We start from the raw sequence: 72,089 nt of genomic DNA, 5'->3' as shown, positions 1-72,089 counted from the left end.
ATGGTACATATTGGAAGACTAAGCAGTACCCCAAAACTACATGGGTTGCTGCAAAGGGACCTCCAGTTGATCCATCTAACTTATCTGGATTTGCTTGTGAATCTCCTCGTTCTGATGATGAGTCATTTGACTCCAACTATAAACTGTTCAAAAATCAGAATGGTGAAGTATTTGCTAGATATGTTGGCACTAACTGCAGGAACGGTTCCCTTATGAAGAAAATCTGGGTTCCCAAAAAGTGCCTTGAAAGTCTTCAGGTAAATTTCCTCAGGACACCACCTGTGAAGAATAGGAACCCCAGAGAAAATTCTTCATACGGACCAAATTCTTCATATGGATCCAAGTCCTCATATGAGTATCATCGTGCTAACAACTCTGTTTCGCAGGGAAGAGCTAAGGGCTATGAATATGAGCATTATTCTTCTAATCATCATGTTCATAAGTCCTCGAAGAATTTCTCTGCTTATTCATATGCTTATCCTAACTCCTCTTATGTGAAACTAAATGGACTGGCTTCTATGCCACCTTTCTCGTATGGAGCGCGCAGAGTGATGAACTCTTTGCCACCCCTTGAGATGTGGGTGGTGAAGAAAAAGAACTAATCTGTTATGCAGGGTCAGGTCTCCAGACGTACGTAATCGTCTGAAGAATTTACTGGAGACCTGAGTTTGCCTGATAGGATGCAGGCTAATCATGAAGAAATGAACTTTCATTTCTCACGTCCTCATACTTCTTTATCTGGTCTATTGCTTGATGAAATTGATCTGATGAGTTGATGTCATATTCTTCACTGATGAAGTATATGAGTTCGTAAGCTGCACTAATTCATCTGCAGGATGATCAACCCAAAGCCACGGAGTGGGTCCTCAATAGTGGATGTACAAATCACATGACTGGTGACAAGAATCTATTGATGGATGCTCCATTAACTCCGTCGCATCTGAAGCATATCATCTTTGCCGACAAAGGCAAAAGTCAGGTATTGGGTCTAGTAAGGTTGCGATCACAAAGGATCGACACATGGACAAAGTCATGCTTGTCGAGTCCTTAGGATACAACCTCATGTCTATCTCAATGCTTTGTGATCTTGATATGGTTGTTGTCTTTGGCAAGTACCGTTGTGTTGTGGTTATGGAAGCTGACAATTCCAAAGTCTTCGAAGGCTTTAGGAGAGGAGACCTGTATATTGTTGATTTCTCTATAGGACCACAACCAGCCGTGTGCCTACTTGCAAAAGCTTCAGAAGGCTGGCTCTGGCATCGGCGACTTGGTCATGCAGGCATGAGGAATTTGCACACGCTTGCGAAGAAGAAGCATGTCATCGGCATCGAGAATGTCAAATTCCTCAAGGATCACCTACGTGGAGCCTGTGAAGCTGGGAAAATGACGAAGGCTAAGCATCCAGCGAAGACTATCATGACCACCACTCGTCCATTTGAATTGCTTCACATGGATCTATTCGGTCCTAACCATTATTCTGCAGTTTCAAATGAGGCCTCTCAATATGGCTTTGTTATTGTTGATGATTACTCTCGGTACACATGGGTACACATTGTTACTTACAAACATGAAGTGCAGGAAGTCTTCAAACGATTTTCCTCGAGGGCTTCAACCAACTTTGGTGTGAAGATCAAGCACATTAGAAGTGACAATGGAACTGAGTTCAAGAATTCTGGTCTAGATGACTATCTTGATGAACTTGGTATTACTCATGAGTTATCTGCTCCTTATACTCCTCAGCAGAACGGTGTCGTGGAGCGCAAGAACAAGACTTTTGCTGAGATGGCTCGCACTATGCTTGATGAATACAAAACGCCTCGTCGGTTCTGGATTGAGGCAATTGATACTGCGTGCCACATCATCAATAGAGTATATCTTCACAAATTCTTCAAGAAGACTGCCTATGAACTCCTCACTGATAAGAAACCCAATGTAAGTTATTTCAAAGTCTTCTGTGCTAAATGTTGGATTAGACATCCTCATCACAACTCAAAATTTGCACCGAAAGCACATGAAGGTTTTATGCTTGGTTATGGAAAGGACTCGCACACCTATAGAGTCTTCAACAACGTTCTTCACAAGGTTGTTGAAACTGTAGATGTGCGGTTCAATGAAACTAATGGCTCGCAAAGAGAGCACCTACCTACTGTGATAGATGAACCAGCACCTGAGGAAACTATCAAGTTCAAGGCTACTGAGGATGTCATTCCTACCGAAGAATCTGCTAAAGAATTCATTCCAGAACATGAAGAACATCGAGCTAATGCACCTGAAGAAAATATTGAAGAAAATGGCGCTGAAGAGAATGCTGATCAAATTCCTCAACGACAACCAGCTCATCCTCGCATTGCAAAAGAAGTGCAAGTTGAAAAGATCATCAATGACATCAAAGCGCCAGGTCCTCTCACACGCTCAAAAGCTTCACATTTATCTAACTTTTGTGCGCACTATGCTTTTATCTCTATCACAGAGCCCACTAGGGTAGATGAAGCATTTCTGGAGCCTGAGTGGATTCATGTCATGTAAGAAGAATTACATCAGTTCGAGCTCAACAATGTCTGGGAACTGGTCAAACGTCCAAATCCTCGCAAGCACAATATCATTGGCACAAAGTGGATCTACCACAACAAGCAAGATGAAAATGGCCTTGTGGTGAGGAATAAGGCATGGCTTGTAGCTCAAGGCTACACACATGTTGATGGAATTGATTTCGATGAAACTTTTGCACCTGTTGCTAGACTTGAGGCTATTCGCATATTACTTGCTTATGCTAACCATCATGATATCACTTTATATCAAATGGATGTGAAAAGTGCATTCCTCAATGGTAAGCTTGAGGAAGAAGTATATGTTGCTCAACCCCCAGGTTTTGAAGATCCAAAGAATCCTGACAAAGTCTTCAGACTCAACAAGGCCCTCTATGGCCTCAAGCAGGCCCCACGGGCGTGGTATGATACCTTGAAGGAATTCTTCATGAAGAAAGGCTTCAAACCCGGTTCACTCGACCCTACTCTTTTCACTAAATATTATGATGGTGAAGTGTTTGTGTGCCAAATATATGTTGATGATATTATCTTTGGTTGTACTGACCAACATTATAGTGATGAATTTGCCTACATGATGAGTGAAGAATATCAAATGTCTATGATGGGAGAGTTGAAATTCTTCCTAGGTCTTCAAATTCGTCAACAACGCAATGGCATATTCATATCTCAGGAGAAATACCTCAAGGATGTACAGAGGAAATTCGGCATGCAAGATTGCAAAGGCATCAAAATTCCTATGCCCACAAATGGCCATCTGTGCACTGATGAAAATAGTATCGACTTTGATCATAAGGTATACCACTCCATGATTGGCTCTTTATTGTACTTATGTGCATCTAGGCCAGATATAATGCTTAGTGTTTGCATGTGTGCCCGATTTCAAGCTACACCGAAGGAATCACACCATAAGGCTGTGAAGCATATTCTTCGATATCTAACTCACACACCAACATTTGGATTATGGTACCCCAAGGGCTCGGCTTTTCACCTCATTGGATATTCTGACTCTGACTATGCTGGTGATCGTGTGGACCGCAAGTCAACATCTGGTACATGTCATTTCCTCGGACGATCTTTGGTCTGTTGGCCCTCGAAGAAACAGAACTGTGTATCACTATCTACTGCTGAAGCTGAGTACATTCCCGCTGGTTCTTGCTGTGCTCAATTGCTATGGATGAAGCAAACTCTCAAGGACTAAGGCGTCAACATGAAGAATGTGCCTCTCTTCTGTGACAATGAGAGTGTCATCAAGATTGCTCACAACCCAGTTCAGCACTCGAAGACTAAGCACATTCAGATTCTTCATCATTTTCTTCGTGATCGTGTGTTGAAGGGCAACATTTCTATTGAGCATGTGAAGACTGAAGAACAACTAGCCGATATCTTCACAAATCCCTTGGATGAGAAGAGATTTAGCAAGTTGCGGTGTGAGCTAAATATCCTAGAATCTTTGAATGTTCTTTGAAAAGGACACTCATCCTAACACTTATGCGAAATTGATGACTTAGATGTGCAACACATGAAGAAACGTTTTTCTTCAATCAATGAAGAATAACACTCTAAGTGTGAAGAAATTAACGAAGAATTGATTCTCAGAACCCTACGATAATTGTACGCGGTGTCTGAAATCATCATTCTTATACGGTGGGTCACGCCACCACCAAAAGTTGAAATTCCTCAGTTGTTCATATTCTTCAACTTTGCATTGTCTTCATTGTTTCCGTCGTTTTTCTACATTGGCTATATATATATACATACACACACACACATATATATAAATATATATATGAGTTTACGTCATCTACAGCATTCACTTATTGCTAATTCTTCAAGTTGGTTTTTCTGCTAAGTGAATGTGATCGGACCCTTCCCCCTCTATGCTAAACTCAACCCAATCTATTCACAAGTTCTTCATGTGCGTTCTATTTGAAACTCGTTCAAAATCTTCACTGTGTCCTTGTTAGCTGAATAAATTGCGAACGGACCTTTAAAACCTATCTTATCTAAATTTTTGGTTTTGCCGCTCAAACCATTCCGCATACCACGATATACTTATCCTTTCACTCACGATTGCACACAATCTCCACCTCTCAGTACGTGGGTGACACATGTCAAGCGAATGAGAAGGGTCAGGGGCACGTTCGTCCAATTTCTTCGGGCGAATGGTTTTCACCATGGCTATAAATACCCCTCTTCCCCTTCCTCACTTCTTTTACTCAACTCGACCTCTCTCCAGCTCGAGCTTCTCAAACCCTAGCGCCGCCGCTACTTCATTGTCGCCGGTGAGGAAGAGCTTCACTGCCTCGACCTCGTCACCGCCGTACTCGCGCCGGCCACGGAAATCTTCACTCCGCCGCCGCCGTAGCCGTCTTCCTCCGCCGAGTTAGGGCGTGGAAGATCTACATAGACGAACATCACTTCTCCACCTCACTGTTTGTCGTGTTCTTTGTCTAGGGTAATTAAAAGTTACTTTTACTGCCCTTGTTGATTCGAATGATTATCTACAAAATCTTCAAAGATGTTTTTCTTCATATCTTCACACACTAAAACACCTCTCATATCATTTGTTCTTGATTCATTTCTCTAAGCTGCGAATTTCTCTCCAAGATTCCTCAATTGTGCAGATTTCTGATCTGTACAACTCTGGAACCTAGGACTAAGAACGCTTAGTGAAATTCTTCAAGACTTATCTGGTCAAATTCCTCAAACTTGTTCTTTATAAAACCTTCTGAGAACGCATATGACCTCTCCAAATTCCTCGCAACTATACTCTGTTCACATGTACTCATGTCAGCTGCTGAATCACTAGGTTCTCATCAACTTAACTCATTTGCAGCATTCCTCGAAGAAAAGTTGCATACTTCTTCAGAGAATTCAATTGTTCAAATTCCTCAACTGAAGAAAATGGTTGACGGTAAGAAACCACAGAAAGGACGAAAGAGGGCTGAGGTCAACACAGCGTTTGAGATCCCTGATGATATATATGTTGGGTACTGCACACCTCCTGAGGAAGACAAAAATCAGCGCAAGGTGCGCATTCAGAAGATAGAGAGGAGATGGGCTAGAGAGTGGAGGGAGTACAGATATGTCACTCCCAAATACATGAAGAAATTCGCACTCAATCCTCCATGCCCAAGACCTCCATTGGCACCTGGCCAAATAGCTGATCCCACCAGCCTCAAGCGTGGTGAGGATTATCCTGATGAATGCGGCAAGCGCCAAGCCAAGTTGGCTAAACAAGCCAAAGAAGCTATGAGAAAATTCAATGAAGACTCTGCTGCCGCTGCTACCGCTGAAGCCTCTGCCAAGCCTAAGAAGGCATGTCAAAGAAGCCTGCGCACAAGCCAAGTGCTTCACCTTCAGTGGTTTCAAGGCCAAGTTCCTCAGCAATGCCCTCATGGCCAGAATCTTCAAAGACCTCAAGGCCAACTTCTCATGTTGCTCCTGTTCCACCCAAATCCTCAGCTCCTCACAAGTCCTCAGCTGCTCCGACAAAGTCCTCTGCACCTGTGCATCTTGCCACGTGCCAAAGGATTACAAGCATCTCTATTGCCTCAGGAGCTTCGGCTAGTTCCTCAGCTGCACCAAATTTCTTAGTGGGACCCTCTCTACTGAAGACAAAGGCCACCGCTGGACGAGGTCCTCGCCCTAGTCCTCAGAAGAAGCAGGTCGCCTTCCAAGTGCCGTCTGAAGAAGACGAAGCTGATGATGATGAACTTGCTGAAATCATCAGAGATAGGCAAGTCAGGGCCGCTAGAGCCAAGGGAACAAATGTGCCACTACTATCCAAAGTTGATCCTCGAATACATTGACATTTGGCACAAGGACCCCAACACTCCCATGCCTGAATTCAAGCTGACTCCTGGCCAAAGTCACATGCTGACCCACTTCATACAAGAAGAAAAATGGAAATTTGAGACGGCCAGGCAGATCAAGAAAGCGCAGTACAAGAAGGAGCGCTATCTGAAGAAAAACGTTGTCTCTATGACAACTGAAGAACTTGTCACTATTCAAACTGAGATCAAGAAACTCAGTAATGAATTTGACGCATACCACGCTGATTGGCTTGGAGCCAAGATTCGTTTTGTGAGACTTGCTGATAACTTCACCTCAAATGTTGCAGCCCCAACGCAACAGGAAGTTCCTCAGGCTGAAGCATCTGCTCAGCCGACTGAAGAACATGCCAGCACCATTGATGAAAATCAGGCTACTGAAGAAAATGTGAGTTCCAGGGCTGATGACTGCATTCCAGCCGCTGAAGAAATTGCCAGGGCATCTACTAGTGGTGCGCCTGAAGAAGATGAAGAAATCAGGGCAACTGCACGAGTTGTGCCTGAAGAAAATCAACCAGATTCCTCTGCTCCTCCTGCACCAACACCAACTCCGATCCTTCCATCTGCATCAGATGTGAAGAAAACCAAGGCTGCAGAGCATGCAGCAGTGAAGAAAAGGAAAGCATCAGCTACTTCAGATTCTTCAGCTCCGAAGAAGATGAAGCCTTTGACCAGCTCGTTTGAGAATCCCATTGATGTTGTTCCTCTCTCTACTATGCCATCAAAGGACCTTGTTCCTTTTGATGAAGAATATGTGTTCACCAGCGGATCTGATGAAGAAACTCCTTCTGCTGTTTCATCAGAGCAGTTGAATGAAGAAATTGAAGTGGATGGGATCTCTTCAACACCTGTCATTTCCTCGCCTTTGCCTCAGTTCACTGCTGAAGAGGCTGGCGTTGAAGAAATGGAAGATGAAGTTGTGGACGTTGGCTGCTCCACACCAGTGATGAGTGATGAATTCTGGGAAAGTCAGCATCCAAAATCTCCAATGTTCACACCATTGCAGCAAATGCCTCAGTCCCTTGCACAAACTGTTCAAATGAGCTCTGAAGAAACTCACCCCACTTCATCTGTACGTGAAGAAATTCCAGCCACTAGTGCTGAAGAAACTGCTGCTGCTGACCATCTGAAGACATAGGCTGCCACTGAAGAGGAACCAGAAATTCCTCAACCTGAAGAACCTGTGATTGAGATTCCTGAGGTCATGATGCAACTCACTGACACTCCTCTACCCAAGCCAAAGGACCCATTCTCCAGGAAGCAAAAATTCAAGGCTGATGATTTCTTCGGCGAGCACGTATTCTTCACAGACTACAACCCTTATGACTTTGCTCGCATTAGGAAGAGGTGTTTCTGGACAGCCAGCCAAGCAAATTTCTATTCCTCATTGTTGTTCAACAAAAACAAAATCTTCTACCATGAGCACATTCCTCACGTGGATATGGAATCTCTGTCGTGCTTCATGCCAGTCCTCAGTGTTCTTCATGACACTGGACTATTAAATTTCTGCTCTGATATCTATGATTGGAATGAAGAACTGATTCTTCAATTTTATGCGACGCTACACATCACAGGAGATTCTGAAGATGTGAATTCATGGGTGCTGGACTGGATGTCTGAGAACACTCACTACACAGCACCAGCTACTGAATTGCTTCGTGCCTTACCACTCAGTCCTCCCTTTGAAGAAGCTCGTTGCATTTACAGTGAACTTGAGCTTACAAATCACTACATGCAAGTTCTGATGGAACCTTTGAAGCCAAGTCAGGCCCCACGAACCAAATTCCTCGTGAAGGAATTACTATATGTACCCAGAACTGTCTATCACATTCTAACGAGGACCATGAGTCCCATCAAAGGCCACGACTCATCTGATGAGGAAATTGTTGGCATCATGAAGAATCTGGTATTCAACATCATTCATGGCATTCCTGTCAATTATCATGATTTCTTCATGAGAACTCTGGAAAATGTTGCACTTTCTCCGTTTGAGCTGAAGCCTTATGCACCTTGGATTATGAGATTCCTCAGGACAAGGTCTTCACTCAACTAAAAAGCTGATTTTCAGAATCACCTCAGCTACTTTCCCCCAATTGAAGTCCTCAAGCGGACCTATTCCTCAGTTGATGAAAAGGGAAAGGCACCAACTGTTATAGATGAAGGCATTCATCCATTGGATGGTCAGTTTCGCAAAGCTACATCTTATTCCACAAATGATGACTCTGCCACACATGACTCTGCCAATGCACCCATGTCTACTCCTCAAGCCACTGCTCCTCGTGTGATGACTGGCCGTGAGCTTCTACTTAGTCTTCACCAGAAGGTGGATCGAAACCATAAATGGGTTAAGCGTCAGTTTGGTTCATTTGTTCACAACATGACTGCTACGCACAATGCAGTGAAGAAAAACCATTACTATCTTCATGAAGTTTTCGGTCGCACCTGGGCAATACTGTCACATCTGTATGGTGAAGAAGATCTCAAGAAAATGGGTCTCAAGGAAGATTTTAACTGGTCTGCACCTCCACCGAAGAAATTCAAGAAGGTCAAGGTTCCTTCCTTGGTGGCCAGCTCATATTCTTCAGGGGCGTTAGTCCTCATATTCGATCCTTTTGGTCATTTGATGACAAAGGGGGAGAATTTTGAGTTAGTCTTCAAGCGGGTCTTTCTATATGGGCATTTTTTTGTTAAGTTACAACTCTTGTTCTTATGATACTTTATTGGATCGAGTTGTAAACTTAAACCCGATGGTGCTCTGATACTTTTGATATGTTTTTCTGCATGCTTATTCCTCATATATGCTAATACACGCATGCTGAATTACATCAATCGCCATATTTCATCATGCATTTCAAATTCTTCATTGTGATATGTCAAATGCGTGTATGAATTACAAGATATAGGGGGAGATCTCCATGATTCTACTCTTCAAGTGTGCAATGCTTTAAAAGCAAATACCTCACCATGCACATATTCAGGGGGAGTTCTTCTATATCTTGCAATCAAATTCCTCAATATCAGTATTACACTTTATATGGTTATCCCCATTGAAAACTTAACCTATATTGTCATCAATCACCAAAAAGGGGGAGATTTTAAGTGCATCTAGTGCCCCTTAGTGATTTTGGTGTATTGAAGACTTATAGGTTAAGGGACTAATGCGTTTGTGAGTGTACACAGGTCTATAAGTCTATGAGGAGTTTGATATTTACAGAGAAAGTCGACCCCTAAAAATGAAGTTCTTCGACTGAAGACTTTGGATTTCTGAAGACTTTGAAAGTGAAGAAATTGGTGTGACCTTGAATACTTGGTATTCATTCGAGGAACATGAAGCGTGAAGACTTTTGTTTTCGTAGTTTCATTTTCTCTTTCTTGAGTCATAGGAAACACCGAACTGTTAAAGGGGGTCGAGGAAATACTAAGGAAAAATTTCCATGTGATACTCAACTCAAAATCCTACACCTACCAATCCCTTCGAGTGAAGCCATTGGAAATCTCATACAATCCAGTCATTGTAGCGACCAGACCTCAAACGGTCTTATCTCTATGCTCCGGTGTCATCCCTGGATCAGTAATGCTGACACCACACAGTACTCGGAGGATTTATAACAGAGTAGCAATCACACACTTAGTACATCGAGTGTCTTAAAAGAGAACTTATTACAATAAATATGGCTTAAGGCCATCTAATAACGATAACAGCGGAAGGCTTGGAAGATAAGTGAGTCCATCAACTCCAACAGCATCACTGAGTATAGAAACACGACCTAAAAACTCCTTAATCGTCGTCTGAAAAGTCTGCAACATTAACGTTGCAGCCCGAAACGGGTCAGCACATGGAATATGCTGGCAATGTAACACATAGAGAGTAATGGAATGAAATAGCTATACTATATGCATATTTGGCTGGTGGAAAGCTCTATCGTTACAGTTTTGCGTAAAGCCAATTTTTCCCTACTTCAAAGAAATAAATTTATTTAACTATCATGGTAGTTGTTAAACATTGAGAATGGTTGACAGCATTCTCAATCCCAATCCATCATCATTAAACATAACCCAACAAAATTAATTTAGAGTAACATGTTGAGATTCACATGATAATCCAAGTACTAGATACTCAATATGTCCATAACCGGGGACACGGCTAACCATGATTAGTTTATTACACTCTGCAGAGGTTTGCACACTTTTCCCCACAAGACTCGATCGCCTCCGTTTGGTTTCTCGCACTACATGGTGTTTGAGAAGACGGATGACCGAGACATAGTCTTTCAGAAGCGCTAGCACCTTATGATCGGGTAGACCGTACCACCTACATCCCCTACATCTGCTAGTCTACCACTGTAAGAGTTCGCACAACTTAGTCAACTATGCTAGAGCCCGTAATAGCTTGGGGCTGCACATGGAAGTTTCTAGTATGAATAGTCTCATGATCCCTTTGAGCCTGGGTGGCGGTCCAAAAGAAAACAGGCAAGTCCTGGAATACCTAGGTGCCTCAATCCACCCAGATGTGTGTCTAAGTTGCCACCTTAGATAAACCATTAATTAACAATCTCACATCTGTCATGGATATCACTCACCCAATCCACATGTACTAGCATAGCATGGCATAATAAGCAAACGTAGAAGTAACTCCCAAAGGTTTGATAATAACAGGTAATAGGTACTACCTCATCTACTTCCCATCCCACAATTTAATTAGATCCTAATCATGCAATGTGTGAGGATTGATCTAATGCAATAAAACTGGGTAGTAGAAAGGTATGATCAAAGTGTTACTTGCCTTGATGATGATCCGCGAAACCTAACGATTCGAAGTAACAGGCGGCGCACTCCGGGTATTCTATCGCAGACAAACAAACAAGCATACAATAACTACTCATCTAATGCACGGGTAAAACTCAAATAAGAGATCTAACCAGAAGGTTCAACTTAAGAACTCCGGTTGGCAAAAAGAATCAAATCGAACGAAGCAACGAAAGTCAAACGGTGAAAGAAAACAACTTCGTTCTAGTAATCTGGATCTAAGGCAAATTTTACAGTAGTAAAATCTTGTTCAAGTTGGTTAAACGGATAGAGGGTTTCGAGACGAATCTCTAGGCGCTTGAATCGCCTGATTCCGATAAACGAGCGAAAAGTTATACTAAAACGAAAATCGGATCAGGAATCGTGATCAGAAAAATCGCGGATTTAATCTGAGAAAAAGAAAAACGACGAACGCTCGCTAGAACGAACGAACGGACGAACGCTCGCTATTTAAATAAACCGGAAAAACCGATCTATTTAAAAAAACCGAATCTAAAAAAACCGACGAAAACCAATTTTAAAAAAACGTTGGCACAGAAGTCGAGGCCGCGACGAACCTCGGCGGTGGCGGCGGCGTCCGGCGACGGCGGCGCGGGGCGGCGCGGCGGCGAGCGGCGGCGGCGGAAGCGGCGGCTGGGGCGGCGGCTAGGGCGGCGGCTGGGCTAGGGTTTCCCCGGGTGGGCTGCCCCGGCTTATAAAGGCCCCCCCTCGGGCCGGAGTCCTAGTCAGACACGGCCCGTAGGTCGGTTTCTTTTTTTTTAATAAAAATTATTCCACTCAGAAGAAAAAAAAGAAATACTAAACGGACTCCAAAAATTCCGAAATAAATTTTCACGGGCTTCTAAAATCAAGCCGCACAAGGTGAACATTTATTTGGGACCTAAATGCAATTTTGAAAAACGCACATTTTTCCTAAATTCAAATAAAACACCGAAAAACTCCGAAATAACATCTTATTTGATTTTATTATTAAATCCTCAATATTTCTTTATTTTGGGAAAGTCATTTTATTCCCTCTCTCATATTTTTGTAATAGAAATAATTGATGATAAAATAAATAAAATCAAATGATCCTATTCTCAAAATTTGAGAAAACTCAAATATGAAAATAACGAAATCCCCAACTCTCTCCGTGGGTCATTGAGTTGCGTAGAATTTTCTAATATCAAAACCAAATGCAAATAAAATATGATATGCAATGATGATCTAATGTATAACATTCCAAATTGAAAATTTGGGATGTTACAAACCTACCCCCCTTAAGATGAATCTCGCCCTCGAGATTCGGGTTGGCTAGAAAATAGGTGAGGGTGGTCTTTGAGCAAATCTTCCTCTCGCTCCCAGGTGGCTTCATCCTCTGAGTGGTGGCTCCACTGAACTTTGCAAAACTTGATAACCTTGCTGCGGGTAACTTGGCTGGCAAACTTGAGGATCTTATTGGTTTCTCCTCGTAGGTCAAATCGTTATCCAACTGAATAGTTTCCAATGGCACTGTGTCTCTCAAGGGTATGTCAGCCATCTCCGCATGACACTTCATTAACTAAGAAACGTGGAACACATCATGAACTCCTGACAATCCTTCGGGAAATTCCAACTTGTAGGCCACTTCTCCCATACGCTCCAAAACTCGATATGGTCCTACAAATCGTGGCGCTAACTTCCCTTTAACTCCAAAACGCTTTGTTCCCCGAAGTGGAGATACTCGAAGATAAGCTCTATCTCCAACTTCGTAAACTGTCTCCTTACGTTTAGAATCTGCATAACTTTTCTGTCTAGACTGGGCTACCTTGAGCCTATCGCGAATCAACTTCACCTTCTGTTCAGACTCTTTAATCAAGTCAGGACCAAACAACTGGCGGTCTCCAACTTCGTCCCACGACAACGGTGTCCTGCACCTTCTTCTGTACAAGGCTTCGAAAGGGGCCATCTTCAAACTGTTTTGGTAACTGTTGTTGTAAGAGAACTCTGCATATGGCAAATTATTGTCCCAACTAGATCCGTAATCTAGCGCACAAGCTCTCAGCATATCCTCCAAAATCTGATTGACTCTCTCGGTCTGTCCATCTGTCTGTGGATGAAAAGCTGTACTGAATTCTAGCCTGGTTCCCAAAGTTTTGTGCAACTGCTTCCAGAACTTTGAGGTAAACTGGGTTCCTCTATCTGATACGATACTCCTTGGAACTCCATGCAAACATACGATCCTGGTCATGTATATCTTTGCCAACTTAGCACTGGTGTAAGTGGTCTTTACTGGGATGAAATGAGCTACTTTCGTCAATCGATCGACTACAACCCAAATCGAGTCATAGCCTGAACGAGTCCTGGGCAATCCCGTGATAAAATCCATGCCTAGCTTATCCCACTTCCATTCGGGTATCGGCAATGGTTGTAACAATCCTGCTGGCTTCTGATGCTCTGCCTTTACTCTCTGACATACATCACAAGCTGCTACATACTCCGCAATATCCTTCTTCATTCCGGTCCACCAGAAAATATCCTTCAAATCCAAATACATCTTGGTATTACCTGGGTGAATCGAATATGGCGAATCATGTGCCTCTTGCAAAATCAACTTCCTGATCTATGGGTCATTGGGCACGTTAACGCGGTCTTCAAACCATAGGGTGTCGTGCTCATCCTCACGAAATCCTTTAGCTTTTCCTTTGCTCAGTTTCTCCTTTATAGCGGCAATCTCTTTGTCAGCTTTCTGAGCTTCTCTGATTCTATCCATCAAAGTTGACTGAATCTCCAATGCTGCTACGTAGCCTCTCGGAACTATTTCCAAACATAGTTCACGAAGATTTTCTGCTAACTCCTTGGGTATTTCTCCCGTCATTAACGTATTGACATGGCTCTTACGGCTTAATGCGTCAGCTACTACATTAGCCTTTCCAGGATGATAATGCAATTTCATATCATAATCCTTGATAAGCTCCAACCATCTCCTTTGTCTGAGATTCAACTCCTTCTGGGTGAAAATGTACTTCAAACTCTTATGATCCATGTACACCTCACAATGATTTCCAATGAGGAAATGTCTCCATGTTTTCAATGCATGCACTACGGCTGCTAATTCCAAATCATGCGTAGCATAATTCAACTCATGAGGTTTCAGTTGTCTTGAGGCATATGAAACAACTCTCCCTTCCTGCATAAGCACTGCTCCAAGTCCTCAACGTGAAGCGTCGCAATACACCTCATAATCTTTGGCCTGGTCTGGCAAAATCAACACTGGTGAGGTAACCAAGCGTTTCTTCAACTCCTGGAAACTAGCCACACATTCCTCTGTCCATATGAACTTGGTATCTTTCTTCAACAACTCAGTCATAGGCTTCGCAATCTTTGAGAAATTCTCAATAAATCTTCAGTAGTATCCGGCGAGTCCAAGAAAACTCCGGATCTCTCCAACTGTTGTTGGGGCTTCCCACTTGGTCATGGTTTCAACTTTAGCGGGATCTACTGCTATACCTTCTCCGGATATAACATGTCCGAGGAATCCTACTTCCTTCAACCAAAACTCACATTTGCTGAACTTGGCATATAATTGATGTTCTCTGAGCTTTCCAAGTACCAAACGCAAATGCTCCTTATGCTCCTCTTCATTCTTCGAGTAAACCAGGATATCATCAATGAACACTACGACGAACTTATCCAAAAACTCCATAAACACTTTGTTCATCATGTTCATAAAATAGGCAGGTGCGTTAGTCAGACCAAATGACATAACGGTGTACTCATACAGCCCATACCTGGTAGTAAAAGCTGTCTTCGGAATATCCTGTTCTCGAATCTTCAACTGGTGGTATCCTGATCGCAGATCGATATTGGAAAATACCTTAGCTCCTTGCAATCGATCAAACAGATCGTTGATCATAGGTAGTGGGTACTTGTTCTTGATCGTTACTTCATTCAATCCTTGATAATCAACAACCATCCTTAACGATCCGTCCTTCTTCTCCACTAGTAGTACTGGCGATCTCCAAGGCGAAGAACTTGGGCGAATATATCCCTTATCCAGTAACTCCTTAATCTGCTTCTTAATTTCCACCAAATCCTTTGCTGGCATCCTATATGGTCTCTTTGATATTGGCCCTGTGCCTGGCAATAGCTCAATCAAAAACTCAATATCTCTATCCAGTGGCATGCCTGGCAACTCCTCTGGAAATACATCAGGGAAATCCCTTACCACTGGTACTTCCTCCTGCACAACTCCTGTTAAGCAATTTACTTGAGTCCTCTTTGGCACATGTCGGGATACATACTTGATCCTTCTCCCTTTTGGGGTTGTAAGCAAAATTGACTTGCTAACACATTCTATATTCCCTTCATACTTTGATAACCAATCCATGCCTAATATCACATCCAATCCTTGAGATTCCAATACTATTAGGTCTGAGGGAAAAACATAGTTACCAATCCTTAATGGTAACCGATCACACCATAGACTAGCCACATACTCTGCTCCAGGCGAGGTTACTAACATGGGTGACCTAAGGGCTTGGGTTGGTAGGTTATACTTATCCACAAATCCCCTTGAGGTGTATGAATGCGATGCACCAGTATCAAAAAGAACGAGTGCAGTAAATGACTTAACCAAAAACTTACCTATTACTACATCGGGCTGAGCTTCAACCTCCTCCATGCTAACGTGGTTCACCTGTCCCCTGTTGAAAGGGTTCGGCTTCTTTCCAGAACTTCCATTGCCATTTTGGCCTTCAGGACATTCATTGGCGTAGTGTCCGGTCTTCTGACACTTAAAACAAGTGACTTGGCTTAGGTCCTTCTTGGCTGGGGTTGATGGGTTGGTGCGATTCTGGCCGTTGATTCCTCCATTACCATTTCCATTCTTGGTGCCATTGTGATTGTGTGAGCTACCTCCTCCATGGGTATGCTGAAAATGTCCTCCCGGTCTAGGGGTAAAACGTGGCTTCTGCTGAGCTCCTGAATTTTACTTTCCTTGTCCATACTTCCTATTGCGGTTCTCAATTTGCTGCTGCTTCCCTTCAATCATAAGAGCACGATCTACCAACTCCTGGTAGTTGTTGAAGGTTGCTACCATCAACTGCATGCTCAACTCATCATTCAGTCCTTCCAAAAACTTCTCCTGCTTAGCTGCATCCGTAGCAACGTCATCTGGGGCATAACGTGCTAACTTACTAAAGTCCTCCACATACTGGCCAACTGTCCGTCCTCCTTGGCGCAAGTTGCAAAACTCACGCTTCTTCATGGCCATAGCTCCTGCTGAAACATGGGCAGTATGAAAAGCCTGCTGAAACTGGTCCCATGTGACAGTGTCGACTGGGAAAGTGGCTGTGAAATTCTCCCACCATGATGCTGCGGGTCCTTCTAGCTGATGTGCGGCAAACTTCACCTTCTCTACATCTGTGCATCCTGCTGTGGTCAACTCCCTAGCTGTCTTGCGGAGCCATTCATCTGCTACTATCGGCTTGGTGCTACTGGAAAACACTGGCGGATTCAGCCTAAGAAAACGGGCTAAGTGGTCAACATGTGGTGGTGGTGGTGGTGGGTTGTTGTTGTTGTTCCCCTGATTCTGATTCTGTACTAGCAACTGCATCAATGTGTTCTGCTGCTCGATCAACTGGGTGAGCTCCGGTGGAAAGGCAAATCCGGGGTCACGTCTCGGAGGCATCTGAGGGGTTTAGAAAAGATGAGATGTAAGAATAGAGGGGGTCTAAAGAGAAAACACTACACATATGCACATGAGGCAAAAGCAAACAATTCACTTCATTCAATCAAACAAGGGCATACCATCGATCTATCTATCGCAAAAGTGCTCGGACTACTATATTTACATGGTGGACTACTACTACTGATGAGGTGGTCTACTAGAAATATTCTTCGGTTGCAGACTCCATGATATCTGCTCCAGCTTCATCAACATAGTCATCATCGCTACTATCTGGTTCCGAGTCGGTGCCGTCGATGATGATGTAGTCTTCTGGGCTAATTTCCTTGGGTTCTTCGTCTTCATCTACTGGCGTAGGGCCTCCCATAAATATTCCAATCTTCTTGATCAGGTCGTCATTCTTCTCCACCAATACTTCAATTTCCTCTTCATAATCTTCACGTGTAGCCTTGAGTTCTTCCTCCAGTTCCTTGATTCTAGTCTTAGCCTTCTTCAGATCTATCATGTCGGCGCACATCTGGTTCTCCTATCGTCGAATGTGCTGATTTAACTCCTGAATAAAAGCTGCGATTGACCTATCCTCCCTGGTGCTGATCATCTCCTAGTGCTCATCTCGGCGCACACAAATCTGGTAGATAGTATCCTTGAGATCCTTGCGGTAGACTTCTCCAATGCGTCCCATGGCGATGTGAGCTGCCATGCTCTTTCCTAGACTCCAAGTTGGTGCATCAAAGGAAAATTCTATGGGCTCAGTGACTGGCATGAACGTCCTTCCTGGAACTTGAACTTGAATCATCCAGCGCTCTTCTTCAGGTAAAGTGGCGTTGTAGGTTCCGGTGAAGCTTGGAACTCCTATGTTCAGGTATCTAGTAACTTCCTTCAAGTGTCGTCCAAAGGGTGTATTTTCATCCGGTTGCGTGAACTTGTTCCTTGCATCCTCCATCCTAAAGAGTAGAAAAGATGAGAGGTCAGAAGAGAAGAGAGTGAATAGTGATCTAGGTCTCTAACTTAGTGGTCGTGTCCTACCGTCAGCGTGTGCTCTAGTACCATCTCTGTAGCGACCAGACCTCAAACGGTCTGATCTCTATGCTCCGGTGTCATCCCTGGATCAGTAATGCTGACACCACACAGTACTCGGAGGATTTATAGCAGAGTAGAAATCACACACTTATTACAACGAGTGTCTCAAAAGAGAACTTATTACAATAAATATGGCTTAAGGCCATCTAATAACGATAACAGCGGAAGGCTTGGAAGATAAGTGAGTCCATCAACTCCAACAGCATCACTGAGTATAGAACCACGACCTAAAAAGTCCTTAATCGTCATCTGAAAAGTCTGCAACATTAACGTTGCAGCCCGAAACGGGTCAGCACATGGAATATGCTGGCAATGTAACACATAGAGAGTAATGGAATGAAATAGCTATACTATATGCATATTTGGCTGGTGGAAAGCTCTATGGTTACAGTTTTGCGTAAAGCCAATTTTTCCCTACTTCAAAGAAATAAATTTATTTAACTATCATGGTAGTTGTTAAACATTGAGAATGGTTGACAGCATTCTCAATCCCAATTAAGCATCATCATTAAACATAACCCAACAAAATTAATTTAGAGTAACATGTTGAGATTCACATGATAATCCAAGTACTAGATACTCAAGATGTCCAAAACCGGTGACACGGCTAACCATGATTAGTTTATTACACTCTGCAGAGGTTTGCGCACTTTTCCCCACAAGACTCGATCGCCTTCGTTTGGTTTCTCGCACTACATGGTATTTGAGAAGACGGATGACCGAGACATAGTCTTTCAGAAGCGCTAGCACCTTATGATCGGGTAGACCGTACCACCTACATCCCCTACATCTTCTAGTCTACCACTGTAAGAGTTCGCACAACTTAGTCAGCTATGCTAGAGCCCATAATAGCTTGGGGCTGCACATGGAAGTTTCTAGTATGAATAGTCTCATGATCCCTTTGAGCCTGGGTGGCGGTCCAAAAGAAAACAGGCAAGTCCTGGAATACCCAGGTGCCTCAATCCACCCAGATGTGTGTCTAAGTTGCCACCTTAGATAAACCATTAATTAACAATCTCACATCTGTCATGGATATCACTCACCCAATCCACGTGTACTAGCATAGCATGGCATAATAAGCAAACGTAGAAGTAACTCCCAAAGGTTTGATAATAACAGGTAATAGGTACTACCTCATCTACTTCCCATCCCACAATTTAATTAGATCCTAATCATGCAATGTGTGAGGATTGATCTAATGCAATAAAACTGGGTAGTAGAAAGGTATGATCAAAGTGTTTACTTGCCTTGCTGATGATCCGCGAAACCTAACGATTTGAAGTAACAGGCGGCGCACTCCGGGTATTCTATCGCAGACAAACAAACAAGCATACAATAACTACTCATCTAATGCACGGGTAAAACTCAAATAAGAGATCTAACCAGAAGGTTCAACTTAAGAACTCCGGTTGGCAAAAAGAATCAAATCGAACGAAGCAACGAAAGTCAAACGGCGAAAGAAAACAACTTCGTTCTAGTAATCTGGATCTAAGGCAAATTTTACAGTAGTAAAATCTTGTTCAAGTTGGTTAAACGGATAGAGGGTTTCGAGACGAATCTCTAGGCGCTTGAATCGCCTGATTCCGATAAACGAGCGAAAAGTTATACTAAAACGAAAATCGGATCAGGAATCGTGATCAGAAAAATCGCGGATTTAATCTGAGAAAAAGAAAAATGACGAACGCTCGCTAGAACGAACGAACGGACGAACGCTCGCTATTTAAATAAACCGGAAAAACCGATCTATTTAAAAAAACCAAATCTAAAAAAAACCGACAAAAACTAATTTTTTTTTAAAAAACGTTGGCATGGAAGTCGAGGCGGCGGCGAACCTCGGCGGTGGCGGCGGCGTCCGGCGACGGCGGCGCGGGGCGGCGCGGCGGCGAGCGGCGGCAGCAGCGGAAGCGGTGGCTGGGGTGGCGGCTGGGCTAGGATTTCCCCGGGTGGGCTGCCCCGGCTTATAAAGGCCCCCCTCGGGCCGGAGTCCTAGTCAGACACGGCCCGTAGGTCGGTTCGTTTTTTAAAAAAAATTATTCCACTCGGAAGAAAAAAAAGAAATACTAAACGGACTCCAAAAATTCCGAAATAAATTTTCACGGGCTTCTAAAATCAAGCCGCACAAGGTGAACATTTATTTGGGACTTAAATGCAATTTTGAAAAACGCACATTTTTCCTAAATTCAAATAAAACACCGAAAAACTCCGAAATAACATCTTATTTGATTTTATTATTAAATCCTCAATATTTCTTTATTTTGGGAAAGTCATTTTATTACCTCTCTCATATTTTTGTAATAGAAATAATTGATGATAAAATAAATAAAATCAAATGATCCTATTCTCAAAATTTGAGAAAACTCAAATATGAAAATAACGAAGTCCCCAACTCTCTCCGTGCGTCACTGAGTTGCGTAGAATTTTCTAGGATCAAAACCAAATGCAAATAAAATATGATATGCAATGGTGATCTAATGTATAACATTCCAAATTGAAAATTTGGGATGTTACAGTCATATTCTTCAGTGACAGAGACGAAGTTCTTCTGGTCTCTGAGGAATTTGTTCTGACTGAGGAGTTAGGAATTCACCAGTGCGGATTACCTACACAATGAGGAACATGATAGCCCTGAGGATTTTGCTACTCAAAATTCCGACCGTTGCTGTGCTATGCGCCAGCTGTCCCAAAATATCTATCAACCTAACAGTCATATCATTGAAGGGCATTTATGTCTTATCATGTCGGGCTGCTCCCTAGGTTATAAATAGCCGCCCCCTACAACCACTAGCTGGTTGGCTGCTCCAAGAGAAACTGACACCTGTCATTTAAGAGCAACCCATCCTCCGAGGACTTTGAGCAAAAATCATCAAGTGAGGAAAAACCCAAACCCAAACACCTACAAACCCCAAGTGATTGAGCATCACTGAAGAGATTGATCCTGCGTGGATCCGACGCTTGTTACCTTTGAAGACTGCTTCTTCCAGACGGTTAGGCGTCATGGTCTAGAGCATCCAAGAGGAATTGTGGATCGCCGAGTGACCAAGTTTGTGAAGGTTTGGAAGTCGCCTGAAGACTTACCACGAGTGATTGGGCGAGGTCTGTGTGACCTTAGCTCAAGGAGAATATGGTGAGGACTTGGTGTTCTGAGCTGCGTGTTCAGGACTGGGTGTCCGGGACTGTGTGTCCTCGAGTTTAAATACTTAGCCGCTCCAACCAGACGTACAACTGAGACAGCAGTTGGAACTGGTCTACCAAATCATTGTCTTCACCAAGCTTACTGGTTCTATTTACTCAACTCTTTCATTTCCTCATAACTGTGTTGTGTGCTTGTTCATATCTATGCTTGAAGACTTTGACTGAAGATTTTCCCAATTTCCTCAGTTCAATCTCTTCAGTCTGTTTGTCTTCATCTTGTGTTATCTTGTGTTTACGCTTTCAGTACTCTGTGTTTGTCCTCATTTCATCATGATGACTATGCGTGTCTTCAGTTTACTTCTGAGTACTTATTACACTGCTAGTAGTTCTTCACTAAGGAATTTCCTCACCGGCAAATTCCTTAGTGAAGAATTCATAAAGATCGCCTATTCACCCCCCTCTAGTCGATATAACGCACTTTCAATTTGGTATGGACAAGAAAGTACGGTCAACAAGTGACAAAGAAATGCAATTATGCTGTTTCTCTATATGTCGTGACATGCATTTGGAAACTCAAGTGGGACCTTTAGCTAACCAATTAAATGTGTCGGTTAACTAATATCAGTATCATATCACAATCATATTTGAACAACTAAGCTTTCGAATTCTGAGTGTTGTGTTGTTTAGCTTGAAGGGTGGAGTAATGCTAGTACGACAGAAAGCACCTACGCAGATCATAGTAGAGTACTCGTTCGAAATTACTTGTCGCGGAAATGGATGTATCTAGACGTATTTTAGTTCTAGATACATCCATTTCCGAGACAAGTAATTCTGAACGGAGGGACTAGATAAAAGGGGAAAACCCTTAGCATCAAGAGAAAAATCAGGAAAGTGGAACTAGCTGGACCAGTGGGTGGCGCACATGCTCTTCGAAACGAATATAGGAACATTAGGTGACCAATTAAACGTTCTTTGTTTTAGTGATATGAGCATCATATCCGATTCGTATTTCAACACGTAAGCTTTGGGTTGAGGTCTTGAGGAGCAGTGCTAGCATGACACGAAGCACCTACGATGATGGTAGTGAATATAAAAGGGGGAAACCATAAGCTTTACGAGTATAGTGCCCGTGCCATGGCGGATCTGAAGGTGCAAACCGAATAAAGCTACTTCGCAACCAATGTTTGCTTTCAACTAGCCACTACGATTTGGTACGGACAAGAAAAGTACAGTAAACAAATTACGATCTATTTTCCGGGTGAGATCAATAACTTAAGCACATATGGAAGAGTACCACCTCTCTTGCGACGCCGTGTAGGCCTATGCTGATACATTGAGGGTGCTGCGGGTGCGATGGCTGTCGGCGGCGGGGAAGAAGACTTTAGACGGCAGACGACCGGGTCGGGGGATATATCCTGTTGCCGTGGATGAGGCGGTCGTAGGAGCGGCAACAACAAGGTGGACGACGGCGCCGATGAAGCGAGAGGAGGCGATGAAAGGATCCTGGTCCAGCGCCGTGGATGAGAGACGTCCATCTCTTACAGTGGACGACGAGGTAGGGGTAGCAGCTCCGGTAAGGTGGAGGATGGGGTGGCGGACAGAGGAGGCTGGCCGCAGTGCGGAGGTTGTCGTGCCACCGATGGTGTATGAATGGGGAAATGGAGGGGAGGGGGGATCTCAAACTTTGGGACGCGCTTCTCTGAAACGTTTAAAATTTCGGACATCGCGTCGGTTGGGGATAGGACGGTAATCTCGCATCTCCCAAATATTTGCTGGTAACTATTTCGGGCGAGGAGAGGGTGTTTTGCCGCCCACGGTTGGCGCCCATGGTGTATGAACGGGGCTGACAGGTAGGGCGGTTGTGTCACGTCTGATGGAAGTTACACATCCGCCCCTATTTAAAATATTAGTCTACATCGATTTCGAACGAGGAGAGTTTGTTTTGCCGCCCACCGTGTATGAATGGGGAAATGGAGGAAGAGACACATGTCTTTCGGACGAGCTTGAATCAAATGTGTTTTGCCGCCCACGTTTGGCGCCCACCGTGTCTGAATGGGCTCAGAGGCCGTCGTGACACGTCTGATTGAAGTTACTAGTCTACCCCTATCGACAACAGTGTAAATCCGATCGATAAGGATGTCAAGTGTCAGGGGTAGACAGTAATTTCCATCTCGCAAACACTTGCTTCGGGCAGCCCACAAATTATAGTGGGTGTTTAGCCGCTTTGTTCAAAACTTGGGAGAATTAGCATTCACGTTTGCCCTGGGACCTGGCAAACTAAATTCAAATCCAATTTGTATTCGATTACGAATATCCATAGATAATTATACATTTTGTTATTTATTTCTTCAAAACCACAACAAAGATTTCTTCCACCTTTATATATGATTATGATTTAGAAATGCCGTGATCTTCGAATTCAGTAGGTTGGATACACTCTGAGTCAAACAGTTATTTCATCCAATACAATATGCTCACACGAAAAACAGTTCACCTTATGTCAATCATACAAGTACTGAGGATTACCTCACCTAAAAAATTCGGATCATTACAACACATGGACAACATAGGGGGTCTTGCAACATAATCCATTCAAAGACATGACACAACATGCAAGTACAATAATCTAATGACAATTTCAATTGGTATCTAAAGAAGAACCGGGATTACCTTGGGCTTCAGATAGCAGAAACAGCAGGACCTCCTCCGTCTTCAAATGGAACATTCTTACTTCCTCCAATTCTTGGGTTGCTTGCATAGTGCGTGCCGCTAATTCTATAATTTTCAGCCTCAAGATAAAGATTACCTTATTCATGGCAGCCACACCATCTCTTTCTGCCTCTAGTAGAGCCTCAAGCACTATAATATATGTGCTCAGATTGCTCTCCGGCGGTGTTGCCTCTGAACTGCTACCATCTGGTAACATGGATGGCGCACTGCTTCCACAAATAGATTCTGGGGTTGTACATTGTGTCCTAGTGTGAACGGCATCCTGAAAGGTTTCCGCTGGACATCAGTAAGAGATAGTTATCGTATGATCCAGGCAGTAAGCTTACATGGTAAACAACGGACAAATTATTGCCGAGCATGGCAAACTATATTTAAATGATTCGAAGTAGCATCAGCCGAAAAGAAATTAAAATGGTAAGATGAAACTAGGGATGTAAGTGGCAAATAAACGACATCCGCCAGTCCCATCTAGTTAGTTTTTGCTACCTCCCTAGTTCATTTTCCTCAAAAAACAAAAACTCTTTTGAACTATCATACCACTAGTGGACTTTAATCAGGATTAAATGGGACCCAGTTGACATCCCTAGTTGAAAGGGAGTGTACAACCACTATATTTAAGTTGCCAAGGCATCTAAGCAGTTGAAATAATCTGAGAAAGCACTTAACAGTGTGGCCTCATATAAACTACGAAGACAGTCTTGTGATGAAGTTGAGAGGAAAAGTTAAGGACTCAAATGAAATAGGCATGCATTTCTTTACGATAGTACAACAGGCACTACTGACATATTGGCCAACTCAGGTATACCGTAACAACAAATAAGCATTCGAATCAAGCAATACAGCAAAGCAGACAACTTAACTATTTGTAATTCGGTAGGATTACACGTTGAGGGCACAAGCCAAGAAAGCAGCCCACTCGCATTACATTTCACATGTACTAAAACACACTGGCTTACCATATGTTGCTGTGAAGCCTAGCTGCTGTTGCAATGTTCTTTGAAGATATCGTCAGCATCCCGTGGTTGCAAATCTAGTTGTTGTAGTTTATTCTGCACCATCTATTTAGGTAAAATTAATTTTAATCACATGCACTGGTCTGAATTGATCATCAATGGTTCATCTAAACTAATGAAAGAAGGGTGTGTGCATACACGACAATATATCTGCTTCCCTCTATTTTTATGCTTGTTCGAGGTGCCAGCCCCAAAAGAACAAATATTTTGCTTGATGGGGTTGGCAGCTCCATAATTAATAGAAGCATCTTATTAGTCATGCAACTTGGGAAGATCAAGAACACACAAACAAGTAATGAACAGAGGCTCGGAGGAGTGATGTAATAGCTAGCATCAGAAAATGTAGGGTAAAACGAACAAAAAGCAGCGGAACCAACATTAAGCAGTCTGATGGAACCAACAGGTGGCATCAGAACAAAACTAAAGCATATTAACTATATGTGCACTGGTATGTAATTTAGCACATGTAACATGTTCACTGCCAGAAGTATGGCCCTACAGGTGCAAGCAGAATAACGCGTCTCATGAAAAACTGAATGATGCCCTGAAGAAATTCAAAGGTGCGGTGCTTATGCTAGGAAAGTGAACGTAGGCACCGGCCGTTGGATAATAGTACCTGATTCTCGGCGGCGTATGGGTATCGTGTCATACTTGATAGCTAAGGATCGTCGATGGTGCTCGTGTTGTGGTTGAGTTTGGGCCGGCTGTCGCCTTCGCTGAAGCGGCTCCGGTGCTACGGTTGCGGCGCCTGTCGACATACAAGAAAGCTCATCTGTGGTAAGTGAACAGTTGCACGATAAAGAGAAAAACTGAAGGAGTACAAATCAAAATAACCTGATGAGGCTGCGGCGTCGGTAAAGCAGGGCCGGTGGAGTTGAATATGGCGTCCGTGGAGCGGGTCTGGTGCAGTGGACGAAGGCTTCGGCGGGCGCGTTGTACAGTGCTTTCGGTGAGGCGGATCTGTTGCGGCGGACGAGGGCTTGTATGAAGGGCCAGTGAAGGGGTGGACAAGGGAGTCAGTGAAGGGCCTACGCTATGGTGGACAAGGGCGCCGGTTAAGCAGATCCGGTGTGATGGACCATGATGGCGGTCAAGGAGATCTGGAGCGGTGGACAAGCCAGTCACTGAAGTGGCTCCGGTGAAGTGGTGAGTTGGCAGTTGGGGGTTCCAAGGTGCGGAAGGTAGATCCGGCGGGGTGTGAGGTCCACCGCTGCGGCGGAGGACTAGATTCGGCGGCTTGCCGTGGTTGGGGGGGTCGGGGAGGGGAAGGGGAGGGGCTCTAGGAAAGAATGTTGGGGGCAAAGAGGGGAAAACAATGGAGTTACCAAAGCAGCCTTTTCCATTCATGTGGCAGGGGTAAAACAGGAATATCGCAGGACTAAACTTTCGGGCGTGTGATATTTCGATGTGAGCGGGAAGTTTGAAAGATTTTGGCGCCTAAAATTATAAGTATTCTGCTCTTGTACGGCCGACTATGATATCTTGGCCGACAATTTGTTTGTTTTGCATGAAAAAAATGCAAGTTTTGAAAATCAATGTCTCCAACTCAAAACTTAGATTTTCCATTCAATTCAAATATGGATCATTGAGCTACTACAAGCAAATACCATCATACGGTCCAATTCAAATGAAATTCCAAATGTGTTTATCCTAAATATGATGATAAAAGCAAAAATGTGTATGTGTATGAATAAAGTGGATGATTATAAAGTTTGAACATGCCCGTATGTGTATATCTCTAGGTTTGATATATGAATTTGAAATCACGAAATACCGGCTTAAAAAATCTACCTCCGTTTAAATGAATTACAAAAGCTAATGATGGAGTCGAATTCCAAAATTCCAAACTTAGGTTTGTAATTCTGTTACATCAAGGTATATCACGCATGTTCAAAAGTATCGTTATCTCATAGTATAAAGTGTGAAACAAATTGATCAACCATGAGTGCACAATATCTCAATTACGCTAAAGTCCCTCAAATATAGACACCTCACTCTTTATCTTAAGTCACCCCCACCACACACACACATAGAGAAGTCGTTCTCTCCCCCCAAACACCAACACACGAGCACATTAACACCCCTCTCTCTTGTAAAGTCCGGACCCCAACATAGGTCTCTATCACTTCGTCTCTCGGGCATGCACACATCTCTTCCCTCACTCTCTAGGTCTCCCACTATCTCTCCTACCCAAGCACACGCACTATGTAGAGTGTATATTTCCCATACACACAAAACGTCGCCCCCAAACGTCTATCTCCCTAGTTATGTGGTTCTCACGCACTCACCTCACACACCACCCCCACTGCAAACAAGCACACTTTGTCTCCTTGTGCACCACTCTCCTCTTTCTGCCTCTCCCATGTGGACCCGCCCCAGCTCCTTAATGCTTTGTTCCGGTTCTCTATTAAAAGGAGGCCTTAATATCCCTTAGTTTCCAATATGGACCCTGCTGCCACGGGAGGGTAGGACAAAAGATGCCATGCAAGTTATGCCTACATTATATCGATGTACTGGAGCTAGTGCCGTATCACCCTAGGTTATAACTGTCACATGATGAATATCATCCAACAAATTACCGATCCAATGCCTACGAATTTATCCTTATTGTTTCTGCTAAGTTACTACTGCTATCATCACTGTTACACTTGCTACAAATCATTACTATCACTGTTACTGTTACCGTTGCTACTGTTACTACTATCAAAACTATCAAACTACTTTGCTACTGATCATATTGCTGCAGATAATTAATCTCCAGGTGTGGTTGAATTGACAACTCAGCTGCTAACACCTTCAAATATTCTTTGGCTCCCCTTGTGTCGAACTTATAAATTTGGGTTGAATACTCTACCCTCAAAAACTGTTGCGATCCCCTATACTTGTGGGTTATCAGTCCTCTGTCATCCTCTACTCCTCGTCAGGCATCAATCGTCTCTCTCTCTCTCTCTTTATATATATATATATGTGTGTGTGTGTGTGTGTGTGTGTAGGGAATCAGGCAGACGGTCTGGGTGAAAAATATGTTCGCTTGCTTTGAGGACATAGTCTTGGTGAAATCGTTTTGGTTTGCTTGGAGGATTGTATGGATCCCTCTTTTGCTCTAGTTTGTAATTGGTTTTTTCTAGTGATTTTCGTAGCACGAGAAGGAGGCGGAGGACAAACCTCGACGTGTGAAATCTAGATGTAAAAAAGTTGGCATTAACAATTCTCCCTTTAATATTTGCTACATAGATGTTGTTGTGCTTTTTTTAACATTACAAGAATCGCTGTGTTACTTTTAGAATTACACCCTCTGATTTGAACTGCAAAAATGTCTTATGTTTAGGAACAGAGGTAGTACAAGATTCTATTTATAGTAAAAATACCCAATAGCATCTTAGACCGGATTAATATCAAGGAACACAAAGACCACTATAGTGGATAAACAAATGGACATAGAATGGCCATTGAAAAAATATAGAAAAATTTATACTAGTCTTCTCCTTTCATCGATTGTACATTGACCTTCGATGATTAAAAATATTGCACTAATCCAACTGCAAAGAAAAGCGACACCTGCAAGCGCCGTCGTCATACCAAGCTTTGAAGACAGCAATAGCCACTCGCCCCTTGAGACGAGAATTATAAATCTCTAAAGCAACATCAGCTGGAGCATCACCCCATGTAAAACAGGTTTGCAATCCATCACCATCGCTTCAAAGGGTTGGAGAACAGGTCAAGCCACGCAACAACAGAGAAGAAGATGTTGAACTCACCTCACCAACAACTAATCAAAAACCTCTCCTCGAAAGACACATTAACTACCAAGATATGAAGGAAACAACAAATTTGAAGACACAAACTCTCACAGGCCATTCGTCGGTGTCGGATCGGATGTCGTCGAGGTAGGGAGTGAGCGAATAGACCCCAACACGCCATCGTCACCACCCACCTCGTCGATGTCGCCGGGGAAGCAAAAACCTAAGAAAAATAAAATGAAACAGACGTATCCCCACTTCTCTTGCCGCCGGCGAGTCCATCGGACGGGGAAGAGGAGGAGGACCGAGGCGGCGACCAAAATTATGGCGGCAGCGGCTAGCACAAGATTCCTTTCTACCATAATAGGAATTATTATGTTTTTTTAGAGCAACATGAATATTATGTTTTCTTTAGGGCTTCAGGAGTTATATTTTTTTAGGCAATACAGGAATTATTATGTTTTTTTAGAATTATCAGAAATTATTATGTGACAGTGTAGACCCCATTTTTTTGTGCCTTTTGCGCATGTTACAGAACTCGGCCCAGTAGCGGCCCATATTGCCAGCCCGTCTCTCTCCCGAGCGCCACAAGTTTTCACGTACATTTATAAATCGCTAAAAAATGTACATTTCTGAAAAAACAAGTTTTCACGTACGAAGATGTTGGCGACGCAGGTCATCTGAGCACTTACCAATTTCTTACTTGCTAAAAAAACTAATTTCCCAAGGTAAAAGGATATGTATTCGACTTGTTTACGGTATTAAATACGTATTCGACTTGTTTATGGTATAAAATACGTATTTGACTTGTTTACGGTATAAAATACGTATTCGACTTGTTTACGATACTAGGATACTAGTATAAAGCCGTACCCTAACTCGTCGCCCAGATCGATAATTTGATTTCTCCGTCTTTGCCTCGGCTCAAGTCTCTCCTTCCTCCCGCGCTCTCGCTGCTCCAAACCAGATTTAGGTTTTCGATCGATTTCCACAGCTGCCGCTATGTCCTCCGTCGAGATCCCGCTGCAGGGCGCGAGCGCCATGCTCGTCATGAACGGATCTTTCACCTTCGTTGTCATGCCCTAGGACGAACTAGATCGAGATTTGGGGGAAGGAGAGTTCTAGAAGAGACGTGTTTGGTGGAAGGAATCAAAGTATATGCTGTATTAGCTTTAGAGTATTGATCAATGATTCATCAGAATAGCATAAGGTTTACAACAGGGATGGCTGGCTTTTATAAGCTCAGCTGGCACACGCTGGAAAGCGACAGGACGAAAATGAAAAGCAACAATAAGGTGAAAACGGCGAGCGATGCGAGCCGTCCATTGTCTTGATGATCTCCTTCCTAGGCCGTCCGATAACTGAATGTTCTGGGGCTTGTTGTGGCCTGACAATGCCTCCCTCTGAAATCGAACTTGTCCTCAAGGAGGTTGCTTACTGAACCAAGCTTGCACTGTCTGCTTGAAGAAAGCCGGAAATGTGCTCTTGATGAAATCAGCGTCTTCCCAGGAAGCATCATCGGGAGGTAAATTCTCCCACTGGACGAGCCATTGAACCATGGGAAGATTGTTGCGGGGAATTTGTCTTGTCTCCAGGACATGGATTGGCTCGGTGCGGATCATGCCGTCTTGACTAACCAGAGGTAGATCAGCGCATGGAATAGCTTGTGGCCCAATGTGCTTCTTAAGCTGACTTACATGAAACACCGGGTGGATGGTGGAGGAGCTTGGAAGAAGGAGTTTGTAGGCTACGTTGCCCACTCGTTTGATGATGCGAAATGGACCGTAGAACTTGCTCTGCAGCTTGATGTGGGTGCGCAAACCGAAGGCATTGAGACGGTATGGTTGCATCTTCAGGTAGACCATGTCGCCCACTTCCAAGGTTCTTTCTGATCGTTTTCTGTCTGCATACTTTTTCATGCGAGCTTGGGCTGGTGTCAGGTTAGCTTTCAATTGCTGCCACATGGAATTTCTCTCAGACAGAAAAGATGCTGCTTCAGTAGTAGCACTTAGGGAGGGCAAGGGTGGGTTGATGTCTGGAGGAGGGTAGCTGTACAGAGCTTGGAACAGCGTCTTCTTCAGTGAGGAATGAAATGAGGTGTTGTACCAATATTCAGCCATAGCAAGGTGCTTGATCCATTTTTTTGGTGCAGTAGAAGTCATGCAGCGAAGATAATTCTCAATACATTGGTTAACACGTTCTATTTGACCATCAGACTGTGGATGGTACGAAGAACTGTATCGCAAGTCAATCCCCATCGCTGAGAAGATGTCTTGCCAGAGCTTGCTGGTGAAGATGGTGTCGCGGTCAGAAACTATAGCAACTGGTGGCCCGTGCAACTTCAGTACATTATCCACAAATGCTCTTGCGATAGTTTGTGCTGTGTAAGGATGTGACAAGGGAATAAAATGTGCAAATTTTGAGAGCCGATCCACCATCATGAATATGACTTCTTTCCCTTCAGACTTGGGCAGACCTTCAATAAAGTCCACGCTGACATGTGTCCATACCATATCTAGGATATGTAAAGGATCCAGAAAACCAGGGTATGGGCAAGTTTCCCCTTTGTTCTTTTGACAAACTAGGCAAATGGTGACAAACTGGTCCATGTCCTTTTTCATGCCTGGCCAATAGAAGATTTGCTTCAAACGATTATAAGAAGCTTTCATTCCTGAATGTCCCCCCACAGCAGAGGAGTGTAGGGCTTGCATTAGTCTGTTCCTCAGTGGCAGGTCTTTGCCCACATAGATTTTTCCCTTGTGTCTGATAATGCCATCTTGCAGTTGGTTCTGGTGGAATGTGTGGTCAGGAGATAGTAGTAATTGTTCCAGTAGCTGCTGGCAGTGGGAATCCTGCTTGTAGGACTCTTCTACAGCTGAGATCCATGTTGGGGTGACCATGGAAATGGCCATGCAGGCATGTTTTCTTGAAAGGGCATCTGCTACTAGATTGTCCTTTCCTTTTTTATATTCCAGTTGGAAATTAAATTCTAGCAGCTTCAACATGAGTTTGTGCTATATGCTATTGGCCAATTTCTGATCAGTCATGAACTGCAAGCTTTTGTGATCTGTTCTGATGATCAGGTCATTCCCAAGGAAGTAATGCCTCCACCTCTTCAAAGCTTCAATGATTGCCAATGCTTCTTTTTCATATGTTGACATGGCTGCATTTTTAGGGCCCAGGGAAGAGCTATAGTAAGCTAAGGGCCTGCCTTTTTACATCATGAAAGCTCCTAAGCCAAGGCCTGAAGCATCAGTTTCAAGGACAAAAGGAGCAGAGAAGTCTGGGAGGGCTAGGACAGGAGCAGAAATCATGGCCTGTTTTAGTTGATTGAAAGCAGTGGTTTGAGCAGAAGTCCATTGGAAACTGTCCTTTTTGAGCATGTCATGTAGGGGCCTTGCAATGGTGCCAAAGTTGTGGACAAACCTTCTGTAGTACCCACATAACCCTAGGAATCCTCTGAGTTTGGTGGGAGTAGAAGGGATTGGCCAGTCAGCAACTGCACTAATCTTGGTAGGATCTGTCTGTACTCCCTCATCAGAAATAATATGTCCAAGATAGTCCACTTGGGGAACAACAAAAACACACTTGCTGAGTTTTGCTACTAGTTTATGTTCTTTTAGGAGTTGGAGGACAATTCTCAAATGTTCAACATGCTCCTCAGGTGTTCTGCTGAAGATTAATATGTCATCAAAGAAAACCAAGATGAACTTTCTCAAATATGGACCAAATATGATGTTCATCAATGCTTGGAAAGTGCCTGGTGCATTGCTCAGTCCAAATGGCATAACCAAAAACTCATAATGTCCAAAGTAAGTTTTGAAGGCAGTTTTTGGTATGTCTTGCTCATCCATTCTCACTTGATGGTATCCTGACCTTAAGTCCAGTTTGGAAAATATCTTTGCTCCATGTAGTTCATCCAGGAGGTCCTCTATGACAAGGATTGGGTATTTGTTCTTAATAGCGGCTGCATTCAATTTCCTATAATCAATGCACAGTCTCCAAGTCCCATCTTTCTTCATGACCAGTATAGCAGGAGAGGAGTACGGGCTTTGACTTTCTCTAATTATTTTGGATTACAGCAACTGGTCAATTTGCCTTTCCATCTCATTTTTCTGCATGTGGGGCACTCTGTAAGGTTTACAGTTTGGAGGAGCAGAGTTTGGTTTAAGGGGAATCTTGTGATCACAGTCTCTCTTTGGGGGAAGAGCCACAGGTTCCTGGAAAACTTCAGGGAATTCTTGCAAAACTGTCTCAAAGGCTGGTTCTACAGGTTTGATTTGTTTGCAATTGAGTGATGTATCTTATGCTAACTGCAACACATATCCAGGAGCCCCACTTAAAAGCAGTCTGTTAAGTTCCACACAATCTATTTCAGCTGCATTAGTAATTGGCTCACAAGCAGGGATGGTCATTGTTGTTGTTTTGTTGTGCTTAATAATTAGTTCCCTTGGGTCATAGGAGAAGGCTACTGGGCTGTGTTGTGCCATCCAATCACATCCCAACACAATATCATGTCCAGGTAAATCCAGAATTCTGAACTGTTGAGTGAATTGTGTTTCTCCTACTGTGAAATTTGTAGTTGGAATATATGAGCCAGACCAAAGTTTACCCCCTCCAGCAACTGATACTGCCCTTGATTTATCCTTGACAATGGTGCAGGATGTTTGGAGGGCAAATTACAAACTCATGAAGGTAGAGTTGCTCCCAGAGTCAACTAATGCAATAGCTGTTTTGCCTCCAATATTGACTGAAATAGACAGTGTATTGACACTATCTGCCTGCATTGCCTGCAATGAAATTTTCATACATTGCTCTTCAGCTGCTCCTTGATCTGGTGGACCAATTTCTTCTAACATTTCCTGATCAGGGGGTGGCTCTTCTGCTTCCTCACCAACAAGCAAATTAATTGTAGGGGCTTGCTTGCACTTGTGCCCATGGAACCAGTTGTCCCCACATCTCCAACACTTCCCAGGTTCTCTAGCTCTCTGTGTAATGGCAGGGGCTTTAAAATCAGTAGGTTTCTCTGTTCCTACTGTAGTGTTTTTGGAAAACACTGGAGTTGGTTTGGCTGAGGTAGAGAACTGCTGAAATTGCTTTTTAGCTGGTGCTCCTTGTTCCAAATCAATTGCCAGCCAGTAGGCATCTGTGAGTGTGACTGGTCTGAGGGGTCTGAGCTGGTACTTAAGTTGGGAGCGCAGCCCATTGACATAACACCTGACAAACCAACTTTCAGATATTTGTGGGTTGTCTTCCTGTACCCCAGCCATGATTTCTTCAAACTGTTCAGTATAGTCAGCTACAGTAGAGGTGTTCTGTTTCAGGTTATTGAAACTGTCAGTGAGATCATAAGAACTGGATGCAGAGAACCTGTGAAGTAGTTCAGTGCAGAGTTGATCCCAACTAGGTTTCTTCTTCAGGATATTGGACCTGCGCAACCACACATCAGCCTTGCCGACGATGTGCATTTGTGCCAAGTTAACCTTGTAATCAGTGGGAGTGCCAGCCATTTGGAAGAACTTCTCACTTTGTCTGATCCAGCCTACAGGATTGGTACCATCGAATGTGGGGAAATCCAATCGAGGGCCTTTTGTGATAGATTTCAGAAACTGAGTCCTCATCTCTTGCTCATACTGTCGGTAGTAGTCTTCCCAGTGTGCATGAACAACAGGTGGCTGAAAATTGTGGAAGGCCGGAGTGTGTGCTGTCCGGTAGGCTGCTGAGGGCGTGACATTTCCTGATTGCCCTTCCTTTCTGTTGTGATCCACAAACCCTGGGGGGCCTGAGGTGCTGGCAATTCTGATAGGTGGTAAGTTGGGAGGTATCTGCAGCGAGATCTGTCTTGTTTTCTCTTATTCCTCAGCAAGGCGTTTGCGCAATTCTTCTGTAGTTGGTCGAGTTTGCGCTTGTTCTGGTACTTTGTCCTGCTGATGGTTGTGCCTCGGGAGGAGCTCGAGGTTGAGGAACTGGCTGTACTGGGGATGGAATTCGAGGCGGAGAAAAGGATTTGAGCACATCAGCCATGGTAGCCAGCTGTGTGTTCAAAGCTGAGACCGCATCCTGTACCCCTGTCATGACTTGGGTCATAGCATCTTACTTGAGGTGGATTGCGTGCACATCCCTACGCAAATCCTCCATGTCGCCGCGGAGCTCCGCTGTTTCTTCTCGGTTTTGCAGCACGTCACCTTTCATGGCTACCAACTCCGCCAGATCTCCGTCATCCATGCTTGGCTTCGAACGCCCCATCGAGATTCCAGGTGGCCGAGAGGAATTTTACAACCAGCGAACTGGAAACCCGATCGGATCTGGAACTCCTGCCGCCGCCGACGAGATTCGCCTCCTTCTGCAACACCACTCAGTGAGAACCTGGGATTTTACCGCCGGAACGATGCGTTCCGGCAACCAGTTCCGACCCTGAGCTGTCGCCGAACAAGTCTACCGCCGCCAGCGCCCTACCCCGCCGCCCGCCGGGTCGCCGTAGGAATTGGGAGAGGAGGGTGGGAAAAAATTTCTCCTACACAGCTCAACTCAACGCCGAGGAGCGGCCTGGCATCTGATACCAATTGTCATGCCCTAGGACAAACTAGATTGAGATTTGGGGGAAGGAGAGTTCTAGAAGAGACGTGTTTGGTGGAAGGAATCAAAGTATATGCTGTATTAGCTTTAGAGTATTGATCAATGATTCATCAGAATAATATAAGGTTTACATCAGGGATGGCTGGCTTTTATAAGCTCAGCTGGCACACGCTGGAAAGCGACAGGACGAAAATGAAAAGGTGAAAACGGCGAGCGATGCGAGCCGTCCATTGTCTTGATGATCTCCTTCCTAGGCCGTCCGATAACTGAATGTTCTGGGGCTTGTTTTGGCCTGACATTCGTGGATCCCGTCCAGCCGGCGCAGATGCGCGACCCCGCCGGGAAGAAGAGAGATCGCTGCGCGGATCTCCTTCTCGCCGACGACTCCGAGGCTGCTGGTTGGTCGTCGGCGATCCTGGACCGCAGCCTCGCCCTGCGCCGTCGGCGAGGCCCATCTCCCTCTTCCTTCCACCGCGGCTGCCTCGTCGTGACGGAGGCGCAGAACAGCCGTGACCAGGAGACAGCTCCGGCAGTTGTCGCAGAGGAGCGGCAAGGGAGTGAAAAGGAGCCCACTGTCGAGGAGCTGGTCTACTGGACGGTCATCTAGTCGTATCAACCAAATCCCCGTGGTCTTCCTGTCGTGATGTCCCAAATCGCCTGAAGAAGGTTCGATCTTTTCCCCTTCTCTTCGTGTTCATTGCAGAGTTTTTTTCAGGCTATATGAATAACTTGCTTTCTCTTGTTTTTCTGTCAATGTCGGAGCACATACAACCGAATTAAACTCACTGATGGCCTTCATGTTGCTGAGTGTTGAGGAGGCAACCAGAAGTAACCGGATTAGAAGTCAAGAACACCTAGCAGGATGTGCTGGAAGGCCAAGGCAGGGAAGAGGAGGCACTGACTGGTGGGGATGGCCAGGAGTTCTTCTACCTAGTTGTCAAATACCTGAATCTTCCAAGTTTTGTAGCAAGAGTTCCTCCTCTGGCTGTCTTTCGATGTGTTTATGCCAATTGATGGGCCCTGTTAGGCTGTTACAGAGTCCGGTTCATGTGTTCAAGTCGATTAGTTAGGATGTAATCGGCTTGTTTTGATAAATAAATTGATCTACTTAAGCTGAGTTGTGATGTGCACTCACATCGGGCTACTGTTTTGTGACCTCTGCAGCACTGGCATTGTCTCCACCGTCTCTGTTATCTTTCACTTTATTCCTCCTTCCTATTCCTCAGTAACTGTTTCAACCCGAGTAACCGCCCTTCATACCTCTGCAGCCGATGTGGCCGTGAGGGTCGGGATGCAGTGCCTAGGTGCTTCTTGGCTAGTGATTCTGGCCTATATGATTATCTCAACATTTGAGAAAAATCCACTGCCTTATTAGATTTATATTATGTCAATTGGTAGGTCATGGTTATATAATGTTTATTTTCTGCATTTTCAGATTTAGAATTTTCAAAGCATTAGTTGTTTGAGACCTGCAATTTTCTGATGGTTGTGATTACGATTTCTCAAGTGACAGGCTTGGTGGGATTTATGAACTGGGTAATGCTCATTTAATATTGTGATCAATTTTTAACTGATTGCTGCGTGAGGTGCCATTAAGGTTCGATCTACTATACTCCATATTGTGAACTGTGATGATTTGATGTTTATTTAGTTTGTACGATTTAATTGAAACTTATCCGAGCACTAGGTTCGATTTCCCCCCTTCTCTTCGTGTTCATTGCAGAGTTTTTTTTCCAGGCCATTTGAATAACTTGTTTTCTCTTGTTTTTCTGTCAATGTCGGAGCACCTACAACCGAATGCGAATTAAACTCACAGATGGCCTTCACGTTGCCGAGTGTTGAGGAGCAAACCAGAAGTAATCGGATTAGAAGTCAAGAACACCTAGCAGGGTGTGCTGGAAGGCCAAGGCAGGGCGTTGACTGGTGGGGATGGCGAGGAGTTCTACTACCTAGTTGTCATCTACTAGAATCTTCAAGTTTTGTAGCAAAAGTTCCTCCTCTGGTTGTCTTTCGATGTGTTTATGCCAATTGATGGGCCCTGTTACAGAGTCATGTTCATGTGTTCAAGTCGATAAGTTAGGATGTAATCGGCTTCTTTGATAAATGAATTGATCTACTTCAGCTCAGCTGCGATGTGATCTCACATCGGGCTACTGTTTTGTGACCTCTGCAGCACTGGCATTGCCTCCACCGTCTCTATTATCTTCCACTTTATTCTGGACTATATGATTATCTCATTTTTTTGGTAAACCCATTGCCTTATTAGATTTATATTAATGTCAATTGGTAGGTCATGGTTGTATATTTTTTTTATTTGCAGATTTATAATTTTCTAAGCATTAGTTGTTTGAGACCTGCAATTTTCTGATTGTTGTGATTAAAATTTCTCTAGTGACAGGCTTGGTGGGATTTATAGACTGGGTGATTCTCATTTAATATTGTCAACTGATTGATGCGTGAGGTGCCATTGTGGTCGATCTACTCTATTGTGAACTGTGATTATTTGATGTTTATTCAGTTTGTACTGTATGATTTATTTAAACTTATTATCCAAGCACTACACAGTATGTAGCCATTTGTTTTATATGATGCTGTGTGTTGACAAGGACACTTATCTATCTTCTCATGTGTAACTGATCTACAGGGTGTCCTATTAGTTCCTGGTAAGCAAATGTAATTGTTTTAGTCTCTCCATCTTGACTAAGCAAATGTTTCATTTTTCTGTTGGGAGTTGTAGTAGTTAAAGTTTATGCACGGTCAAATGTACGAACTAATAATTGCAGTACATATAGGTGTATGCAAAAGTTATAAGTTTAGATTGAAAAAGCTGTGGAATGGCTTGATCTTTGAATACCTTTTTTGATGTATGATACCTAATTTTCACTTACAAAATTGGGATAAACCTCCCCAAATTCTTAGAAAGGTTTCAGAGTTCAGAATATCCTTCATAAGTTGCCCAACATTTTCCTTCTTGAACATGTCTTAAAGTCATGATTTGCACTGTTATATTCACATGACTTCAAAATTACAAGCTTCATATTTTATATTTCTATGATCCCTGATTTCTCTCCTATTTTTCATTTTGTCCCCATAAAGGATTTGAGATGCTTTTGGTTATTTTAGTTCATTTCTTTATTTTTTCTTTGATGCAACATAAGGTTGATGGTGCAACTACCCAGCAATAGCTACGAAATACATCGCCGCATGCAAAAAGATAAATGTATCTATAGTTCTGTCCTAAATGTTCCTAGTTCTCATCTACTCGAATCTTCCAAGTTTTGTAGTAAGAGTTCGATCCTCCTCTGGTTCTCTTCCAAGTGATTAGATAATGACTGAATGTGGTTAGAACCTTGCACCTCCAGTTCTTTCTATTAGATGGATTCCAAGTGGTTCACTTCATCCCTTCATACCTTCATTATGTATTTCTGCTTGATATATAGAAACACAGGGGAAAGAAAGAATGAAACTTGGCTTCTAACAGGAAATTGCAATAACTAGCAGCCACAGCTAGTAGAAAACGATTTTTCATCGATCCAGTAACCCAGCCTAACATCAGATAACTCCCTGAATTACCCAGCTACTACGCTTCTAATAGGAAATTCCAATTGGTTTCTCCGTTACTTCTGAAAGTAGCCACACAACCACATGGTCTATAGATTACAGAAACACGCAAAATACCAGCCGAACAGCCATCAGAGGTTCACTCTCATGTGCTGGAAAGCTAAAACTACTGGTTCTCATGGTGACGAATGATGTCGACCATCATGGTAAGCTTCCTCTGGTCTGTCAACAGCTGGAACAGGCAGATGTCTTGGACTTTCAGGTGTTTGTCGCGGGCACACTTGTGCCAACCTCTCCTGAGAACCTTTGCGCGGCCATTCCTCGGGTGCACCTTGACTTCCCATGCCTTGCTCATCTCTGCCGTCACGAGGGTCACAGTCTGCTCTCCAGCTGCGAGATACTCAGCAGCATACTCCCTGCAAATGTTCTGTTTCCAGACACAAAATGTTGCATTAAGACAGCAGGCTAGCTGAAACATTACCAGGTTCAAGAATACATACAGCGAATAACTACTACTAAATCTGATTGACAGCTGAAATGCGCTCAGAAAAGATGCCGACGTACTACGGTGTACAGGCTGTTGCCAACACTGCTCTTGTTCATTATCGACACGTAAATCGGAACTTTAGACTGAAGGGCGCGAGCTCTCTTGTCGACATTCATCTCCTGCTCCCTGGTCAGGCATGCAGTGGATGATATTACGTAGGGACGTTTCCGAGGCCCTCTTGATTTATCGGACTCGACAGGTCCCTGACGTGCTTCGTGACCATGGCTGCGAACCGAATAAGGCGCATTTCCTCCTGGAAACATTTCTAAAACGAATCAGAAAAGAGAGAACTGGAAGTGTACCAATTTGTTTCAGCCTACCGAGGGCATCTTTATGTACCATCACCTGGTTCCTTCCTAACACAGGTTGTCGAAGTTGCCTTTGCCCTGGTTCTACCATCAGTTATGCATGCTCTTTTAGGGGTAGCTGAATTAACCCTTGTTTTGCCATGAGTTGAGCTTACTCTTTTAGGACCAGTTCCGCTTCCACCGGAATGCAGCATTGATTTGCGAAGTAGATGTACTCTAAGTGAGAATGTTCTCCCAGTGCCCTTCATTCTTTCAAAGATGCAGATATCTCCCACCTGTACTCGGGTGTCGCAAACAAACTCTAACCAACCAGGCCCACAAAGGATGGACCCGTGTGTATCTTTCCTAATGTAAAATCTGGGATGCCACTTCTTGCTCTTGCCGGGGCGTTGCAGTGTCACAGTTTGACTTTTAGATGGTAAGTGTTCAACTGCATAACCTTTGGGAATGACCTAATTCCAGATGGCACAGTATCAGTGACAAGATCAACAAATATGATTAGGCTGGGATCAGTTCATACAGAGAGCAACTCCAGCCTGATGTAAAGTGTTCTATTTGCACAGAAATTTTCCATTGAAGCACATGATTTGTCAAGTAAGTTGACTGCATATCCTAGATCATTTATGCTCTCAGAAAAAATGTGATGCTAGTTCCAACACATTACCAACTTTACAAGACAATCTGAACACATTGCTTACCTGTACATGATAACTTAAACATCTATCTTGTAGAACTTCGATAACTGCATTTCATGCATATCTAACTTAAAGATGCACAATGTTCCCCGGCTAGATGCTACAATATACAATATATTTTAGTATCTGAAAATAGAACTGTCTTCATTTTACTGAATTCAAATAATTATCAGTGATTCACTTTCCTTTTTCTTCATGCAATCAATATAAAAGCACAATTATATCAAATATGCAATGGACCAAAATGCTCATACAGAAATCTAAAAATTAAGTATTTAAACATTATGAACGACAACTTTGGCAAAAGAGGACAGTAAAACATACAAGAGCAGAAGTTTGTGACTTGAAAGAGGACAGTAAAACATACAAGAGCAGAAGTTTGTGACTTGACATAGCTCGGCTTCATGACAGCCACGAACACAGGAATTTCAGCTCCAACATCCTGGATAAGCGTAGTTACTTTCTCATCCTGTACTCTGGATAGAGTTCTTCCCCGAGCTAAGACATAATCTTGCCGTGAAGGTGTGTGGCCATCATCTAGCTCAAAATATGATTCGTGTTCCGAAGGAATGTCCTCAGTGCCTTCTTCTGTACAGATGTCAACAGTGAAAACGTCAATAATAAAATCTAATAGAGAATGTATTTTCAACACGTAATTCAGAAAGTAATGCTAATGCAGAACAGAATCAAAATATAACCTGAATCCCTAGATGAGGAGTATTCTATGTCTGTATTTGCAGGCTCAGTTTCTTCTCCTGTACATAGTCTCGATGGTGAAAACGGTGACAATAGGATATAATATAAGTTCTATTGTGTACACATAATTCAGGAAGTAATGTTAATGCAGAAAAATGATCAGAATGTAACCTGAATCCTCAGACGATGAGTATATTGTGTCTGTATTTTCGTTCTCAGTGTCTTCTCCTGTACATAATCTCAACAGTGAAAACGACGGCAATATAGTTATAATATAAAATGTCATGTGAACAGATAACTGAGAGAACGTCAGTGCAGAAGAGAATCAAAAGGCAACCTGAATTCTCAGGTGAGGAGTAATTTAAGGCTGTCTTCGCTGCTTTTCTAGGATGGCTTGAGTTACCCCTTCCACACGTAGCAAACCTTTTGCTTCCTGATGATCTTGTGGCATTATCACGGGAGCCATTTGAAATATTAACAGAATCCACACCTCTTTCTTCAGCATTACAAGCAATGTTGATGCCAGGGCAGAAAAAAACCTTTTCGCAATCATCAGAATCAAGGACCAGAACCTCAAAACGGGATTTCTCAATGTGACGAAACAGCAGTGAATCATTCTCTATTATGTGAAGTTCATCTATAAATGCCTGCCATCCACGGTGGATGACTGTATTACCCATAAGCTTGGAAACTTCAAAGACATACATATTACCATTAGAAGATTCTAGTTCGATGGTTCTTGAGATCTTTCCTCCGAAATTATCTATGAACTTCTTTGGTATGATCTGAAGAAAAAAATATGTAAACATGTTGGTATGAAGTATAAACACAATAATTTCATAGTTTCCGACAGTGATGACTGCAGCGAAAAATACGATAAAGATGCAGTGTGAGAACTATGTTCTAATAGACTAGTCAGGAAATAGATTAATAAATGAAGCTTGATTACATGATTAATATTAATCAAAAGTTCACGATGAAACGATGCATGATTAACTTTGAAATTAGAAAACACACAATGTTGATCGTCATCTTGAGGTTTAAAGTTCTTTTGCTGCAATGTTTCTGCCTTACAGGAATAATAACTGCTGGACACTGGAACCAATAAGTTTAACTACAGATTTTGCTCATTAGCAATATGTTCAGTATCTATTCACTTCTTTCTATTTGTTTAACAGCAGAACTGCCATTAGTTCAACCAACTAGTAGGCAACTATCAGTGTCAAAAAAAAGAAAAATATTACTCCCTCCGTTCCTAAATATAAATCTTTTTAGAGATTCTAATATAAACTACATACGAAGCAAAATGAATGAATCTACACTCTAAAGTATGTTTACACACATCCACATGTAGTCCATATTAGAATCTCTAAAAAGACTTATATTTAGGAACGGAGGGAGTAGTAGGGAACTATTCAGCACAAACCTAACTAACCCTGCATGTTAGCGGTGAACAAAAGATAAATAGAGCTTGATTACATGACTAATATTTAATATTAACAAAAGCTTCACAATGGTAAGACGCATGATTAGCTTCGGTAAAAAGCACCACTCCAATTTTAATTGTCATCTTGAGCCTTGAAGTTCATTTGCTACAACGTTTCAGCCTTACAGGAATAACTGCTGGACTGGAATCCATGAGTTTAGCTACAAAACTTATTAACAATGGCACAACGCATGATTAGCTTCAGAATCTATTCACTTCTTTCTATTTGTTTAACAACAACTGAACTTCCATCAAGTTTATCCAACTGGTAGGCAACTATCCATCACAAACCTAACCAACCCTGCATGTTAAACTGTGAACAGACTTACCATGCCGTGTCTAAAATCAGCACCCATGTGCCTGCGGAAACACTTCATCTTTTCATCCAAATGGTCTGCATATCTCTTGCAACAGTCACAAAGTTTCTCCATCTGGGATGCTGCTAATCCAGTCCCGTGAACTGAAATTTGCAGCTAATGTCAGTTGCACATTCAACAAAGCAATGAAAAATCAAACTCTAATGTCAGTCTGACGGGGGTAATTTCTCCCTCCTAGAGAGTAAGATTGCTCTTGTGTTATGTCACTCTTCACACATTCTTGTTTATTCTACCTTCAAACCCCAAAAATATATATGCACAGAATCTTCCTATTGAAAAATTGTAAATAGTACAGAGCTAAAAACTGTAAATATGCACAGAATGTTTCTGCAGCAAGGAGAGACAGCAAGTAGACTCAGGTGCGAAAGTAGAAACACCAGTAAACGATCGAACAAATCAAAGCAAGTAAATATGCTTTTTATATGCTGACATTCAACAACTTGGGTTTTTTTTCCTCCAAAAAACAACAACTCAGATTTTAGTTTTTAGAGTAAAAGGGATGAGTAGGACGCATGGCAGAGGAAACACCTTACATTTGCAAAGAAGCTCCAAGAGATACAAATGGCGATTGAGAGAGAAAACCTCAAAGCTGCTGATTACGTATGCTGGTAATCATTCATATCGGTCTTGAAAATGTATTAAAAAACATGTCTGTGTTGAGAAAAACCTTGAAGAAAGGCAAAAAAATATATCTTGAAATGGAGTATATGCTTTGGCGCAGCAGAGATGAACAATCTTGAAGAAAGGCAGTGATACCTGGCTTTTCAAAGATGCCTGCACCAGGATTGCTGCTGCTCTAGAGCCAGAGTGCATCCGGCATTCCAGTCACTCCGGGCAACAAGCCAACAATGCAGCAAGTACCAGCAAGTGCTCCGTGGAGAATAAAAAGGAGCCCATGCCAACAGTCAGAAGCAATTAAACCTCCAACTGCCAGCCTTCAACTTCCAAGAAGCAAAAGAGCTACTCCCACCTAGCTCTGCAGAGCCATGTCGAGTCACTTCAACTGGTCACTGCAACAGCCCATTAAACACTTGCGTCCAGTGGCGGAGCTTGAAAAAAGAAGTTGGGCGGGCCAGAGAGCACAATATTTTCCAAATTCTAGAGCATGTATTACTAATTCAATAGATATAGTCACCACACCTTCTGTTCACGTATATACTTCCTCAGACCAAAATAAGCCATAACATTTGAGATAGTACACGCGCTACAATATCCAGTTTTGGGTACTTTCTGAAAGGTGAACTTTTTTTTCAAAACCAATGAACTTTTTTCAAATTTGATGGACTTCTTTTCAAAATTGATGAACTTTTTTTTTTCAAACCAATGAAAGTTTTTTCAAAATCGATGAACTTTTTTCAAATTCGATGAACTTTTTTCACAATCGATGAACTTCTTTTGAATTTGTGAACTTTTTTTTTGAATACATGAACTTTTTCAATTTGGTGATTTTTTTGCATGCTCGTGAACTTTTTCTGTAATAGGTGAACATGTTTTAAAATAATTAGAAAATATAAACGGTACAGTGTGATGTGCAAGAAATTTCGCGTCTATGTTTATATTCTTTAAACATTTCGCGCAGCAATCATTTATAAGCAGTTAACTCGTCTAGTGGTTAGCCTCTCCGTGTGAAAGAACGACGGCGCGACATCGAATCTCACTCGGGATGTATTTTTTGGCATTCTTTTTGCGCGTTGTGCCATGCGCGATCGTGAGCCGGCCCACCGAGCGGCTGCTCGCAAAATAGGAGGTCCCGGCTCGCGGTGAGGCTGCGAGGCGCCCAGCTCTATCGGTGTGGGCTGGCCGGCTGGGTATAGTGCCATATAAACTCTTTTTTTTTGCTCTAGTCATGGGCGGGCCATGGCCCACTCGGCCTTGCGGAAGCTCCGCCAGTGCGCCCTCGGGCAGTCGGGCGTCAGGCCTCGACGCCGCTCCGGCGCGACGGTTCTCTTTCCACCAACCTCTGCTACATCGCCGTCGCCTCAGCTCCTGGATAGCGCGCCCCTGGCCATGCGGCTGCCTTCCGATCGAGGAGGATTTTTACATGGATACGGGACCGGGGCAGCGATCCGGGATCCGCACTTTAATGGCGATCCCGTTGATGGATTCGACACGCGCAAGGCTCGACAGAAGTGGGTTCCGGTTGGAGGTTCTTTGTACCATTGTGAAACATGGGGAAGCTGCGGTTGAAGCCAAAGCCCTGCACTGACAGTTATGCTGAATTCCGAGGCCAAGATGAGTTTCAGGCTTTCAGCAACGAATATTTGCATGAGGTTAGCTGAGCTTGTGCTATGTTAAGGTGAGATACTACGTTTGCATGAGGTTTCTTTTTCAGTTTGGAAATTTCAGGGTTCAAATGCTGGTCTATCCCCTCGTTAATTGTCTGCCCCCTTCTTGGAAGTTGGAGTTTTGACCTTGGCTCCCTTTCTTCTCCTGACGCAACGGAGGGCGCCGCCGAGGCAGCAGAGGAACCCCCTTCCCTTACATTTTCTCTCGGGCTGCGACTGCGATACGGCGCGATGGCCGCTGCACGAGGCACGCTGGCCGTGTCTACATCACGGCGTTATCACGGACACACACTGCTCGGCCTCCCGGCCATCCGACGGCTGCAAGCCCGTCGCGAGACCAGGCTTTGCGCCCAACGTTAAGATTACCGTTTTTGATCCGTGGGGATCAGGAAGATAAGGCAAGGGTGGCCGGATTGTTGTACTGTGGACTTGCCGAATTTCCTTGCAAATACCTCGGTCTACAGCTTGCAATCCGGAATTTAACGCGCGCTGAATGGATGCCTATGCTTGACCAAGTCCGGAAAGTGATCCCTGCCTGGCAACGAGGACTTATTCAGCGACCAGGTCGTCTAGTTTTGGTTCAGTCCGTTGTTGCAGCTAGGCCTGTGCACCACTTGATGATCACTGATGTGCCTGATTGGGTGTTCGAGGAAATGGATAAATGGATGAGGTCGTTCTTTTGGGCAGGGAAGGACAAAAGTAACGGAGGGCAATGTCTCGTGGCTTGGAACCAAGTGTGCCGACTAAAGAAGTTCGGAGGTTTAGGGATAAAGAACATGAAAGCCTAGGCTCTGGCGCTGAGAGTGAGGTGGGAGTGGCTAAGAAGGACTGATCCTAGCAGACCATTGCAAGGCTTAGCTATGGCGGCTGACTGTGATGCAAGAGCTGTTTTTGAAAGCATGGTTAGGATTGAGGTTGGAAGGGGTGACAGCGTCCTGTTCTGGAGAGATAAGTGGATACGAGGAGCTGGAGTGGCAGATATCGCACCGCGCTTGATGGAGACGGTGCCTAGGAGAATCATTAACAGCCGGACAGTCCTTCAGGCTCTTACGAAGAACAGGTGGTACGAGGACTGCGATGCCATGGCTACCTTCACTGCCCAGTTGCAGTGTATGCACCTCTGCCACGCAATCGCCTCGGTGCATAGAGATGCAAATGAACCGGACCGGTTCACTTGGCCGGCAACGAATACGGCGAGCTACTCGGCAAAATCGGTCCATCTTTGCTCGGGCCTGCAGAAATCACCAACGGCGGCTTGCACTTGGAGAAGCTGGGCGACCTTAAAGTGCAAGCTGTTCATTTGGTTGGCGTTACAATATCGATTGTGGACATCGGATAGACGGGCACGTCATGGCCTGCAAGACCAGCCGTCGCCATGTTTCACGTGTTTGCAAGCGGAGGATAACGTGGACCACATACTGGCCAAGTGCACTTTTGCACAAGAGGTGTGGCAGCGTGTGTTTGACCTGCTCGGACTTAATGTGGTAGGCACTACTACGAATGACACCTTCCCTGCTTGGTGGATGAGAGAAAGGAAGAAGTTTAGTGGAGCGAACAGAAGAGGCTTTGACACTCTCGTGACGGCAGTGGCTTGGACTCTTTGGAAGCAAAGAAATGCCAGGGTTTTCAACAGACAGGAGCAGAAGAAACCTGCACCCCTCATCCCCAATCTTGTGTTCGAGGAAATCACGGCATGGCATATGGCAGGGCTTGGAGCGGGACGTCTACAACGTTTTGTGAGAAATTAGATTAGTTGTGCTTCGGAGTCGAGTAGGTGTGTGTCACCCACCCTTGATGTTCGCATCAGGGATGGGCTTCTTATACATTAACTCTCTTTCGTCTATAAAAATATGGTACGTCATTGGCGTACTCTCGAAAAAAAAGATTACCGTTTTTTCCTGTTTTTTTAGGAAACGACTACTGTTTTCTTCAACCAAAGGGTAGCTCCCTGTATACATATATGTCGGGACTCTTTGCATAGCTCCCTAATGTATAATCGTTTTCGATTTTGCACATTGTTCTCTACACCATCTATTCTAGATCTCTCATGAAGTCTCTATCACACACACGATGACTCGCTTCTTTTGTGTCTCCGTTCATAGGCCAATTTCGGACAACATCAACATTGTCTCCCTATCTATACGCCATTTATGGACACAAACGACCCCTCTCGCCCCCTCTCCCCCCTCTCTCTCTCCCCGTCGCTAGTTCTCTCTTTCTCTCGCTCTCACACCCCTCTTTCCACACACACACACTCGATATCTCTTTCAAATAGTCTGCTCCCCTGCCCGCACCCATGCTATCTCGCTACTACACATGTCACACAATTCCCCCTTCCCTTATATTAGGTTTACATCATCAGTGGTCTCTCTACTCCACATACACTCTCTCCCTCTCACACACAAACGTGTGCACAAACACACACAAACACACACAGACACGCACAAACACCCATTTATCTGGATCCTCATCTCTTCTCATGTCCGCATGTGTATCTCACACACTCACTCTCTAATTATGTACATGTGTCTCCACGTTACACAACACAAAGCCCCATGTACATGTCTCTCTCTATCCTCCACACACATAGACACAAAGAATCTGTTTCATTGCCTCAGTCTCTAACATATCACTCTCTCTCTCTCTCTCTCGCAAACACGCTCAACAAGGGTTTCCCCGTGAATAACTTGCCGTCTATTCATCAACAGTCGTGGCAGTATGACGAACATGAGACGTGAAAAAGAATAAATCTACACGTGCTTAGACCACCTAGTATGACTACTAGGACTAGAGCAAGCCAAAAAGCGCACCGCCGTCACCCCTTCCTTGTCGGCGACGGGAAATTTTTTGTTTTACACAGTCGAGAAGTCATTGTGCTAAGGCCCCACATGACGAGGCGTTGAATAGAATGTAGATGCTAGTTTACGGAAGCAAATATCGATAATACGTTTGTATCTCCATACTTATATTTTTTCTCTTATAAAAAACCGAGTTGGTGATGATGGTACGCGTGCCATCTTGTAATATAGAACGTCCGATCTATATCTGACGGGGATGGAAATTAAACTAAAAGATACTCGCACCCCTCTCCACATTTGCAGACAAGGCCTTCCCTCGTTCATCCTTATCTCCAACAAACCTCATTGTTGAGCAATTAAGAAAGAAAGCCTCTGGAACAAACTGGCCTGGTGGCCGCTGTCGGCGTCGTCAATCCCCATGCCTCCGCTCAGTCTGACCATCAACCACCACCACACCCCACTCCTCTTCACCTTATCTCATATTTCTCGAGATATCATTAGTTTTTACACATGTACTCTCGCAAGGGTCAATCACAACAAGTGTTTTATAAAAAAATGCATCTTGATGTTCCGTGCAATGCACGGATCTTGCTAGTACTCCTACACAAGACTAAGTTGGTGATGCTGGTGTGTCTGCCATCCATCATTTTTGACCATTAGATCTACATATAACGATTGTGAGGTAAGTTGTTGCCTTTTCTCACCAACATCCCACTTGTCTACCAATTTGCAGAAAAACCCATAATTAGTATCTTAAAACCAACCACATCCCTCCCTGACCTCACCAAAACAGCCCAAGGAATATATTCTAATTGAAACATAATATATCTCTAGTGACATATGTATATCAAAATTAGAGTGTTTTGTACCAAGTTTGTGAATAAGTATTATTCTAATTATTATTTGTTGCAACGGACATGAACATTGCTAGTATTTCCAACCATGCATTTTTTCCTAGTATTCCATAGTTTCGAGTTTTCCATCAAGATATTAGTCACTCATGGTTGATATTTACTTTCAATCATGTACACATATGCACTATGTAACTAGCCTTGCTTATTGGCTTCCAAAGCTTAACTTTCACTCCTACTTACAATATGTAGAGTATTTAACAAAAAATTACCACTTTCAACCAGCCCTAGGAAGAATCTATTGTACAAAAGATAGCAAAAACATACCCAAAATTTCTTAATCCATGCCAAAAACTACCTAGTACTCCTACCGATTAGGTTCGTTTAAACCCATTTATGACAGGGTTGGCCCACATGTCCGTGCTGACGAGGCAGCTTAAACCAACACATTTTGTTTGACCGTTGACACGAGGGACCCACATCTGACCTTCTATCCCGTTATTCCCCCTCAAATCATTTTTTTCCTGAACATTACTTCAAACAGTACTAATGCGTGTTCGTCGGTGGCACCGGTGATGAGCGAGTTGGCCGCCGCTCCGCCGGACGGGCCGGATGCCGCGCTGGCCTCCGCACGGGTTGGCAGGCTGGCCCGAGCATGACTCACGAGCGAGCAAGCCGCCGCGCTGGCCTTCGCTCGAGCCAGATGGCTGGCCTTAGCACGGCGCGCACGAGCAAGCCGCCGCGCTGCCGTGCCAATCTAGCTAGCAAACCTTGCAGACAAGCAGCTGGACGGAGCTATCTTGGCTAGCTAGCGACCACGAGCGCCGGACGGAGCTGGCATTCGGGCTGCCGCAACATGGGCTCCGCACCGCCGGTGGTTTTGACCTCGCCTTCTGCCGATGGCGGTAGCTGCTTCCCATGGCCGAGGATGACTAGGTGGACGGGCCGGAGGTAGGAGGTCACTTGAGGATTTTTGTTGGTAAGAGCATGTACAATGGTTGATAAGGTAGTCTTATCTTAAGTCTGCCACGTATGCAAGTGGTAGTAGTTTCTTGGCATTTTAGTGGTTTCTTGCATTATTAGAGCAAGTACAATAGAGCTGAGTCAGCGGGCTATAAGAAATAAACTAGTATATTTCTGCTTAGTTGGAGGAAAGAGAAGAGGAGAGAGAAGGTAAGCGGGCTCTTCGTGAAGAGCCAGCTCTAGCACGTGCTCCTAGGCACTTTATGAGAATGAGAAGTGGGCCACATAATAAAAAAGTAGTACACTCTTTTGATCTATTATTGTACATATTAGCTATAAGATGGGCTGTAGATGACATGGCACTGGCTTATAGCCAGCAACAGATGATAGGGGTTTCTTGTAAGGAACAATGTACGTACTACTAGCGACAAAAGGCGATTCTAGGTTACGTTGTACTCCAACGAGTACTACTAGTGGTTGCGGGAGTGTATACCTCGTTTTGTGGGTTCGATCCCGGCCGAACGCAGGCGGCCTTTTTTAAAAAATAGTACTACTACACTTCGCTGCGAGCCAATATTTTACACGGGTAGTTTGAGTTTTGAAGTCAAACGGACGTGCGGCCCCACAATCTGGGTGCACTGGACAGCCTAGCCACGTGAACGGGTTTTCCTTCCCAGCATCCCGTGGCTCGCGTGCTCGCCCTAGCCGCACCTCGCTTGCAGCTTCGTCATCAGCTAGTAGCATATTTAAACTAGTGCCTCCCAATTAAGCCCGAGGAGCCGGAAAGGCCTGGCGGGGCATTGGGAGCTGTGCAATATGGCTCTGTACATAAAGTGCTCTACTCCCTCCGTCTAGGTGTGTAAGTCACCTTACGAAAACCAAATAATCCCAAAACACTTAGGCACCGTACATTAACTCCCTTCTCGTTTTTTGTTTTGTGGCATATCAACCAATAAGATATGTGGGTTGTGCATGCTTTCAATGACTTGAGACTACCAAACATAACATATGCAGTGGTTAGTTCATTGCATGCAATGCTATTAATTAGCAAAAATACATTAAGTTTTCTCGTTTTCCTCTCCGCCTTGGTCGCGATGCACAACGTAAGATGACTTACACACCTAGACCAAGGAAGTACTACTACTCTGTAGCTTGTGGCGTTGCAAGCATGGACTTCACTCCATTATCGGCTCTACTATAAAAGAAATTCCTCTTGACGTGTTTTTTTTGAAACGGAGGCAAAAGCTTTGCTTCATCTCATTCATAAAGAAGGAACTACTAACAAAGTTCGACGAGATCCATTACACCTCCACAAATGGAAGCGAAAAGCCTAGTCTCGCTGTATCAAATAACTCAAATGTTCTGCCCCCGCAGTAACCGTCGCTGATAAACAGGCTGCTAGTGTGTGCGTGAGAGGAGCGGCTGAGTAGGCTAGCTACGTGAGAGGAGCGGCTGAATAGAGCATCGAGAGTACCCACTAGTCCACTATGCAGGTGTATTTCCCCTGCATTGATAGTACATCGATGGTTCTAGAGAACAGTAGTACCCTCCACTTCCAACTGTAGCTCCTTGGCCCTGAGATTCAAGAGTTCAAAACTGGTGCATTATACTAGACTAGACTAGAAGTACAGTACATCGCACTACTAGTTGAGAAAAGTAGTACTAGTACTGCTGTAGTACGAGTACGTACTCCTCCGTCACATAATGTATGACATTTTTTGACACTAGTTGGCGTGTACAAAAATGGCAAAAACATACCCAAAAATTCTTAATCCACGCCAAAAACTACTACCTAGTGCCAAAAAATTCTTACTAGTGCTATTATTTACAGTATAATGCAATCCCATAACGTTCCATAATCCCTTTCTTTCAAAAAAATCTCTTCTAGAGAGAAGATTGCTATCTCCACACGAGCTTCTCATAGGCCAGCGCCACCGCATGCAGTCATGTGAGAGAGAGGGAGACATCCATGCAGCATGCAGAGAGAGGAGAACGCGGGCGGACAACCAATGGGCTGCATGGGGCATTTATAGCTGCTAGCTCCTCCCATCCATGCGCCAGGGGTATTTCCGTCCAGAAAGCATGCAGCGAGCCCCTGCCTTGGTATCCGGGTCTGCTCTTATGCGCAGAGTAAAAAGAATCGGAGGGAGTACTAGTAGTAAATAGGGACAATTCCATTTATCCCCCTAACTTGAGCCACCACCTGGCATTTGCCCCTAATTTTCAGGTATGCTCAAAAATACCCCTCTTCCATTAAGTCACCTTGCAGAAATGCCCTTTTCTGCCGTTACCGTCCGGTCAAAGGGGTTTGACCGTCCGATGAACAGTAACATGGTGAACAGTAAATTCGAAACAAATAGCAAAAAAAAATCAAAAAAATCTGAAATTTTGTGGGATCGAAGATACTCAAGGGAGCAAGGTGCGTACAAATTTTGGCACAGTTTGGACATTCCAGGAGCTCGTGTCAAAGGAAAAACTTTAAAATGTACGCTGTAAATAGTAAATTCAAAAAAAATAGTAAGAAAATTCAAAAAAATATGAAAAATTTTGGCATCAAAGAGGCTGGGGTGCGCAAGGTGCATGCAAATTTTTGTTGTGTTTCGACACTGTAGGAGCTCGTGGAGAAAAAAAACTATATTTGGCGCAGAAAAAAACTCTGAAAAATGCACTATTTTTTTTGCTAGAGCACCTCGCATGTCATTGATTAAAAAAAATTGCAAGCGCCTTGCGCACCCAAGCCTCTTTGATGCCAGAAAAATTCATACTTTTTAAATTTTTCTTGCTATTTTTTTGTAATTTACTGTTCACAGCGTATAGATTTACATTTTTTCCTTTCCCACGAGTTCCTGGAATGTCCAAATAGCTTGAAAATTTGTACGCACCTTGCGCCCTTGAGTATCTTCGAGCCGACAAAATTTCAAATTTTTTTGCTATTTTTTCAAATTTAATGTTCACCATGTTACTATTCACTAGACGGTCAAAGCCCTTTGACCGGACGGCAAGGGCATTTCTATAAGGTGACTTGACGGAAGAGGGGTATTTTTGAGCATACCTGAAAATTAGGGGCAAATGCCAGGTGGTGGCTCAAGTTAGGGGGAGAAATGGAATTGTCCCTAGTAAATAATAGCCTCACCCCTTCGCTGAGGAACGATCTACAGTTGGAAGGGACGAGGCCCTGCGGTTACTACGCTCTTATCTCCTCCTCGCCAGTTTCCCTCCCCCCGAAGAGAAGGCAGTTCGTCGCTGCTCCCATGGATTCGCTAGGCGGTTCTCCTCCTCGTCGGGGCTGGGAGACCTTGGACGACGATCCCGTGGGAGAAATCACACGCCGCTCTGACGTCCTCACCGCCGCAAGACTCGGTGCTTCCTGCACCAACTTTTTTCAAGACACTGCTTAAATAGGACATGCCTGTTGGTCTTCCATGCGTCCTCGAGGAGAAGGTTCTTCTATGGGACAATCCTTCGAACAATCCACCACTCCCTGGCCATGGTTGCACGTTGACTCCGCTAGAGTTGCCGACATTGAGAGGTAGTCGGATTTTGTCGGATGAGCAGGTCAGTAATGGAGTTTGATCATGTAGTACTTAGTTATTTCATTTCCATCCCGTAATTTCCCCGCTGCCCACCGTCTTATATATAGGTCTGGGTCGGTGCCAACGAAGATTGGCTTGCATACCTCCGGCCGGATACCACCATCATTTTGCACAACATCCACATCAGTGCGGCCGTTCCGGTAGACCCCTTCTCCACCGTTGGGATCGGCCTTCCGGACTGGCTGGGCTTGAATATGTATGATGATGCCTACATGAGATTGAAGAAGATAGCAATTGCGGACCCGCCGACCAAGCGACGCGGCTATGGCGATTACTATCTCATCATGGTGTTAGGCATAAGGATTGCCATCAATGCAAGAGGCAGTAACGGCAGATGTTGGCGCATGTTGGCGGCGACAGATTTGTACCCCTACACGTTCGAAGACGCCGTGCGCCATCTAGGCCGCATCTTCACGGTGACAAGCCAGGGGACTTGTTTCATCTGGTTGCCATCCTACGGTACGGGAGATTATAAACGGAATGCATAAATCATCATTTGCATCCCTAATGGTACTCCATTATTTTGTAGGGACCAGTCATCCCCCGATCAAAATAAGATCGCCGATCCTAGATGTGCATTTGCATCCGTGATTTGGTCTAACCTGGAACCTTGTAGCTGACTTTGGCATATTGGGATAAACTATCTTAGCAGTCGTTACCCATGGTACCACTGATGTGCAACATGGTCACACAATCTACCACGATCGGACCGTCGCCATCTACCCAGGTATTCCATTTTTTAACCCTCTCTCCTTCTCTTTCATTGTTGTACTAGTAGTATACTTTGTAGTACCAGTAGGAGTACTTTTTACCTTAGAGGACGCGTATATCTAGCTAGGCCCTTGAAGACTTGAACCCACTAGCTGCCACCATTTTTGTTTTTCCATGTCTTACTATCTCATCCATGTAGCCAAGAGTGGCTATATATAATAAGCCGGTTATTTTACTTCCTCTATACCGGAGTAGTACTATTTGCTGCACAGTATTACTGACCGCCATATTTGAGCACAACATTATTATGCATGGACCTTGACTATGTACGTCACCATGTGTTGCAGATCTGGATGCCGCGTGTACCAGATGAACGGCGCCGAGTTCAACCCCCGTGATGCTACGTGGGTGCCGAGGAACACTCTTGGAGAGTACTCGCTTTTCATCAGGGACAACTACCCCATTGTGAAGCGGATGCCACCTTCCGTGCATGACACAGAAGGCCTGCCGTTCATGAAGCATGGTTGTGTCTTCAGTGCGCACCGCCGGATGAACGACATGCTGGGATACGCTATCCCTGATTTATGCCGCTTCAGCTTGGATGAGTCTCCATCGTGTGGAACCAGACTAGAAAGCTGCGACAATGATTCCCGTTGCCCACCGCTATGGATCGTGCCATCCATGAAGAACACCTGGGACTGGAACCTGTAGGAGGACATGTAGCCCATCTATAACGTGTAAGTGGAGTACGATAATTGTGAACGGTAGCGCTGTGAATATATGTAGACTAGTCGTGCACAAATTTATCACATGAATTGGAGATGAACTTGTGTGGCATACTGGCATTTGTCCTTTAGAATTTATTACTAGTAAATGTGTTATGTGTACGTGCAACTTGTGTAGTTATTGCACGGGCTCCAACACGCTCTTTAAGAAAAAAAGGTGGCACAGCTTTGGATATACGTGACGTGGCGGCATCATACAATAGCATCATTCGCTATAGTTGTAGTACACTCCTACTAGGACGACAACTCCTATAAAACCTTGTGCTTGGCTCTTTGCCTCTTCAGGAGGTTCAACAGTTCGTACTCGTGTGAACCTTGCACTTGGCTCTTCGCCTCTTCGGAAGGTCCAACAATGATGATACTACAGTACAATATGCTTCTGGCAATCTGACACCGATTGAACTGCTGCACGTCTACCGCAAGGGCGAGGGCGAGGGCGTTGTAGTCAAAACCCTCTCCTTGTCCTGCGAACAACCGTGCGCATGGGCGAGGGAGAGGCGTAGTAAGCAGGCTTCTCCTTGTTCGGCGAGTTGACGGGACACATCAAAGCAGTACTAGTACTAGTACTAGTAGTCCATACTGCGTCCTTTCCGATTAATATGGCTTAATTTGAAACGAGAAAAATACACTGGCGGTCAACGTATGTAACAATACGCTCTTTACGGTCACTATATATAGTTTTGCGGCAATTATACGACCACTAGCTCATCGTAGAGCACCGTATTGCACCCTACTGACCGGCCACATAGTCGACGTGGCACTTTGTTGACTGGTTAAATTGTCACCTGGTTTCTGGATCCCACCTGTCAGTTGGCAGAGCAAAGAAATCAGTTAAACAAAACTTTACGCAGGTGCAACACGAGTCCAACCCTTGCGCGCGAACCGCCCTGGCTGTGTATGTGAGTGCATGCACGTGTCCTCCCTCGGTCTTCCAACAAAGAGTGTACATCGGCTATAAAACAAAGAGTGTAGTACATGATGTACATCTACACTTCCAATGCATTTAGCCTTTAATCTAAATCGATATTGATTGACTAATGCACCAACTTGTGCTGTAGGTATAAGCTACATGTCTATCCTTAATTACAGCATGCAATGGCCTTCATTTAATCTTCTTTCTCAATGGTCGCATGCACACATAAGTCTGCTACTTTTGGGCGTTAATTATGCCCTGGTCAATGTGTAAATCTTTAAACGTACGGTCTTTCACGGACGTAGGGAGTAGGTTGAGCACTTGAGCGTGAGCGTGTGTGTTGCGTCATGTGCTGTGTGCCGCATGGGTGCGTGAGTGTTGCGTGCGTCCATGTGTACATGTGAGTGTTAGATGTTGCGTGCATGCATGCATGCATGGGGCTTACTCCCTCCCATTGACATGTTCATATTTCAAGCTTCCTCTGTTCCCTCCATATGATGATACTCCCTCTGTTCCCAAATAGTACGGAGTAAAAGCCTCCCTCTGTTCCTGAATACGGAGTATTTTTCTTTCTACAGATTTCAATAAGTGACTAGGTACGGAGCAAAATGAGTGAAGTGAGCGTAGAGGCATAGGGATATTGTAGAAAGGAAGTCCTCGCGATCCATTATTCCCCATCTCGGTCAGAGAGAACTATTCAACTAGTCTTTGCAGTGAAGTGACAATACACGCTGCGGCAAATGGGACACGTAATTAATAAGCTGAACCAGCATGTTGGTGTTACTAAATCAGCCTTACCCAGTACTGCCATCTCTTCTTCTTCCTCCTCTCTTCTTCTTCCTTCTCTCTTCCCCATCGTCGGCCGCACACCATTTACCCCCGTTCACTGCTCGCCTGCCCGCGCCATCTTCCTTGGTAGCTCACGCGTACCATATCCCCCCGCTCACTGCTCGGCCACACGAGAAGCTTCTTCGCTCGCCCGCCCGAATCCACTTCCCCGCTGGCTCGTAGGCACCGAAAACCCCAATGGTAGAACCGACTGACACGCAGAGCCGCGATTGGAATTCCCTCCCCGATGTTCTCTTGGAGCAGATCTATAGTCGTATGGACTTACTGAGCACCGTCCGTCTGACCACATGCTCGGTGTCTTTGTACCGTCTACTCGTCTGCAACCGGCCGACTCTTTTCAAGACACCCTGCTTGCTAATGCCCGATCCTCGTAGGTGGCCCAGACACCGACTTGACGATCCTACGGAGGTTGCCGTGGTGCACCTCGACATGCTACCACTACCCGTCCACCTGTCCTTCATGCGCGACCACTACTGTGCGGGCATGAAGACCAACTGGATCGTCCTCATCCACCACGCCGGTAGTCCATGGCGTCTCATGGATATCTACACCCAGCGAGAGATCACCCTTCTATCGTTGGATACCGCCGCCATCGAGCCTCGCGGCCCACCGGACACTCCTGCCTACTACGCACGAGACGCGTCAAGCTTTTGGCTCGACCTCTGTTTGCAGAAAGTTGTAATCTGTGAAGTGCCCACACCATCAGAAGACTACATGGATTACAAGCTCACTGCCTTGTTCAACATGGGATTAGTCTATCTGGAATCCGGTCGCCATACATGGTTATGGCTCATCATCAATCCTATTGAGGCAACATTTCTGTCTGATGCTATAGTGCACGATGGCATCGTTTACGCGGTCGACGCACAGATTGGCTGCCTATACTGGTGGAATCTATCGTCGTGTAATTGTTCTATCTCATCTCATCTTTACCTTATGAATACGACTGCCTGTTCATTTGTTACAAATTTAGAATGCATAGCATGTCTATAACCACATCATTGCTATATGTTCCTCTCATTTCCTAGATTTTTATGACCACACATGTTATTGTTAGAGTTGATATGAGAACAATTGGCATCTAATGATTGTTAGAATACATATTATGAGCATAACATCATGATTGCTATATGTTACTCCCGTTTACTAGATTTTTATAACAACACATGTTATTGCTTAGAGTTGATATGAGAACAGTAGTAGTAGTAGTAAGTGCTATGGTAGAATATGAGTAGGCGCTGTCATAGCTGTTTTCCTCTCATTGTTACATGATGTTTGAACCATGACATATTGCTAGAATATGAAAGCCATTGGCATATTTTTTTAACTTGGGGTATGATTATGACCACGGCATTGCAATTCTCTGTGTATGATATGTGTCACTGTTATAATAATCTTGATTCCACACATACTCTGAACATGATTGTTTATTTTTGTCCTTTTGGTCTCCAATTTGAATTGTTGCAGCAGACGCAAATGCGCTGGCCTTCATGATTCCAGGACCTGGAATCATACCAGCCGATGGCTGGTGGTTTATCGCTCGTTCAGCTGACGGCGGTCATTTGATGCTCATTCGCACGTACCAAATTGACCAAACCATTACATCAAACCACATGCAGTACAATGCATGGGGCGTTCGTGACATTGATGGCTATGGCTGCTTTGTGTTCGAGAAAGATCCCAGCTCCGTTGGGCTAGGCGTATTCAACTGGAGGCGGGTTTACAGCCTCGGCAACCACTCCTTGTTCCTCGGGCTCAATTATCCGATCATCCAACCAATCATCGATCATATCACCGGCGATGATTACTGTGCTATGCAACTTCCATTCGCGAGGGGGGGGGCTGTGTTTACACATCATACCATGGGTTTCATGAATCACCATATCCAGAGATTCGTCGACACAGCTTGTTGCCAGATAATCTTCAGTGTGTGAAAGGCATCAAGCTTCCATGCGATGGATGGCTTTTGCAAACCCGACATGCGGCGATGTGGTTCATGCCAACAGCAAATATGCACAACTTGATTCATGCTGATATCTAGACTGAGCCATGTATTCTGCTGCTGTAGCACGACCCTCTTTTGTTGGATATTATGTACTGTTGTTAGTTTGAAGCACTCCTCTTGTTTGAAGGATAGATACCTTCCTGGGATCAAGTGCATCCTAACTCACCTGCGTAGGATGTACTGATAATGATGATGGAGATGCTGTGTAGAAGCCATATATATATAGTAGCACTATTCTAATCCCAGGATTAGAATAGCTATTCTGATCACAGCACCTCTTATAGGGACGATGAGGCTGCTCCAGAACTCCCGAACCCGCGGCAAAAAAAGATCCCACCCCACGACCGGTCGTCCACTACTTCCCCCCGACCCACCTCCCCCCCGCGCCGGATCTCACCATTGCCGAGCTCCCGCCCCGCCATGGCTCTCGCCCTTCTCCGCCACCAACGCACCGGAAGCCACCCCCACCACCGCATCCCTACCTCGGCCGCCGCCCGCGCCCTGCTTCCTGGCCGCCGGCGTCGCCATCCTCCTGGCTTGCCACCGCCGCCATCCTCCTGGATCGCCACCGCCATCCTCTTGGCTCGCTGCCGCCAACATCCACCAGGTGCGGCCGCCTTCGGCACCCATCCTGCGTGGCCTCAAACTCCCGACGGACGAGCTATGGCCGCTGGCGTGACCGAGCCCTCGCGCGGCGCGGCCGGTCCGAATCTTCCCGCTCACCCTCGGCTGCTCCCAGGGAGGTCCCTCGCCACCACGCCGCTTCCTCCCTCTGACGCTGCAGCATGCAAGCCATTCACCTTCGTTGCCCATGTCTGTTCCAAGTACTGGTCACCATGCGCGGCTACTCGAACTTCATGGGGTACCCATGGCGGCCTTCATTGCGTGCGTCTGACCGCATGTTTAAATGCAGGGAACAAATGTGCCTTGTATGGCTCATCCCAAAATCACACCTATGCCATGGGTGTGGCCATAGATGAGGTGCAGCTTGCCGTTGCTTGGCTCCCCTGAATGAGCAGTAGCTAATGTGCAGCACGATCGTAGCTAGCGCTCACGTACAACTCTCTGTCTCTAGCTCTTTCTGCCATGTTTGTGGGTTTATGCCTGAACGTTGAGGTGCTCAGCAGGTAGAGGGAACAGATAAAAAGCCGGGGAGGATTGGGCAGGACAGTAGGATGCAGCAGCAAGCCTGAAGGAGTTGGAGGCACATTACTACTCATCAGTTGTGGGTACTCCGCTCTATGATTGAGGTGAACAAATCTTTATTTACCTATACTTGTTAACTTACGGAAGCATGACTTGTGTATGCTTGGTACAATAATGTAACATGGACATTTACCATCCATGTTCTGTAATGGCATAAGCAATGAATTAATAATCTAAGGAAACCACCTAGTCGAACAAAGACATATAATGAACAATAGTTTAAGTGTTTAGCGAGCGACCGTGAAGTTCTACTACGGCTATACGCTCAACTGTGGTTATACGGTTACATATGGATGTGTTGCTAATGTAAAAGTGCAGGTTGTTTCCCAAAAATCATCTGCTGCTACATGTGTTGCTTGCTGCTGTTCTGCTGGTGGCCTGTCTCCATTTACATAACACTATTCCTATTCATGTCGGTGCTTGTAGTTTCTCTTTGTTAGATCACTTGTTCAAACAAATCACTATTTATCTTGTTTGTTCCAATCACGTTGGATGCCTAGTACTAGTATCTTGCAGTAGCCTATACATGGGCATCTCGGGTCGTTGTTAATAGATGGGAGTACTATTGATTGTTTTTTTAAGAAGCTGGTGCCTCATATTATACTGGAGCACATGTTCTTTTTTTGTCTTTTTCTGCTAGGTGCTTTTCCACCGAGCTGAAATTCCTCCGGCAACACTTCCTTGCAGCGTGCTTCCCCATTGATGTGAATCGACGTGGATACAATGTGCTTCTTTTGCTCGGCTGCTGAAGTTCACTAGTAATTATCTGCTAAAATTTTCAAGGATAAGCTCTCGGCTATATTTTCATGTATGCCAGCTTCTGTTATTTACATATCAGATGCTCTGAGTAAATCATCTCGTGCGTTCAGAGACTGCAATTTCTGCTATGTAGCTTGAGAAGAATTAGATGAAGAATATGTTGCTCCTCTTATGTATTGCTGATTCCATAATTTTGTCTGCACTTATGTAACTCTGATTTTTTTCTCATTACTAAAGAATTGAATGAAGAAGTTCAAATTAAAATAAAGGGATAACCAAAAAAAGTTCAACTTTTTAATAAAGGGGTTATATAAAAACCTAGAGGTTCGAATTTAATAACCGAAAATTTCAATTTTTAGTATAAAACCAAGATGATCAAGTTAAAAAAAATCTAAAATAAGAAGTTCAAATTAAAAAGACGAAGAAGTTCAATGCTTGTTGCGAACACAAAGAAGGTCATTAAAAAGCATCTCAAACAATTTTATAAAAAAATTCTCTGTCAAAATAAACCTAGAAGTTCAAATTTAAAAACGAGCGGCTCGATGACTATGAGAAAGTAGGATTTTTCCGTTACTAAAAGAAATAAAACCAGGAAGTCCATATTAAAAAGATGGAGAAGTTTGATGATTATAGAAAACTCAGATTTTCCTCATTATTAAAGAAGGGAAACAAGAAATTCAAAAATAAAATAACAAGAAGTTCAACTTTTAAAAATAGAGCGCTTCAAAATTTCATAAAAAGATTAAGAAATAAAACCAGGAAGTCCATACTAAAAAGATGAGAAGTTCGATGATTATAGAAAACTCAGATTTTCCTCGTTATTATGGAAACAAGAAGTTCAAAGATAAAATAATAAGAAGTTCAACTTTTAAAAATAGAGCGCCTCAAAATTCATAAAAAGATTAATAAACAAAAGAGGAAGTCCATATTAAAAAGATGGAGAAGTTTGATGATTACAGTAAATTCAGATTTTTCTCGTTATTAAAAAGTGAAAACAAGAAGTTAAAAAATAAAATAACAAGAAGTTCAAATTTTAAAAATAGAGCGCTTCAAAATTCATATAAAAAGATTAAGAAGTTCAGATAAATATTTATAAAAAAACTCAGAAATTTTCACGTAACTGAGAGAAGTTCGATTGATAACTGCCAGAAGTTCACGTACTACACGGTGTGCATTTTGTATTAAAAAAAGAATGAAAATGCAAAGCCTAAAGTTTTGTTGCTAGAAGTTCAAGTGCTCGGCCCGAGAAAGTTAAAAAAAATTGTGAGAGAAGTTGAACAAAAATACGTGACAGAAGTTCAAGGTGAAAACAACGAGAAGTTCAACTATTGCAAGGAATGCATTTCAGGTGAGAATAAAATGTATAGAAAAATAAAAGCTTAAAAGGTTTGTTGAAAAAGTTCAAGTGCTCGGTCCAGGGAAGTTCAAAAATTCTTGCAAGAGAGGTTCACCTTGTATTTCCATGTTTGATTTTTTCCATATAAAAATTGAATACAATTCTTTACTCAAAATATGAAAAGGTGAAGTTCAAATTGAAATAACAGAGAAGTTCGGAGTTTATTAAAACATAGGATTTACCTGTTAAAAAAAATAAAAAACACAAGCTATTTTTTGCACTTTTAAAAACAACTCATATACGGAAAAAATGGTTGCTAGAAGTTCAAGTGCTCAGCGAGGAAAAGTTTAAAAAATTCTTGTGAGAGAGCTTCACCGTGTATTTAGATGTCGAAAATACAAAAAAATATATGCTGTTTTTTGTGTTTTAAAATAATTCTCTCAAACCAGAGAGAAGTTCAGAGCGATAACGATAGGAAGTTCACGTACTACATGGTGTCTATTTCATATAATAAAAATACAATAAAGTGAAACTGGGTGAAGTTCAAACAGACATGTCCCAGAAGTTCAACTACTTCACGCGGTGCAAAAAACAACACGTCAAAAAACAGAGTGAAGTTCAAACAAACATGCCCCAGAAGTTCAACTACTTCACACAATGCATTTTCGTTCGCGATGAACGCATAAATCATGATCTCGCCATTTTTTAATTTACCTCAAAATGACAGGAATATCATTTGTGTAAGTTCAAGTCCTCGGTCTGAGGAAGTTAAAAAAATTATTGTGAGAGACGTTTGTACAAAAGGAATATTATTTGTGTAACACTAACGAATGGATGAGAAAATTACAAACAAAAATACGTCACAGAAGTTCAACATGAAAACAACAGGAAGTTCAACTACTACGCTGAGTGAATTTTAGATGAAATTTTTTTAAAATCGTCGCGAGTATGAAAAGATGATCAACACGGGAAACTTGCGTGCTTACAGCAGCTTTCCATCGGTATATCACCCGCTCAATTCCGGTGAATGGATGGAGAGTTACGAGCAATGGATGGAGACCCACAAGCAAAAAAATCACGTGAAAAACAGAGTGAAGTTCAGGTACACGCGCCGAGAAGTTCAGGTTCTTCACGCGGTGCATTTTCGAAGAATCTGTTTCGCGATAGAGGCAGAACGCATGATCCCGTCGTTTTCGAAATTACTTGAAAACGGCTAGGAATCAGAGAAAACCATCAACATGAAAAAGTTTCGCATTTTCCGTAGCTTTTCAGCGGTATATTAGTTGCTCCATTCCGATAAAGTTTGTAGAAATTATGGCGAAAATACGTTTTTCGCCATTTTCAAAACTGACTTAAAACCGTAAAGAATTGGGAGAAACAATACATACCAAAAAGTTTTGCATTTTTTCAAGCTTTCCAACGCCATATCATTTGCTGCATTCGGATGCACGGTTAAAAAATTAGCTCAAAAATACAAACTCGGTAGGACTTGGACCATTTTCTAAATTACTCTTAAACCATTCAAAATTAGAAAAAAACTTTCAAGATGAAAAAGTAGCGCATTTTCATAAGCTTTCGAACGCCGTATCATATGCCTCCATTGAATTAGCCGTTTAGAAATGACATCGAAAAAATGAACTCAGCTGTTCGGTTTACGAAATTTTACGTTTTTTCAAATTACTCTTTAACCATAGGGAATTAGAGAAAACTTTAAACATGTGGAAGGAGTGGTTTTGCAGCAGCTTTGCAACACCATATTATATGCTTCATTCCGATAAACGGTTTAGAAATGCGATCGAAAATACGAGTCACGTTTTTTGTGCGAAGAAAAAACGGTTTTCAAAACTGCTCTTAAACCGCTTATATTTTGCCAAAAATTTAAGTTGGGTCATGATATTGGTGTCCATAGCTTTCCAACGGTATATCGCAAGCCCCATTTGGGCAATGTTGGCGGAAGTTCAACCTAGTTCACAGGGAAGTTCAACGTACTACTAGCGGGGCAGGTCAGGTTGTGATCAGAATATTATTCTGATCCCGTGATCAGAATAGTGTTTATGTATGTATGTATATATATATATATGGTGGGTCTATTATGATAACACCCCTTAAGACCTTATTCTAATAACACCTACCCTTATTCTGATAACACTTGCTGACGCAGAGAAACAAAACCGACCACCCACCCACCGCAAAGCGAACTGCAGATATAAACAAAAAGAAGTCCCCCACTAGTTGGCTTTTCCCTAGCCACTCTGATCCATGCCAACCCCCTCCCCACCCACCTTCCTCCCGACCTTCTTCTGCCATCGTGGATCCAGTCTCGTTGCCTACCGCCGGTGCTCCCTTGCCTTCCCCAGCCGCGACTCCCTTCCCTTCCCCAGCCACCTACCCCCGCCGGCGCTCCAACTATCCGCGCCGTGGTGTCGCCCCTCCAAACCATGGGGAGCACTGCCCCAACCCGCCGCCGGTCAGGCCTCGCGCTGTCCCGCCGCCTCCCACCTCCCACAGTACCTCCCGTTCGCCCGTCGACCCACCCCACCGTCGGCCTAGGCTCGCGCCACCCCTGCTCTGTGTCACCCATCACCCATGCCCAGATCCACCGCTCGCCATCGATCTGAATCGAGCCGCCGCCGCTGGTGCACTTCTCCTGGACTACCTCCTCTCCTCCTCTACCTCGGGGCGGCGACCAGCCGTAGCGACGAATGGCTCCACCGCTCCGGCTTGCCAGCCGCAGCCGAGGCACATCTCCTCCCCAGCACAGCCAACGATCCAATTCAATTTTGGTTTTGTTTTTAGTGTTATGAAGTTCGGTTCAATGTTTATGTGCGTTTAACATTTGATTTTTTTCTTAGGAGAGAATTGCAAATAAGGAATGGCTCCGCCCTTGGTTCATAATCTCTTCGGTGCGTCTCCGTCGAGCAGTTCTCCCCACACGCAGGGCCTCCCAACGACAAGAACCAGCGACCTAACCGCCTCCCATTCAAGACTGTGCAGGTTGTTTAGTTTATAGGCACTTCATTTGGTTTGTCCTCAGTGGAGCGGCCCTGGGTTTCTTTTTGATAAATTATGAAGTTTGTGCGTATTGTGAAGTCCTCTGTTTATATTTGAGAGCTTCGTTCAACTCTGCAATGCCGTTCCATTTATTTGATGACGTCCTTTTTGTTTTGCAAATTCTCAGGGACAAGAGATTGTAAACTGCTGGTCCACCCACCCTCGCGCTCGTAGTCATTCCCCTCCCCTACTGTCAGCGCTCACACTCATTTCCCCCTACTGCCAACGTCAACAGTGAAAGAAGAAAAGACTACCACCCCTGTCCTTCACTCGATTACTGCCTGTAGCTCGGCGAACCCCTCGCGTGCAGCTCTCTCTTCACCAACATGCAGTTTCTTGACGCCTCCATCCATGCCGCAGGTACAAAAAAAATGCCCACATCAAATTCTTCAAATATTTGTTCTGCACTGACGGCGAGCAGTGCGGGTTGCTTTCTATTGCAGGGCACTTTGGTCGTTGGTGCAGTACCCAACAACCAGTGAACTGTGCCCGTGCTTCCGTCCACTGCCTGCAGGTCATTTGGTTCAAGTTTCACGTGTGCATGGCCATGGATGTGCAGTATGGTAGTGCACACCATGCAGCTTGCCCTCCGCGCAGTCCACACAAAAAAGGCTCGGGCACCAATTTGCGTGGCTTGCTAGCGCATCGCTGTGAGTGATCGGTTCACTTCTTTTTAAATGGCATGGGAGGCGCATTTCACTTATATGTTGTGTGCAGCTCGGCCCAGGGCGGCATGCGGCTCTATTGACGGCGGCTTGCAGTTCTGACCACGAGCCCATGCAGTACGCCGACGCCCTCCGTGTTCCCCATCTACACTTTCAGTCCAGTCACTGGATGCGTGAAGAACGTTTCTTCAATCCGTGCAGTCCTCTCTGCCACACATCACCGATGAGCGTCGTTGTGCCTTTTTTGCACGTTGTTTTGCATCCCACTTGGGCGACTATGTAGTTTGTGTTGTACATGGGTGCAATGATCCACGGGTTGAGTTTTTTTTCTCAATTTTTTATGATGATGGAGTTCTCATTGTGCTAAAAACACATAAATTAAAAACTCATCTGCAGTTCATTTTGCACCGTTCCCTCGTTTAGACTGTAAAAAGATAATGATGTATGAAAAAACCATATTGTAGTTCCTTGCTCTCGACAAAGTAGTCCAAAGGAAAAAAGATGCAGTTCGCTTGTTGCCAGAAAGCAGCAAAAAAAGAAGATTTGAAAATGCGGTGCACTTTGGTCTTAAAGAAAGTCAGACTCTTGAAAATGCATTTAAAAAAAATCATGCAGTGCACTTGTCTGTCCGACAAAAGAAATTATGCAGCTTGCTTGCCTGTCTGATGCAGTGCGGTTTTCATTCTGAAGCAGTGCGGTCGACCGTATGATGTTGTTCATCCCGTAAGTGCAGAAAATTTGTTACGAAAGCGAAAAAAAGTAATGCGGTTCACTTCTTGATAGTGTTGTGGTTCATTTACACCCGATGTAAATTGCACTGTACTTTCTCGTCCTTGAAAAAAAATACATTTGAATAAAATAAACCATGCAGTTCTCTAACACGTCTAATGCAGTGCGGTTTTTCATCCGATGCAGTGCGGTTTTCAGTCGGATGAAGTACCCATGTCGATTTGGGTGTCGCGAAAAAACAGAGTGTCCGCATTTTGGTAAATTTAAAACTGCTCTTAAATCATAAGGAATTAGAGAGAGTGTTCTACATGAAAAAGTTGCGTCTCGTCGATAACTTTCCAACGACGTATCATTTGAATCATTTCTACAACCTTTTTGTAAAAATTTCGCGAAAAACGGCCACTGCCACTCGTCGTTCGCTGCATGATTTTCAAATTAACTTAAAACCGTGAGGAATCTCAAAACCATTTCTACATATGAAAGTTGTGCCTCGTCCATAACTTTCCAACGACATATTACACGCCTCGTTTCGGCAAACGATTCAAAAACTAGAGCGAAAATAGTACCGAAAATTGCAAAATTTTCAAAAAAACAGAATTCCGCGAATTAGTAAATTCGAAACTGCTCTTAAACCGTAACAAATTAGAGAAAATAATAGACATGAAAAAGATGTGCCTTGACGATATCTTTCCAACGGCGTATCATTTGCCTTATTCCGATGAGCGGTTTAGAAAAAATCACGAAAATACGCTCGCTGCCACTTGTCATCCGCCGCTCTATTTTTGAAATTGCTCTTAATCCGAGAAAATTTCGGAAAGTGTTCAACATGGCGAAGTTGCCCCTAATCAATAACTTTCCAACAGTATATTATACGCCTTGTTCCGATAAACGGTTAAAAAATTAGAGCGAAAATAGTACCGGAAAAACACTGCGTGCAGTTTTTTTTCGACACGAAGTTCACTCGTGTGAGTACTGCAGCACACTTGGTTCAAACAATGACGTGCACTTGCATTGAGCGTGCAGTGCAGAAGTGTTATCAGAATAACTATTCTGATAATATTATTAGAATAGACCGGCTGTATAATAGTTTGGTATTGGTAGTTGTACTACCTTGTCGTCCGCAAGTTGGTATTGTTGTTAACGATCTTTTGGTATGAACTTGCATTTGCTTCCAACCATCATGCCGAGGGTCGACGTGGATATAAAGCTGAATCATTTGTTTCGAAACGAATTTTCAGGCACCTGATTTTTATTTGATGGGTAGCATAAGCACCCGCCGTTCGAATTCCCAGTTCTCCAATTTTTTGAAACAAGTGCATGCACTTATTATCACGATAAAAAAACAATATTTGTGCTGCATGCCAATTATCAGTCTGTACTTGCAGAATTCTCTTGTTTATTGAGCACGTATATTGTTTTTTCAGGTCGAGCAAGTTTCAACTGGGCTGTAGACTGCCCAAGGTTAGTTTTGTTTTTAACAGGCCTAGCCCATGACGACAACGGGGCACAAAGATCCAACAGGTATCTAATGGCCTATGGCCCACCAACGTTAGTTATATTTTGTCTTACAACATCCGCAGACAGTTTTTTTACTGAATCAAACACACATCCCAGTTCTATTATCCTCTTGAAATGCATGTCCTACATCCGTTTTCTAATCTCTACCTATAGTTTTACTAGTTCATATACACGTATCATTATATTGAAAACACGTAAAATTCCCTTTTCATATTTACATCCTTATTTTTGTTGTTTTTCCCACCCAGCGCTGATTTTTTACCACTGGTTTTCCCTTAAACCAACTCAATTGTCCCACGTCTTATTTGCTTACAAAAACAAAATGATTTTTTTGGCAAATCAATAAGTTCTTAAAAAAATGTTTATCATTTCGGGATTACAATAGTTTGGACTCCACCGAAATATGCAAAATAAGGTTGAACTTTTTTGACCGTGGTCCTGGGCAGAAAATGGGCTGTAATAAATTACTTAAGAATTAGCAAATGGGCTGCAAATTATAAAAAATAGCAAATGGGCTTTATGTTGTCTGCCACAGATTTGGAGGCTGACTTGTGGGCCTACTAAGTTCATGCGTACACAAGGTTTCTCAAAAAAGAAACTTAGTCAACAATCGACTCTACCAACGTCAGACCATTAGATGTCAATCTAATGACAATCGTGCTTCTTTAGTCTCTGATCTTCCTGCCCCAGCCGCCCAAACCAGCGCCGTCGGAAGCGCGTGCTCCCGCCTCCCGTGGCCGACAGTGCTGCCGGGTAGGCCTCACGGCCCCATCATACTCGCATCCCTAACCTGTCTATCCCTCTACTCACCCACACCTCCTGTTATTTTCCGGCGACGGCAGCCGAACCAGTCAACCCTCGTACTCTCCACCGCGTGGGCAGCCACTGCCGTGTCTTCCCCGGCTCCGTATCGTTCCCTTCATAGGCCTCGCCGTTGTCCACCGCCCTGGTGCTCTCGGCGCGGCGTGGTCAACGATGTCCATCCAACGGCCGTAGTGCTTCTTCAACCTCTGGTCTTCTTGTCCCAGCCGCCCAAAGCAGCGCCGGTCGTGCCGCATGCTCCTGCCTCCCATGGCCGGCTATGCTGCCGCGGAGGCCTCACCGTCTGCATACTACTCCCACTGCTGGCCAGGCCATCCCTCCACTCACCCACTCCCCTTGTTATTCTACGGCGATGGCAGCCTCACACTGTAGCCGAACCAGTGAACCCTCGTACTCCTCTCCGCGTGGGCATCCACTGCCGCGTCTTCCCTGGCTCCGCGTCGTCCCCTTCCTAGGCCTCGCCGTCGTCCACCGTCGTGGTTCTCTCAGCACGGCGTGGTCAATGTGGTCAACGACCGACTTCCATCGGAAGAGTACTGTACGTGGAGAGGCTGACAGCTGGGTCCACGGCAGCCGCAAGGAATTGCCTCCTTATTACGCACAAAATAATTACTCCTCCACCTGACAGCAGGGACCCACCAGACGGGCCACCAGTATTTCGCAGAAAAAATGTTTCCCCCCTGACTGCTGGGACCCACCGGACGGGCCACCGTATTTCGCAAAAAAAAACGTTTGCCCCTGACTGCTGGGACCCACCGGACGGACCATCGTATTTCGCAAAAAGACATTCCCCCCGCTGCCAGCTAGGACCCACCAGAAGTTCCTCCTTATTACGCACAGAAAAATGAATACTCCCCCTGCTAGCTGGGACCCACCATCGTGGGAGCCTGGCTTGTGGGCCTACTAAGTTGACGGGGACGGAGGGCTTTGTCAACTTAGTCAATATGAATGATTCTAGCTCCAGTGACCGTACGATGTCCATCGAACGGCCGTCGTGCTTCTTCAATCTCTGCTCTTCCTGCTCCAGCCGCTCAAACAGGCGCCGGCGGGACTGCCTTCTCCCTCCTCCCCGCGGCCGGCTGTGCTGCCGCACAGGCCTCACCGCCCCACTGTACTCCCATCGCTGGCCTAGCCATCCCTCTACTCACCCACACCTGCTATTATTCTCCGGCGACGGCAGACGAATCAGTAAACCCTCGTACAGTTGTACTCCCCTCCGCGTGGGAAACAACTGCCGAGTCTTCCCTGCCTCCGTGTCGTTCCCTTCCTAGGCCTCGCCGTCGTCCACCGCCCTGGTGCTCTCGGCGCGGCCTGGTCAACGTGGTCAACGACCGACATGCATCTGAAGTGGACTGTACGTTGAGAGGCCGACAGCTGGGTCCACGGCCACACGCGAGGAAATGCCTCCTTATTACGTGCAAAATAATGATTCCTCCACCTGACATCAGGGACCCATCGAAAGGGCCTCTGTATTTCGCAAAAAAAAACGTTACCGCCGCTGACAGCTCGGACCCACCAGCTATATCTTCGCATGCAAGGAAGTGCCTCCTTATTACGCACAAAAAATGAATACTCCCCCTATTAGCTGGGACCCAGTATAGTGGCAGGCTGACTTGTGGGCCTACTAAGTTGACGGAGACGGAGGGCTTTGTCAACGTAGTCAATATGCATGATTCTAGCTCCAGTGACCGTACGATGTCCATCCAACGGCCGTAGTGCTTCTTCAACCTCTGGTCTTCTTGCTCCAGCCGCCCAAACCGGCGCTGGTCGTGCCTCGTGCTCCTGCCTCCTGTGGTCGGCTGTGATGTGGCGGAGGCCTCACCGCCCCCTACTACCCCCACTGCTGGCCAAGCCATCCCTTTACTCACCCACACCCCATGTTATTCTGTGGTGACGGCAGCCTCACACCGCAGCGAACCAGTGACCCCTTGTACTCCTCTACGCGTGGGCATCCACTGCCACGTCTTCCCCGGCTCCGCGTCGTTCCCTTCCTAGGCCTCGCCGTCGTCCACCACCTTGGTGCTCTCGTGTAGGATCGAAAGTATGTCTAGAGAGGGGGGGGGGGTGATTAGACTACTTGACCAAATAAAAATCTAGCCTTTTCCCAATTTTAGTTCTTGGGAGATTTTAGCTATCTTAGCACAAGTCAAGCAATCGCCACACAATTCAAGCAAGCATGCAAAAGAGTATATGAGCAGCGGAAAGTAAAGCATGCAACTTGCAAGAATGTAAAGAGGAGGGTTTGGAGGATTCAAACGCAATTGGAGACACTGATGTTTTTGTCGTGGTTCCGATAGGTGGTGCTATCGTACATCCACGTTGATGGAGACTTCAACCTACGTAGGGTAACGATTGCGCGAGTCCATGGAGGGCTCCACCCATGAAGGGTCCACGAAGAAGCAACCTTGTCTATTCCATCACGGCCGTCGCCCACGAAGGACTTGCCTCACTAGCGGTAGATCTTCACGAAGTAGGCGATCTCCTTGCCCTTACAAACTCCTTGGTTCAATTCCACAATCTTGTCGGAGGCTCCCAAGTGACACCTAGCCAATCTAGGAGACACCACTCTCCAAGAAGTAACAAATGGTGTGTTGATGATGAACCCCTTGCTCTTGTGCTTCAAATGATAGTCTCCCCAACACTCAACTCTCTCTCACAGGATTTGGATTTGGTGGAAAGAAGATTTGAGTGGAAAGCAACTTGGGGAAGGCTACAGATCAAGATTCATATGGTTGGAATGGAATATCTTGACCTCAACACAAGTGTAGGTGGTTCTCTCTCAGAAAATGTGTATTGGAAGTGTAGGTATGTTCTGATGGCTCTCTTTATGAATGAAGAGTGGGTGGAGGGGTATATATAGCCTCCACACAAAATCTAACCGTTACACACAATTTGCCAAACTCGGTGGGACCGAATGGTTAAACTCGGTCGGACCGATTCAGCAAACCTAGTGACCGTTAGGATTTTCGGTGGGACTGAGATGCAACTCGGTAGGACCGATATGGTTAGGGTTAGGGCATAACGTAATCTCGGTGTGACCGATTACACAAACTCGGTAGGACCAATTTTGGTAATAAGTTGACCAGAGAGTTGGTCAGGTAAACTCGGTGGGACCGATTCGCTCATCTCGGTGAGATCGAAGTGTTACAAAAGGGAAACAGAGAGTTTACATTGCAATCTCGGTGGGACCGATCGCTCATCTCGGTAAGACCGAAACGTTACGAAGGGAAACAGAGAGATTACAATCCCATCTCGGTGAGACCGAGATCCCTACCGGTGAGACCGATTTGCCTAGGGTTTGTGGCATGGCTATGACATTTGAAACTCGGTGGTGCCGAATAGAAAGAATCGGTGGGGCCGAGTTTGACTTTTGGTTTAGGTCATATGTGGATGTGGGAAGCTAGTTGAGGATTTTGGAGCATATCACTAAGCATTTTGAGCAAGCAAGCCATTAAGCAACACCTCATCCCTCCTTGA

General features: G+C 44.3%; 1 protein-coding gene and 1 pseudogene across 1 annotated transcript; both read right to left on the bottom strand.

The window, feature by feature from the left end:
* Nucleotides 1–28,275: 28,275 nt before the first annotated feature.
* LOC147974848 (uncharacterized) lies at nt 28,276–29,570 on the bottom strand (annotated as a pseudogene).
* Nucleotides 29,571–38,830: 9,260 nt separating this feature from the next.
* Nucleotides 38,831–42,835, bottom strand: LOC125529185 (B3 domain-containing protein Os03g0620400-like). Its single transcript, XM_087519565.1, has 8 exons — nt 42,726–42,835; nt 41,248–41,695; nt 41,082–41,138; nt 40,913–40,969; nt 40,582–40,802; nt 39,557–39,971; nt 39,229–39,464; nt 38,831–39,091 (listed from the first exon to the last, which is right to left on the bottom strand). The coding sequence occupies exons 1-8, from the start codon at nt 42,825–42,827 to the stop codon at nt 38,831–38,833; spliced, it is 1,797 nt and encodes a 598-aa protein (XP_087375691.1). The 5' UTR covers nt 42,828–42,835.
* Between the last annotated feature and the right edge of the window lie 29,254 nt (nt 42,836–72,089).

The sequence above is a fragment of the Triticum urartu genome, chromosome 4A (genome assembly GCF_056163025.1).
Source record: "Triticum urartu cultivar PI428250 chromosome 4A, HENAU_Tu73, whole genome shotgun sequence".
Taxonomy (NCBI): Eukaryota; Viridiplantae; Streptophyta; class Magnoliopsida; order Poales; family Poaceae; genus Triticum; species Triticum urartu.
Note: the sequence above shows the minus strand (reverse complement) of the source record. Positions and strands in the feature narration are given on the sequence as shown.

Coding starts and splice junctions, on each gene's coding strand:
- LOC125529185 (XM_087519565.1), bottom strand. CDS start 42,827: ATGGAGAAACTTTGTGACTGTTGCAAGAGATATGCAGACCATTTGGAT. Junction 41,696..42,725: donor CTGATTTTAGACACGGCATG/GTAAGTCTGTTC, acceptor TTTTTTCTTCAG/ATCATACCAAAGAAGTTCAT. Junction 39,465..39,556: donor CTGTGTTAGGAAGGAACCAG/GTGATGGTACAT, acceptor AAATGTTTCCAG/GAGGAAATGCGCCTTATTCG.